At 33.6% G+C, this 72089-nt stretch overlaps 1 protein-coding gene across 1 annotated transcript; it reads right to left on the reverse strand.

The window, feature by feature from the left end:
• Positions 1-8126: 8126 nt before the first annotated feature.
• On the reverse strand, positions 8127-59587 carry LOC126879681 (ficolin-2-like). Its single transcript, XM_050642865.1, has 6 exons — positions 59411-59587; positions 38020-38149; positions 25766-25969; positions 19730-19951; positions 17178-17411; positions 8127-8423 (listed from the first exon to the last, which is right to left on the reverse strand). The coding sequence occupies exons 1-6, from the start codon at positions 59477-59479 to the stop codon at positions 8257-8259; spliced, it is 1026 nt and encodes a 341-aa protein (XP_050498822.1). The 5' UTR covers positions 59480-59587; the 3' UTR covers positions 8127-8256.
• Between the last annotated feature and the right edge of the window lie 12502 nt (positions 59588-72089).

Raw genomic sequence — 72089 nt, forward strand, 5'->3', positions numbered from 1 at the left:
CGATTTTGAACTTTGTTGTTACATTTTCGCCAAACTAATTTTTGATTGAAATTTTACTATTTTTGGCAATTTTCACTCGTAATATCGATAGATTTTATTATAATAATATATGTTATGAGTACTTTAAAGATATGAAAATTGGTGAGGAAATAGAGGAAAGAAATAAAAAGGTGACAGTTCGAGAATTATGATGCTATTGTTTATATCTTTGCCGTAAATGCCGGTCAACTTTGACCGGTTGTATCTCAGGAACCACTCATCAAAATTAAACGTTTTTTCTTTTAAAAGAGGCTTCCTGCCGTTTTTTTTTCCAACATCGTTTTCACGATTTAATTTAATTTAATATTTCCCGAGATATTCTATTTGTTTATAAGACAAAAAATTGTTTATAATTTTAAAACATTCCTGAGGCCGCTTAAATAGTCCAATTTCAATTTTGTAAAGTACATAATTAGATAGGTACAGTATCTTTTTATACAAAAATCCTAGTTATTCTTATGTATCGTAATTATTGTGGTTATTATAGTGACCGTAAATTTTTAACAGTTAGGATCTTTATTATCTTTTACCTTTGTGCATACCCTCTACCACGAGTAGATGCGGGCTTGCCAGTATCTTTACCTTTTAGCATATCCTATACCATGAGTATAGAGGGCTTGCTAGTACCTTTATCTAGATTGCGTCTTCCTATCGTTACAAAGCAAGTAGACGTTATGGATTATCTTTTACCTTGATTTTTTTTTAGATGTTTTTGATATCCAGAACCATATCATATACGTTTAGCTTTGTAGCAATGTAGTTTCAACAAGTCCTGATGAATTAGTCCCTCATTAAGCTCTCGGGTGATTAATAGAATCTGTTCGCTTTAGTGTCAATGTTGGGTAAAGTTGATAGAATTTGTTTAAGTTTGATTGTTGTGTATGGTTCTTGATAATATTGTGTTAGGGGTTGTTGATATACACCTGTAATTTAGTTTTAAGGATGGGTTTACTAACATTTGAGAATGTAGATAGTAAGTAGTGTTAAGAGTTGACTTACTCTATAAGGTTGTATAATTATATTTAGAATGTAAGTGATTAATATAACGCGTAATTGTTAGTTTTTTTTTCTTCAATCTTGGTTTTACTAAGTTAAAGTAAATTATCTCGTTGAATAACTTATGTCGGTCAGTTACACATCCCTTCTATGTTCTATACTTTATGCAAACATGATTAAATATATCTTGCGGGTCTCTATACTGTCTGTATGACTTCGTCCCTGATTTTGTTCCGTCTCCTCAGCAAATGGTATGGCTGTTGAGCCTAACATTATGTTGGTTTGATATTACAACGGTTCAGCTGTATCATATCCCTCCTCATGTTCGTAATAAGACTAGTTGGTCCTGGAAAATAAAAAAATAGAGGAAAATTCTGGAAGTTTCCCTCTTTCCTTTGCGGAAGATGAGGGAGAATGTAGCGGTCATGCTACTGATCCTTTAAACTAATCACATTTACTGCTCCTTCACGAATTTTATTTTGGAGACGCCTATGGAATCGCCCAGTTGCCTACATTCGTAGCGAAGCAAGAAGAAGGCATCGCGCATGACTTCTATCGGATCGACACTACTCGATTTTGTCGATTGGAACCTCAGTTTGGTCAAACTCTTTCAGCAAGGCACGCTGTGTTTTTTTAAGTGGCGGGTTTGAAACGACATTTGGGAGAAGAATGAAACATATATAGATAACTAAAAACAAGGAATATTAGCTAAGATCATTCTTTAGAAGAGCGACTAAATCAAAACCACATTTACCTTTGGTTGTTTTTCCACATCAAGGAAGTTCAATACCGGCGTGTTTTTGCCTTGTTTCAGTAAGTACAAAATAATTTATATATTTCTCATTCCTTCGTTGTGAAATCCAATATATCATTGTACATATTCCGTCCGTTATCTGTAGTTATCAATTTTGACTAATAATTTAAATTTCAAGGTATAGCTCATATCCTTTATTCATTTGCAAAAGAACAGAAGGTCAAATGTTTTATTGTCAAACCTAAATTCCAATGTATCTTATGCCTTATCATTAGGCTTTTTGCCTTAAATTTTTTTTATATAAAAAGTTTCCACAATTATTAAACAGCTTTCTGTATTCTGCGCATGTTCATTCTTCGCGCAAGCCTGTCATGACTTCATTGAAGGTAGATTCAGACAGTTTTGACATGACATAAGATACCTAACCTAATATTTAATGTTTTTTGTTTGGGCCTGTTCAATATGTACTGCTACATTGATTGAAATACATAATGACTGAAATTTGATAAAATTTATATTTTAGATTCTGTCAATAAGTCACTTAGTCCCTTGACATCACTTAACGTCACTTGAAAACTATGTCATTTAATGTTTATGTAGTAACCTAGAGACCACTTATAGTGTGGTAGCAACTTTTGGATATCCCTGTAGAGGTTGTCAAGGACCATTTGACTTCAATCAGGACTGGACTTACTTACCCCAGCAGCCAACCCATTTCATTGTGCCAAGAGGAATTTCCTACGGACTTTTAACCCATTCAACTAGTGTTGTGATAAGATAAATTTGTTTGCCTTTTATTTACTTTTGGTTACTATATATTTGCTACTGTGTAAACTTATTGTACGCATACGATAAAGTAGAGTACATATTTTCGTGATAGATAGGGTTTTAGGTTTTGTGATTCAATATAGGTAGTAGTTTGTTCAAATAAATAAAATGAGGTATTGTTTAATAATCATCATAAATAATTGTATCGTAAAATTTGATAGGGAATCGGGTTGCTAAAATTTCGTCGAGGGTTTTAAATAGGGAATATGTCTAGTAGGTTTGTTTGTTCAAATAGAATATAAAGAGTCACTGACCAACTCAATATATAATTATTATTATTTCGCTAGGTGAAATACTTATTTTTTGGTAACCGTTGTTGTTCTTTCGTGTAGTTCACGTAAGTAGAGCTCATTTAGGGAATATTACTAACTTTTAGTTGTAAGGACTTTGTGCTATTCTAACGGACTTTGTTTGGATTTTGCTATTAATACCTTTGCTTGGCCCAGTGATGATGGATATTTGCTTGTTAAGTGACCATTTGGTCCTATTTGATCTTTACACCACCCACTACCACTGTTATTAAGTTGCGTATATGTTAATTTTGTATACATATTTATATATATAGCATTTATTGTTAATATTTTTTTTATTAGAAAGGTAGATCTTTTATTTCAGTCTGTATCATCAGTATATAATATAACAAGACAAGGTTAGTATTTAGTATTTTTGTATCTCAGGCGGTTGTATTCAGAGTCACTTAGTTCCTGTCGTTCGTTACTTCAAAAAATATCGAGCTGTTCAAATTGTGGAGCACAAAAATTAGGTTTTTTTTCTTTTTCGTCACAGTAAAGTAGAGTGAGCTTTTAAATACTGGGCCCAGGAAGCTGAGCTGTCCGAGTTGGCGCCCTTCTTCTTCTCTCTTTATCGTTCTTTTATATTGATCTATTTTCAGTGGTTTTATCTAGTTGTATTAAGTTTTTGTATTAACAGGTCTCATTTTCTTCCTTGTCTTCCTCAGTTCATTATCCCGTCTATCTGTTTTTATATCTCTAAACCCAATATTCAGTGTATTGAAGCTAGCCCGAATACTCACTTGAGATTCAGTGTCTCTCTGCCCATTTGATTTGTTCTGCTGGGCTAAGCCCCTCTTCATTTTGTCTTAAATCCATTTTCTTCCATTTTCTCCCTATTTCGTCAGTTCTTCTCTTAAAAAATCTCAATATCCAGAGTATAGAGGTTTCAATCTAGTACAATTTAATTGTTGCTAAACTGCTCATTCAGTTTCCATCGACTTCTGGAATTATAATCTATACGGAAAGAGCTTTTATATTACCAAGTTATTTAATTATTGATAAAAAACTACTTATCTAAAACTTTAGTTGAAAATTAAAGATTTTGTTGAAAAACCCCACATTTCCCGGGGAAAATTTTCGTCGAGGTAAATCGGGAAAAACACGTCCCTATGCAGAATTTAATTACGGTGAAGTTTTAGTCGGGTGCTTTTGGTGTAAAGTTAAAATCTTTGAAGTTATAGAGATAAAATTGAAAAAAAGATTTTCGGGCGCCATTTTGTTTATAAAAAAAGTAGCACACTATCTGCGGACTTTGCATACCATATTATTAATATTTACAATCATACGATTCGATTTCAGCAATTAAATTGCTGGTAAATAACTTTTCAGCAATCTTTTATCTTATTCTGACAAATCTATATTTAATATCTTAATCAAGTTTATAAATGTTTCTAAGATAAAAATTTAAACATATCTATAACAAAATTCTGTGGCAAAAAGACGCTTTGTCTAATGCCATCTCTTTCTCTCCACACACACACACACAAATAACTTTTCCCAAAAAATGGCCCATTCTCCGATAATCTGCCCAGACTATTTACCCGGGTCATCCTAGGATTACCCGTTTACCTAACGTTACCTGTTACATAGATACATCTCTAGGTTGATATAATTATTTTCCCTAATAAGAAAAAAAATGTTTGAACAACAAATATAATAATATGTCAAATTAGGAAAAATTATTTTATCACTTTTTTTAATGTTTTATCAACGAATTTAGACGGTTAAATTATATATTCGTTGGTTTTATCATGTTCTGTATTCTTATTCTATTTATAACTCTCAATTCATCTATATACAGTAAGCTTCACACTACTAGTTACATAGGTAGGTACTTAATTGCTATGCTTATGGGCTAATCCGCTCTCACATGTGGCTTTCATCCCTGTCAGGTTACTGTCAAAAATTCTTCAAAACAGTTACAAAATATTGTTTTTCCATATAAAAAATACATTAATGATTATGTAATAGTATTGTTACTCTGGTTTAAAAAAGATTTATTCAAATACCAAGAATATTACAATACATTATAGTCCAGAAAGCCACTGCGCATCCGCTAGGAAAAATATTCTAATTCGGATTTTTTGCACAATCTTACTCAAAAAGGACCCCTTTTAACAAATTTGCATGTTGCCAGGACCAAAAGTTGGTCAAACATTTTTTAAACGTTTTTTTATTTGTTTTTTTCCTAAAATTATTTTTTTTGCCTGGAACAAATTTTTTTTAGGTTTTTTGGATCATTCCAAACAGAAAAGGTCTTTAGTGACTTTTCTCTAACAGTTTTTGACATATAAGCGATTAAAAATTGAAAAATTGCGAAATCGGCCATTTTAACCCTCAAAATCTATGTGAAAAACTGAAAATTTGAATGTTGCCGAGGCAGGCAGATATTCTTTAAACATCGATTGATCAAATCCCGAAAAACTTTTTGCAATACAATATTCAAAACTCCTTTGTTTTTTAATTGCTAATCAAGCGTGCGCGACACTATTTTCCACCGTTGCATGTGTATGCAGTGTGGTGCAAATGAAGGGAATAAATTCGTTATTTCGTAAAACGGCGACTTTAAGGAAAAATCCCGAAATAGGTCGATTTTTATTTTTAAGTTATAATATTGTGGCATATTTGGTGTACTAGTGACGTCATCCATCTTGGCTTGATGACATAATCGATGATTTTTTTAAATGAAAATAGGGGTCGTATGCTAGCTCATTTGAAAGGTTCTTCCATTCTCTATTCAGTAATATAAACATTTACATAATTATTTATACAGGGTGTCCAATAATCTAATTTTTTTGTCAATTTGCAAAATGATTCAATTTAATAAAAAAATTTTTTTGTCAATTTGCTAAATGATTTAATTTAATAAAAATATTTTGGACGCCCTGTATAAATAATTATTAAATGTTTATATTACTGAATAGAGAATTGAAGAACCTTTCAAATGAGCCGGCACACGACCCGTATTCTTATTTAAAAAAATCATCCATTACGTCATCACGCCCAGATGGATAACGTCACTAGTATACTATATACGCCACAATATTATAACTTAAAAATAAAAATCGACCTGTTTTGGGATTTTTCCTTAAAGTCGCAAGTTTACGAAATAACGAATTTATTCTTTTCATTTGCACCATACTGCATACACATGCAACGGTGGAAAATAGGGTCGGCACGCTTGAATAGCAATTAAAAAACAACGGAGTTTTGAATATTGTATTGCAAAAAACTCTTCGGCATTTCATCAATCGATGTTTAAAGAATATCTACCTATCTTGGCAACATTCAAATTTTCAGTTTTTCACATAGTTTTTGAGGGTTAAAAATGGCCGATTTCGCAATTTTTCACTTTTTAATCGCTTATATGTCAAAAACAGTCAACTTTAAAGAAAAGTCACTAAAGACCTTTTCTGTTTGGAATGATCCAAAAAACCTAAAAAAATTTTGTTGCATGCAAAAAAAATAATTTTAGGAAAAAAACAAAAAAAAAACGTTTAAAAAATTTTTGACCAACTTTTGGTCCTGGCAGCATGCAAATTTGTTAAAAGGGGTCCTTTTGAGTAAGATTGTGCAAAAAATGCGAATTAGAATATTTTTCCTAGCGGATGCGCAGTGGCTTTCTGGACTTTTAAAACTTTTACAACTTTAACAAAATGACAACTATAAAGGTAAAATACAGCTGATCTATTATTGGTCAACTTTCTATGTTAATAATTAATTTTCTATACATTTTCTGACGTTCTAAACGTCACTAGGCATAAACATTGCAACAAGTGATGGGTCTAGGACTGTAAAAGCTCAATGTTCTTATGTGTCGAGTAGGGTGGCCGTTACTGTATGATTAACCTAACACATTTTAACTTCACCATACTATTCATCACCATATCAAAGTGATTCGTTGAATATTATTCAAGCAATTCCAATTTGTCAGCTAAAATAGCATAATATTCGGTCTATTTACTCTAATCTATAGTAAACTTTTTCTTTAGCCTTCCCATATCTATAGCCTTTCCATATAATCGCCATAATCATGTCAAATAGATAACTTTATCAAATATAAAACTTTATACAATATCTTGAGTGCTGTGACTCTTAACTTAATCGTACACAATGCTGTGAGTCTTAAATTTTTTGTAGACGTCGACGCAGTATCAAATATGCAATGACTCGTTTTAACAAATTTGTTATAATATTTAGGTACAGTGAATAGTTTATAGTTACTAGACTCACAATCTGTGTGGAATTGTATGTAATATTGGATAAGCTTATCTGCCTATTTAATATTTGGTAACCATCAGATTCAAATCAAAAATGTGCTCATTCAAATCTGTGTTATCTTTTTCAATAATTAGGCCCCTATTAAGCAAACAGTGGGTTTACACAATTAGGGAAATTATAACGGACAATAATGATTTTAACCACTATTATCCTATTTAAATTCAGATAATTTATATCTTATGGCTCAGTGTGTTATGAAAGCTTTTCTTTATATAGGGTGATATACAATGTGGTTTCAATAGTCGCACGCTATCTCTGAAATAATCGCAAAAATACACATGGAAAATATATGGCCCAAGAACGCAGACAAGCAATATCTTTTTTCTGCGACTGCTTAATAACATACTCATTATTCACTATTTTTGAATTGATTATAAAACTCACTACTTTGCCTATATAATTTGCCATTTCCCACAACCGTTTTTTCCGATTGTAGCGTCATCTATCTATAATTCGAAAAAATGTCTCGAATAAAATTTACTTATTTTTACGTAAGAAATCAAAATCTATCCTCTGTGGGGCGTCGTATTTGGTGTCATTCGATATATTTTTCAAAAATATTAAATAATTATTGTATTTTTCCGTTTTTCAATCTGATGTTCATTTCGCGAAATATTCGTTTTTTTGTGAAACCTTGTGACTCGCTCATTTCATTAAAATTGTCGGATTTTTGAAATATGCACTGTTCTGCATGTAGGTACTTTACTTACCTTACCTTAATCTGGCGATTTTGAGTTTTTCTAAGGATTGATTTTTTTCGTACCCCCCTTAATGACTCCCCTGTATTAAAAGCCAATATAGGTAGGAGTATATTTGCAGAGTACAACATTTCAACTCATGTGATTTTCTGACGGACTCGAGTAACTTCAAAAATTCCAGCTAGGACTCCCTTACTATTATGAAAATATTTCATATAAATGAAACAATTTTAATTTTATATAGTTAAATTGTTATTAAAAATATTTCTATTTATACATAATATTGTGCAACCGTAAATATGCAATAAATCTAATGCAATTATTGCAACAACAATTTTAATTTATTCAATTTGCAGGAAACAATATTTTATTCTCGAACTGGTCGTATCATCATTCGTGATCCTGCCAAATTAGCATACCCTTTGTTGATTTGCCAGTTTAGTCCATGATATTTATATGCCTCAGGTAGTACTAGAGTCATAAATTTTCCATTTAGATTGCTATAATGACATTCTTTGTACCACCAAGCTCCCTCTAAAATATAAAAAACTTAGGTCAACCTTCACCCATCTGATTTCCGGATGAAACATTTGTTTTATTAAATTGCATACATAGACAAATATTAGCTTTACTTGCATGGGTTGCCTATCAAAATTTTGTCATAACCATCCTTAAGGGTTTGAAAGCAAGATTTAAAGCACATTTTTATAAAATTATTTTATTGCTAAATTAAATAAGCATATTCCGTATAATAATTCATAGAATATATGAAAAAAAAAGTAAGGACACATATTGAAAAATAAGTCAAGGCTGGCAAATTTTTAGACACCTAAAAAAAGCAATAGATTTTGTGGTGGACATCAGCACTCATTGGGTCATGGTAAAAAAATTCAAAAAGATGCTTGCTTATGAGTATCTCGAGGTAATGCCAACGAGTTTGTTTTTTAGTTTTGTCGATTTTTTACTCTTTGGTATCACTCAGAAACCAAAACAACTAGTTTTTTGCAAAAAAGGGGCGAAAATCAACGTATTTATTATTTTTAAACAAAAACTAAATACAAAATAAAAAATATCTCGACAAGGTTACCATAAAAAATGTCTAAAGAAAATATATAAAAAATTCAAGGTGGCTCGGTCAAGTAGTTTTTGAGTTACAATATCTAGCGACTTTGAAAAAAGCAGTTCTGAGGAAAACGCTTAACGTATTGTCAACTTTTATTTTTAATTTATTTTTTGTCTTATCAAATGGTAAAGTGATGCATACCAGAACATGTTTTTAAATCGTGGAGTAATATACCAACAAGAATGGGAATAACTATTGACCGTTGCTAACTACGTTCAAACTCGCCGGTGCGAAACTATTTCAAAGCGTACACGACAACTAGACCGGGCAGTAGACCGAACTCACTAGACCGAAAAGCACTTTACCGAAAGCTCACTAGACCGAAGAGCATTAGACCGAAATTGTACATAAATTAAGAAAGATTGCAGTAATTATGCTAAGATCTTGTATGTCTTTTTGTATATTGTACTTTTTTTGTATTATTTTGTATATAGACTGTGTAAATTGTTACTCTGTACAGTCTGATATGAAATAATTTTTATCCGCTAAAAAAATTAGTGAAGGTGAAAATAAATTAAGGGTAGAGTGACGTTAACACCATTTTAACTGTTTCTAATAATAGACCTGGATCCCGCGTACCAAAAAAGTTGATTAATAGCAAGCTGAACATTTGTTAATAGTATAACGGTGTCTATAAGCTTATAGTCGGACAAACTCTGATGTATGGGAACACTGGAACAGGAAAAGTTTTAATTGTGGAATAGGTTAAAAATTTGGAACATCAGACTACGAAAACGTTGCATGTATTTTGTCGGGCAGAACTTCCAATTATTGATTTGTTATAGTTTCATTAAACTCTCATACAAAAATAAGAATGCGTTTATCATCAATTGGGCATTTTAATATATAATTGTTTTAAAATTTTCATTCAAATGCAAATTTCATTCTGGTGGGATATGCTATAGGTATGCCATTAGAGTGAAAACTTAGTCTTTTGCTAGCAGTTGCCGCTAGGGCATCTATGCCATTTCGTTCGTTGCAATTCGGGACTGCACGCTAGGGTTTGTTTTGGTTGGATCAGGGAGAGCAGCATATGTGCCTCCTGATGAGAGACTAATAAGTTTCGAAACCGGTAGAGGTGCCTGCAGCACTCTCTGATTGGACTGGAATATGGTTCGGCTGTATTTTCGTTTTGCAACGAAATTGAAAATGGTTATTCATTTTTTATAATTGTTTTAATATATAGGGTGTAACAAAAATACAGGTCATAAATTAAACCACATATTTTGGGACCAAAAATAGTTCAAATAGTAATTGAACCTAACTTACACATAATGTGCACATAGTGTACAAATGTGCACATAAAAAAAGTTATAGCCCTTTGAAGTTACAAAATGAAAATGGATTTTTTCCAATATATCGAAAACTATTAGAGATTTTTAATTGAAAATGGACATGTGGCATTCTTATGGCAGGAACACCTTAAAAATAAATTATAGTAAAATTTGTGCTCCCCATAAAAAAATTATGGGGGTTCGGTTCCATTAAACCCCCCTAAACTTTTGTGCACGTCCCAATTAAATTATTATTAGGGTACCATTAGTAAAACACAATGTTTTTAAAACTGTTTTGCCTCCTAGTACTTTTTCGAAAATCCAGTTTTTATCGAGATATTTTCAATATTTGTCAAATCCACCACATATTTTGTATATGGTTAAGTACGATTATCGAGACTGTAATAATACGAAAAGTTACATTTTTAGGTATATTTTGAACCATATTAAAAAAGAAGCCACATCTCAATAAAATGTGCCTTATCAAAAACATACTAGGAGACAAAAAAGTTTTAAAAACACTGTTTTTAACTAATGGTACCGCAATAACAGTTTAATTGAATCGCATGCAAATATTTGAGGGGTTTAAAGGAACAAAACCCCCATAAAATTTTTATGTAAACATATTCAAAAGGAAGCCGTATCTCGATAAAAAATGGCTTATCGAAAAAATACTAAGAGGCAAAAAAGTTTTAAAAATATTGTGGTTAACCAACAGTACCACAATGATAATTTAATTGGAAGGTACACAAAAGTTTGGGGGGGTTTAAGGGAACAAAACCCCCATAAAATTTTTATGGGGTGCACAAATTTCACTTTATTTTTTTTTTAGGAAAATCCTGCCATAAGAATGCCACATGTCTATTTTCAATAAAAAATCTCCAATAGTTTTGGATATGTGCACATTTGTACTAAGGTATGTTAGGTTAAATCAAACTATTTTTGGTCCTAAAATATGCGGTTTAATTTATGACCTGTATTTTTGTTACACCCTGTATAATACATAATTATTTTAATATATAATACCAATTGGACATAATGGGTGAACGAAATGAAAATATATTATGTAAAAGTGTGTAAATAATTATTTGAAATAAATATTATGAAAATATAGTATGTCAAAGTGTGTAAATAATTATTTATTATATTTTCATTTCCTTCATTCATTCAAGTGTGTACAAACTTATCAGTCTCTCAACTATTTTAATGAGTGAACACGAAGAACATGTCAAATGACAGGAATCATGTTGGTTAGTAATAGCAGTCTGATTTTTACATGAGACTTTAATGAAAGGGTAACAAATCAATTGGATGTTTTTAAACGGTTCCACAAATAAAACTTCCCCTGTTCCAGTGTTCCCGTACATCAAAGTTTATACAAGTAGACTGTTAAGCTATTAACAAATTTTCAGCTTGCCATTAATCATCTTTTTTTTGATACGCGGGATCCAGGCATAAAACCATCCAAACAACATTTAGTTCTAATTACATTGGTCTTATCTCTTTTACTGCGACAAGTAAAAAAATATGGGTAAATTTTTGGTTCTAATTCGAATTTAAGGAATATGACAATAGCCATTATGTTATCACGATAAAAACACCATTGCGACAAGTTTTAGGAGAATAATAATTACTAACCAATATGGATTTCTGGGAGAACCCAACTACAGCACATTCAATCAATTTACACCCCTAAACGATTAACGGATTACATTCACAATGAATGTAATCAATGAATCATTTAGAGGTGTTAGTTGGCTGAATGTACTGTAATTACCTATCTACCTGTTTTACGATGCAGTATCAAAAATTCCTGTAAAATTTGACCCTTCGATTACCCCAGGTACAAAGCACACCAAAAATTATATTATCACAATGAATAAACAACAAAAGCTAATGATCTTGACGGTTGTATACAAGAATTTTCTCATCCTTAAAACATTTTAAATCTACATTTTATAGTAGCAGTACGTATATAAAAAGTCAACGTTAAAAATGGTTTTGGAGTACATAGAAAGTCTAAAGGGTCATCGTAAGTTGCTGTTAGATGGCCATTTGTACATCAAAGACAAAGAAATTGGCATGAACGTATACTGGAGATGTCAACATTATAAAAAATTCAAGTGTAGTGTTCTTGTTATAACAGTGGACAATGATGTTACACAAGAAAGAGGACAACACTGCCATGTGGGTGATGCTGCAGAAATAGAAACCGCTCGAGTAATGGAAAATATCAGAGAAAATGCAAGACGTACCCAGGATGCTCCTCATTTTATAGTATCCCAAGCATCTATAGGATTATCGCAGGCAGCATCAGCAAAACTGCCAAAAGTGAACAACTTGAAAAGGACCGTACGGAACATTCGAATAAAGCATGACGCTGTTCCGGCTATTCCTGGTAATCGGATAGAACTTGCAATCCCAAATAATTATAAAATTACCAAAAATGGAGCAGATTTTCTATTGTTTGATTCTGGACCAAGTGAAGATCGGATATTAATATTTTCCACTCAAACAAATTTGCGGCTTTTGGCTCAGTCCATGCATTGGTACGTCGATGGCACGTTTAAAACTGTACCACATATATTCTGTCAACTATATACAATTCATGGTTTGCACTATAACAATGCTATACCATTAGTATATGCACTACTACCAAATAAAACCCAAGGAACGTATACTCGATTGCTTACAACATTGAAAAACATTGCGCCAACAGTTTCACCACTCAGTTTACTTGTGGACTTTGAATTAGCCATGATGAATGCTGTGACCGAAACATTTCCGCAAACCAGGCAACGAGGATGCTTTTTCCACTTTTCACTGTCTTTTTTCCGCCAAATCCAGTCACAAGGGCTTCAACGTCGATATGAAGCAGAACCTGATTTTGCCTTAACAATGCGACTGTTACCTGCTCTAGCATTCGTACCTGAGGTAAACGTAGTGGATATATTTGAACAGTTGTGCGAAGAACATGTTATTCCAGAAGAAGCTCAACGTGTGCTAGATTACTTTGAGGATACGTGGATTGGACGCCCTCAACGCCGTCAACGACGCCGCCTATTTTCCCCCATAGTATGTGGAATTGTTTTGAAGCTGTGAATGACGATTTACCGAAAACAAATAACTCGGTGGAAGGATGGCATAGAGGTTTTCAGAACCAAATTTGTGCAAATCATCCAAGTATTTGTAAATTTTTAGAAGCACTGCAGAGAGAACAAAGTTTAAACGAACTAAGGATAGAGCAATATTTAGCTGGCGAACAACCACCCACAAGCCAGAGAAAATATAGAGATTCAGCAGACAGATTAAAACGCCTTGTCAGTAACTTTGATGTTCATGGTAACATACTTAATTACTTAAGGGGGATTGCACATAACTTTAATTTTTAGTATTTAATTTTTAGTGTTGTACATAATAAATAAAAAAAACAAAAACAAAAAAATAAACAAAAAACAACTATCAAAAAAACCTATAAACTATTTTTAGTATTTAATTTTTAGTATTATACATAATAAATAAAAAGATAAACCAAAAACAAAAAATAAACAAAAAGCAAAGCAAAAAACTCTTAACTATTTTTAGTATTGTACATAATAAACAAAAAAATAAACAAAAACAAATAAAAACAAAAAAAAACAAAAAACAAAGCAAAAAAAACCACTTCTAAACTATTTTTAATATTCTTTATTTTTAGTATTGTACATAATAAATAAAAAATAAACCAAAAACAAATAAAAACAAAAAAATAAACAAAAAACAAAGCAAAAAAAACAACTTTTAAACTCGCCAGTACTTTGTGCTGCCAGTCCTAAGCCTGGATAAAGAGTAAAGGGAGGTTGATGTTACCCTTGCTGAGATTACAAACCTGTTTGAGCACCCTGTAATATGTAACTAATAGCAATAATAGTAGGGGAAGAAAGTATGCTAAATTTGCAGTCACTATTGGGTTGTGATTAGTAGGTCCTAAAACCAAAAAAAGTTAAGTAAAACTTTCCATTTTAGTGGGGACATTCCATTTTTTAATTCACTTTTTTTCCAACAATCGTTTTTTATTTAATTATAGCGCCATTTGTCCATAATTCGAAAAAATGTTTCGAATAAAAGTTGCTTACTTTTACGTAAAGAATTCAAATCTGCAATAGAAATTTGGGGCTCCTATTTAAGATTTTAAACTAACCCCCACCCCACCTCTGGCGGGGGTGGTGTTTGGTACAATTCGATAGATTTTTTAAAAATATTAAATAAGTGTATTTTGCAGTTTTCCGATCTGATGCTTATTTTGCGATATATCGCGGGATTTGTATTTAAAATTTTAAATTTACCCCCCACCCCACTCCGTAGAATATCATGTTTGGTATATTTCGATAGATTTTTTAAAAATATTGAACACGTAGTTTTTAGTTTTTCGATCTGACGTTCATTTCGCGAAATATTCGCTTCTTTTGTGAAACTTTTTGACTCACTCATTTCCTTACGCCCCACTCAAATCGTCAGAGTTTTTAAATATACACTCTTTTGCATGTACTTAACTTACCTTATCTTAATCTGATAATTTCGACTATTTTTAAAGATAGATATTTTTTGGGGCACCCTTAACGAACGCCCCTGTGTTAAGAGCCAATATATGGTAGAGATACATCTGCAGGGTAGCAAATTTCTTCCCATGTGATAATCTGACGCGCTCGAGTAACTACAAAAATCCCCGCTTTGGCTCCCCTACCAATATAATGCTTTTCGGTCTCCTGCTTTTCGGTCTAATGCTGTTCGGTCTAGTGAGCTTTCGGTAAAGTGCTTTTCGGTCTAATGAGTTTGGTCTACTGCTTTCGGTCTAATGATTTCGGTCTTGTTGCTGTAAACCACTTCAAGGCGTGTCGAACGTAGGGACAATAACTAACACCATCACCCTACCTCCCTACCTTCGTTTCACTTTGAAGTAGGTTCGCGCCAGGACACTTGTACGAAGTGAGAAACGTTCAACAGCTGTTCCCATTCTTTTTTGTAAATTGCTCCACGATTCAAAAACATATTCAGGTGTGCATCCCTTTATGATTTGACAGATAAAATAGAAAATAAGAATTGTAAATCTTTAAACACATTTTTCTCAAAACTGCTTTTTTCAAAGGCGGTAGCCATTGTAACTCAAAAACTACTGAACCGATCCACCTGGAATTTTTTATATATTTTCTTTAGACATTTTGTAAGGTACGCTGACGAGAAATTTTTTGTTTTGTTCTTATTTTTTGTTTAGCAATAATAAATATATTGCTTTTCACCTTTTTGTTTGCAAAAAATCGTTGTTTTCACTTCTGAGTGATAACAAAAGTCAATAATTGCTAAAACTAAAAAAAGTCGAGAGTATTGTCTTGAAAAACTCACAATCTACCTAATAAAACCTTTTTAAATTGTTTTTTTAACATCATCCAATGATGAGTTCTGAAGTCTACCGCAAACACCATTGTTTTTGAGGTGTCTTTAAAAATTTGCCACCGTTGCGTTGGCTTATTTTTAAAAATGTTTCCTTTAATTTTTGTTTAAAAATATTCTATGAGTTTTACTGAATATGCTTATTTGATTTAAAAATAAAACAATTCTACCATACTTTCAAAAAAAAAATTCACAAAAATGTGCTTGAAATGTTGATTTCAAACCCTACGACCTTCCCTTAACCTCCTCAGTCCATAGGTCCAACCAGCTGGACAATGTTTACTAATTTATTACACGGTGACTATTCGGGTTGGGCATCGCTGCGTCCTATATTGCAGCATATTGGACTTCCTATTTATCCGTCAAATTTACTCATTTGAAAAATTCGACAACAGCGCCTACCTCGGTAGTTTGTTGTTACATGTGGTGAAATTTTTTAAGTTATGATACTCCACAAAAATACAGTAATTTAGTGTAGTGTTTTTCTGTACTTTAAAGTATTGATTGTTTTTATTGCATGTTACTTGATGATTGGACGTATTTGAAAATAATTACAACTGGACACGTTAGCGGTCCTCTAAATTTTTTGTCCAGCATTTTGGACATTGGGACTTAGTTAGCCAAATATGTTACCATACTCACATTTTTTAAGTTTAGTTACAGATAGTAAAAGGATATTGATGGAAAGTGCATTGGAGGCTATTTTGACAGATAACGATATTTTCGTCAGTGAAGATAACGTCAATGATCAAAAGAAATGGATTTACAGGAATTTAAGCTGTATGTTGGAAGGTCACTAGCTCTAGGTGGTAAGCCTGCAAGTGGGAGACAAGCTAGTACGTCTATTTCAAGAAAAGCGGAGACATCTGAAGATGAAGTGTCCATAATTCCTGTAAAAAGATCTACAGTTTTCCAGTTACCGCCTATACATGTAAGAAAAACCAGTAATGACCATTTGCCAATATGCTCTGTCACCAATGGAAATTCTTATCGCGTTGCCTAAACCTCTTGAATGCACTAATAAGACGAGATTCTTTTGTACAAAATGTAAAATGTATATGTGTATTTCTCCTGAACCAGAATGTTTTTTCAGTTTCATACTTAAATCATATGAGAGCTAAGTCCTGATGTCCATTATGCTGGACCTGTCATATTATGTCTGTCAAATACTTTTTTTTATAGTTTTTATAGATTTTCGTTTATTGTTTTCACAAATGAGAAGAGAAAATAGAAAATATTGTTAAAATAATAAAAACTTTTTTCTTGGGGCTGAAGAGGTTAAGGATACCTATGACAATATTTTGATGGGTAAACCATGCAAGTAATATTTTTGTATGAAATGTATGTTTAATAAAAAAAAATGTTTTATCCGGAAAGCAGATGGCAGAAGCTCGAACTAGATTTGGATCCCGTACCATCCCGTACTATTAATTTTAGCAATAATTATAAAAAAATATTTCTTACCATATTGTTGTGCACAATTTCCAGAAATATTATTATCCTGATCCACATCCAAAGTTGAAAATTTTTGATTGAGATGATATGTTAGAGAATCCCCCGCGTCACCTGAATACCCTTCAAGTTTGTTCAGTATGTAGCCATCTTTTTCGTTGCCTATTGAGAATGATGTATATTGGGCGTAACTGTTCTTTTTGTCTGTATCAGTTAATTCTACCAGGAGTTCGCTTGTTTCAAAAGCTAAAATATAATAAAACTTTCTAAGTTGAGGATCAATGATAATTAATTTAACATTTGCTAATATGAATAGAACAGGCGGGTTTTAGAAAAGGCTACAAAACAAATGATTACCTAACAAAAAGTCTTATATAAAACTGTACTGAACATAATAAACCACTGACTTTATTTATTAGCTTATCTACCTGAGGTGTGCTAATAGCTGATAGGATAGATGAAGCCAAAGAACTTTTAAATTAATTCTCTCATTCCTCGTTAGAAGGGGGATTAAAAATAAATATATCTAAGTAAATATATGTATAAATAAAAATATATTCAAAAAATCACTGTATAAATAAATATATCTAACAAAGGTATACAGGGTGTAACAAAAATACAGGTCATAAATTAAATCACATATTCTGGGACCAAAAATAGTTCGAATGAACCTAACTTACCTTAGTACAAATATGCACATAAAAAAAGTTACAGCCCTTTGAACTTACAAAATGAAAATCGATTTTTTCGAATATTTCGAAAACTATTACAGATGTTTTATTGAAAATGTACATGTGGAATTCTTATGGCTGGAACATCTTAAATAAAAATTATAGTTAAATTTTTGCACCCCATAAAACTTTTTTGGGTGTTTTGTTCCCTTAAACCCCCACCAAACTTTTGTGTACGTTCCAATTAAATTATTTTTGTGTTGCCATTAGTCGAAATAAATATTTTTAAAACTTTTTTGCCTCTTAGTATTTTTTCGATAAGGCAGTTTTTATCGAGTTGCAGCTCCTTTTTTAATATGTTTACATAAAAATTTTACGGGGGTTTTCTTCCTTTAAACCCCCCAAATGTTTGTGTACGTTCCAATTAAACTATTACTGCGATACCATTAGTTAATCACAGTGTTTTTAAAACTTTTTTGCCTCTTTGTATTTTTCCGATAAGGCCTCTTTTATCGAGATGTGGCTTCTTTTTTAATATGGTTCAAGATATACCTAAAAATGTAAATCATAAATAAATGTTCATATTGTTACCAAGTCTCCATAATCGTACTTAACCATATACAAATATGTGGTGGAATTGACAAATATTCAAAATATCTCGATATAAACTGATTTTTCGAAAAAGTACTGAGAGGAAAAAAAGTTTTTAAAACATTGTCTTTAACTAATGGTACTACAATAATAATTAAATTGGAACGTACACAAAAGTTTGGGGGGGTTTAAAGGAACAAAACCCCCATAAAATTTTTATGGAGTGTCCAAATTTCACTATAATTTTTTCTTAAGATACCACTGCCATAAGAATATTACATGTCCATTTTCAATAAAAAATCTCTAATAGTTTTCGATATATTGGAAAAAATCGATTTTCATTTTGTAACTTCAAAAGGCTGTAACTTTTTTTATGTGCACATTTGTACTAAGGTAAGTTAGGTTCAATAGAACTATTTTTGGTCCCAGAATATGTGATTAAATTTATGACCTGTATTTTTGTTACACCCTGTATATGCAGGGACAAGATCCATAGAACAGGTAATGTCTTATTAACACCTAGATCATGAGATTCGCATACGAAAAGATAACCTTAAAAGACGAATGTTCAACCCTGACGTATATTGAAAATTTAAGAGAAAAATTGAAAAAAGTTTCTCGTAAAAAATTAAAGCTTTAAAGTAATAAAGCCAAGTCCAGATTCGATATGCATACTAATGCGACAACTCTCTAAAGAGGTGACGTAGTATGGATAAATAATCCCACACGTAAGAAATAAGGTTGTCCGAAACTTCAACGAAACTGGGAAGGCCCTTACACTGTCCTGCTGATAATAAACGATAAACGATCTAACCTACTGCGTCCAGTTTTCAGCCCAAAGTAAACCTAAGGTAGTTGATATCCAGAGATTCGCTCCAAATCATGGAACTGCATCCAACTTCCATCCTGATTATTTCATTGTGATTATCAACGACAATATAATCAGTTCGGTAGTTTTTTAATGCTTTCGTAGACTTACACTGTTCTAGCTGGTTGGCAGTAGGTATGAATTTACCTTCTATAGAAGATCTATGAAATATTGAAGAGTGCCTGTGATTCAGTATTGATAAAGCTGCCGGCCGATATGCTCCTGATTTTCATCGTTGTATTCTTTATCCAAAATAATAGACAAGTGAAAATCTGAATTCTTGTTTTTTAAATAGGTGTTACTCCTACATAATATCTCCTTGTTTTCTGGGCTTGGGCACGCAATAAATGTAGATCTGCATTTGGTGTAAAGCTACTGAGTTCTCCCTGCACATATCTCGTATTGAAAAAAACCTAAAGCTAATACTATGTTACCTGTCATATCGTAAATATTTTCCAACCCAATCCAAAATTCACCCATAAGGTTACCAAAACCAAATTTGTAATCTCTCCAAGGTAGGTAAAAATCTTGAGATCCATCAAACCTCCTCTGAATATGAGTCCAGCCACCCCCTTTAATTTCCATATCGCACAAAACGGCAAACGGCTTGTTACTGGTTTTAGGTTTGATTATGTACACATCTGACTTATTTTTACCTGAAATAGTAATAATCTAATGAACGTTTAAATTCGTATTACTTCCTTCAGTCAAATACTAGGTACTACATATAAATAAGATAACTAAAAATATAGCAATCGTTTTGGGTAAAATTGATCTAATTCATCAGCATATTGTCACTTTTATAGAAATTTAGTGATATTTTTGTAGAGCCATTTTATTCCGCCTAAAAATATTTTAAAAACCAATATGGAGATCTACATACCTATCGTAACCCATTTTGGTAGTGGACTAAAACAAGAAATAAAGCAATGACATTCAAGTAAAAAGTACTCAGGAACATTATAGATGCTTCTTGATGTGATAAACAGTGATCTCCATAAGAAACTTGGAATAGAAACTGTGACCATAATAATCAGTAAGATGGCAGGAAGTCCCAGAAACGATTGCTTATGAACGAGATAATTAATGCAATCCAGATTCTTGAGACACTGGACTGGCTAGAAAATTGAAGCCTTTTAAATTAGTTTAAGTGAGGGTGAGGGTAAATTACCCATTGAATATGCATGATCAAATTTTAATTTTGTAATAGATCAACTTTTTTCAGAGATCAAGAATTGTAATCTACAGAAAACAAAATTGAAATAACAATGAAAATAGCTACATGGACTACATTGAGCTACATTTTGTAAGGTTAAGAAACTGTTATCTGAAAATAATATTATTTTGAGCCTGAAAATTAGGTAAGTGTGATCACTAATATAATTTATTACATTTCTCAAAAAACTGGAAACCTCGAAAATCTGGGTATAATTAAGAATCCTACGAATAAGTTGGATTGATAGAGTTCCTAACGAAGATGTTTTGCATCGGACGGGCAAAGTTACGAAAGTCGTCAGAACAGTTAAAAATCGAGAACTTGAATATTTTGGCCATGTTATGCGACACCCAAGGCGATATAATCTGAGAAAATGTTAACAGATCCTCTGCATCTCGTTTCCGAGCTGCCGTCAACAAAATTACTATAGCCATTTTGATACCCTACGCTCGATAATCAAGCACGGCACATGAAGAAGAAGAAGAAGAAGAAGAAGAAGAAGAAGAAGAAGAAGAAGAAGAAGAAGAAGAAGAAGAAGAAGAAGAAGAAGAAGAAGAAGAAGAAGAAGAAGAAGAAGAAGAAGAAGAAGAAGAAGAAGAAGAAGAAGAAGAAGAAGAAGAAGAAGAAGAAGAAGAAGAAGAAGAAGAAGAAGAAGAAGAAGAAGAAGAAGAAGAAGAAGAAGAAGAAGAAGAAGAAGAAGAAGAAGAAGAAGAAGAAGAAGAAGAAGAAGAAGAAGAAGAAGAAGAAGAAGAAGAAGAAGAAGAAGAAGAAGAAGAAGAAGAAGAAGAAGAAGAAGAAGAAGAAGAAGAAGAAGAAGAAGAAGAAGAAGAAGAAGAAGAAGAAGAAGACATGGACTCCCGTCTGAAACCAAAAAGAATTTTGAAAATTATCTAAGAAAAAACAGTAATATTTAATATACATTTAGGCGGTATTATATTATTATACCAGAGACTGTAACTTCGATACCACAAAATTTATAGATGGCAACAACATGCTATTTTTATGGTAAAAGCGGTATACTTACATACAGAGTGGGCCAAAGAAAACAGTCCACCTCGATATTATTGGCAGTATTTATTAGATTTTAAGGAAATGACGAAAAAGTTCGATTTTTGATTTAAGAGGAACACATTTTTACGGTACATGTATTTGTTATTTGTAAATCCCCTGCCTTCCACTTACCCCACCCCTTATTTTTAAATAGGGAATGGGGGTCGTGTGCTAGCTCATTTAAAATTTATTCAATTCTCTATTCAGCAATACAAATATTAATATAATTATTTATACAGGGTGTCCGAAAAAAAATATTTTAATTAAATTAATTGACAAAAAAGAAGAATGTATGTAAATTATTTAATTCAAAATACATTCTACTGCTGTCAAAAAACAGAAAAAATATTTCTTGATAAATAAACATTGCTTTTCGCTTAATTTCAATGTTCAAGCTGCCACCCATTTGCCTTTTGGTAGGTTGAATATTGAATTTAAGCGAAAAACAATATTTATTAGTCAAATAAACATTTTTCTCTGTTTTCTGTTAGTAGTAGTATGTACTTTGAGAATAAATTGCATACATTCTCCTTTTTGTGTCAATTATTTTAATTCAAAATATTTTTTCTTGGACACCCTGTATAAATAATTATGTCAATGTCAATATTACTGAATAGAGAATTGAATAACCTTTCAAATGAGGTAGCACACGACCCCTATTCCCTATTTAAAAATAAGTGGTGGGGGAAATGGAAGGGAGGGGGTTGACAAATGACAGATGTATCGTAAAAATGTGTTCCCCTTAGATCAAAAATCGACCTGTTTCTTTATTTCCTTAAAATCTAATTATACTGCCAAATATCGAGGTGGACTCTTTTCTTTAGCGCACTCTGTATACATATACTTATATCCATCCATCCAATGGCACTACAGCCCAAATCGAGCCTTGGCCTCCTTCAATAAGCTTCTCCAATCATTTCGATTTACCGCTGTTCTTTTCCATGAACGCGTTCCCAGAAAGTTCCTGGCATCCTCATCGACTTCGTCTTCCCATCTCTTTTTAGGTCTTCCAACAGGTCTTCTTCCCTGCATTCTTGCATTCAGCAATTTTCTGGGGATTCTACTCTCATGCATGCGGACCACGTGCCCTGCCCACCGTAATCTCTGCAGTTTAGTGTGTTGTGCTAGAGTTGGTTCGCTATATTGTTCGTATATTTCTCTATTATACCTAATTCGCCAGTTGTTATTTTCACTTATTGGGCCCAGTATCCTACGTAATACTTTTCTTTCAAACACATCTAATGCATTGGCAGATTTTTGTGTCACCACCCATGTTTCGCAGCCATAACTTACTATGGGCCTGATTATTGTTTTATATACCCGGAGTTTTGTTTTCCGGTGTACGTCTCGCGATTTGAATATGTGGCCCATCGCAAAATAGGCTTTATTTGCCAGCACAAGCCTTCTATTTATTTCCGGTTCTTCTTCATTGCTTGCAGCCAGATCCATTCCTAGGTACGTGAATCTATTCACATGTTCTATATCGTCAATAAAGTGTTGTTGCGCCGGTCTATTTGATCTGGTTTGTATGAGTAGTTTTGTTTTATTTGTGTTTATTGCTAGCCCTACTGCTTCTGCACTCTGTTTCAACTCAACGTAGGTTTCTTCCGCTGCATTCATTGTTCTGCTCATTATGTTTATATCAGCCGCGTATGCTGCTAATTGGGTAGATTTGTTTGTAAGTATGTTATTTCCGCTTACCGTCAACCGTCTAATTACATATTCAAGAACAAGATTAAAAAGCGTTGGATCCAGTCCGTCGCCTTGTTTCAGTCCTTGCGTTATCGTAAACGCATCAGTGATCTGTCCTTGAATACATACTTGTGCTTCTGTTTCTGTCATTGTCATTTGCACTAGTCGTATTAATTTTGATGGTATGCCAAATTCTTCCAATATATTAGGTAGAATTGTTCTATCTATTGAATCATAGGCTTGTTTAAAATCTACAAAGAGATAACGTCCATGTCATATTCCCATGCTTTGGCTAGTATTTGTTTAACTGTAAATAGTTGGTCAATGGTAGATCTATTTTGCCTAAACCCTGCTTGATATTCCCCGATGATTTTTTCCGTGAGAGGTTGAAGTCTTCGATTAAGGATGTTTGTGAATATTTTGTATCCCGAACAAAGTAAAGAGATGCCTCTATAATTCTGACAAAACAGTTTGTCTCCTTTTTTATGAATAGGGCAGATTATACTTTTCTTCCATTGTTGGGGGATTTTTCTTCTATCCATATCTCTTGTATTAGCTGATACATCTGTTGTGTCAAATTCCTTCCTCCTTGCTTGAGTAGTTCTGCCGGTATTTTATCTATTCCCGGTGCTTTATGGCTTTTTTGTATGTGGATTGTCGTTTGGACCTCCTCTAGCGTTGGGGGTCTAGTTAATTCATTTTCTTCTCCATCTTCCCCCAGCTCTTGTTGTTGTACCTCCTGCCGTGCCTGCTGCTGCCTCTGTTGTTGGTATGGTGGTTGTGCCCCTTTGTTTAATACTTCCTTAAAATATGTCATCCAGGTTATCTTAATTTCGTCCATATCGCTAATGATTTCACCCTTCTTATTTTTGCAGAGGCTAGTCTTCGGTTTGTATCCCTGTCTTAAATGTTTAATAAGTTGGTATGCACTACGTGTTTCGTTTTCCTTAAACTCCCTCTCTATGTTTAGTATCCGTTGGTTTTCGTACTTTCTCTTTTTCTGCCTGCACAGTTTATCTGCTCTTCTTCTTTTGTTCTCAAATTCTGTTTTTCTCTCTCTAGTACGTCTGAGTATGTAATTCTTATGTGCTTCATTTCTTTCCTGTATAGCTTGTTTGCATTCTTCATCGAACCATGTTTCTTCTCTCCGTTGTGTCTTTGTTCCTATGACTTCTTTCGCTGTGTTTAGTATGATACTGCTTATGGTGTTCCATTGATTTTCTATTGTGGAGTCTGCTCTGTTTTCTTCTAGTAATTTTTCATCAACTGTTCTCTCAAATGTTTCTTGTACCTCAGGGACTTTTAGGTTATCTAAGTTTAGTTTTTCTTGTTTTGGATATTGTTCTTTTACCTGTCGACTGATTTTGCATCTAAACCGTGTCTGCACTAGTGTCTGCACTAGTAGATAGAGAGTCACAGCTTGCGCCACGTCTGCTTTTTACATCTAATATACTCGTCGCCATTCTTTTTTCAGTCAGTATATGGTCTATTTGATTTATTGTGTTTCCGTCAGGTGATATCCAAGTGCCCTTATGTATGTCTCGATGTGGGAAGCATGTCGAACTGATAATCATATTCTTTCCAGCTGCGAAATCTATTAGAAACTGACCATTCTCATTTGTGTCTCTATGCAAACTATGTTTCCCTATTACCCCTATATACTCTACTTCTTTTCCGATCTTGGCGTTTGTGTCACCTATCACCATTTTAATGTCGTTTCTTGGTATTGAGTCATAGATTCGTTCTAGATCTTGATAAAAGGCTACCTTAGTGTCTTCTTCCTGTTCATTTGTGGGACAGTCTACATTTATAAGGGTTATGTTAAAGAAATGCGTTTTTATCCTAAGCTTGCAGATTCTTTCATTGATGGCTTGAAAATCTGTTATCAGGTGCTTCATTTTATTATCTACGATAAAGGCTACTCCAAATTCTTTATTTCCTTCATCTTTACCGCTATACAGTATAGTGTGTGTTTTAGTGTCTCGGATACCTTTTCCCAACCATTTAGTTTCTTGTACTGCAGTGATTCCTATTTTATATCTTTTCAGTTCGTGTAGAAGGACCCTCTGTGCTCCTGGTCTATTTAGCGTTCTGACATTCCATGTGCCCAGCATAAATTCCATATTTCGTTGCCAAAGTCGTCGTCTTGATATCCGTCCATTCCGAGGCCTATCTGAAGGTTTCGTAGTAGTACTTTTTTACAAGAATAGGTTACTGGCCTATCGCCCAACCCCCTTTTCGGAGGACCATTTCTCCCTTCCTCGTCAGCCCTGACCCTACTTTCCACTGGGGTTGGTTACCCAATCTCCGGTAAGGTTGCTCAGGTTCTCCAGGGTTCACCCGTGCAGCCCAAGCCGCACTTCGTGGAGGTGAGGATAGGAATTGAGTAGGAGAGGCTAGAGATGCTAACTGGAAACAGTATCTTGTATTGCGCTTCACTAACCCATTTGAACCCCATACATATACTTATATACATAAATAGTCTAAGCTGTAAATATTTTTATTTTCTTACCACTTTTCAAAATTTCTTTGCAACTGCTTGGATAAACGTGATCAGCTTCAGAAAATGTTTGTGCTGGATTTAAGAGACAAAACGGTATTTGACTTTTACCAACCATATATTTGCACTTATCGAATATATTTTTTAAAGTGTTTTCGTACTTATGTAAGCCAGATGAGGACTTGTTGGAAACATTTTCGTTGTCTTTTTTGGTACCTAAAAAAGTGAGATAAAATTAAATTACTATAACAGTAACACATTGTATCTGCTGAACAACGTTATGTGTTATAATAACTAATATTTGGCAAATACACTGTTAAAAAAATTTACTTTTCTAATTTGATTTTTAGGCACTAATGTTTAATCTTAATTGACTTTATTTATTGTTAGTAACTTACATCTAAACAAGAAGTAAAACACTGAATTTATTATTAAGTAAACAAAAGACTTACTTAATATGTGTTATTTATAACACTTAAAATTATTAATACTTAATTTAACTACAATACTAACAAAACAAATAACTAAGGACTCACACGTAATAATTTATAATATTTTATCTAATACAATAATTTATTTACCGCGACGTTACAAAAACAACTGAACTCTACTCTAGTATTAAGTGTGAGCGAAGCAGCTGTTTTTCGTATAAACTTAGTAGTTATCACTAAAGACCGGATTATATGTTCCTGATTTGACTGAAATATGTGCATATATATGTCTGAAATATGAGTAAAATATGTTGAAAATATTCCCTAAAAGTTTAAAATATGTTCCAAATATGTGGAATATGTGAAAAACATTTTAAAGTAACAAGAAAATATGCATTAAAAAATGTATAAAAGTTTTATTAAATAACGGTAAGTACATATATTGACAAAATTAACCTAAATATACGAATGTATACCTATTTAGTACCTATTACTATTACTTACGTTTCTACATTTTATTCCTTCTTATAAAAACAATTCACAATCAAATGTTTTTAAATATTTTCAATAGTAAAATTATGCCGCCTATCCGTTAGTAGTAATTTGTATGTTGAAAATCTTTGTTCAACATCAACTGATGTGATTGGTGCAAACATTAACAATCTCCGCATTTAAATTGGTATTGACATCAAAATCGCCACAAATAATTTGGTTTGCTTCCTGTAATAATAATTTTAAATCACAATTTTTCTGTAAAGTTTCAATCCATTTTTTATTTATTGATTGTCCAATTCTTCCAGAAACTTCTTCAGCGTTTTCCTTAAATTTCTGAATTAAATTAAGGGACTCTTGTAGTGGAAACGATTCAGTTTCAAGATTGAGGATGGTTTTATAAACAAATTCATAATTCGATTTAATAAAACAAAGCTCATTGTGCAGTGATCTGTTTTCTAAACTTGATTTGCATTTTGAAATCGCACCAATATTTGTTTCTTCAAAACATAAAATTAGTTCTTTTATAGGGAGAAAATGTTCCGCATAAAAACAGGCAGCTTTTAAATATGTTCCCTAACTTGTGATTATAGGCTCCGGTGGCAAAGGAGTATTTGGTAATTTTTCTTTATATATCTGAATCCTTAAAGGTGATTTTACAAATATTTTCTTCACGTTGCTAATGAAACTATTAAATGTAGGAAATGAATTTCGAATTTCTTCCGCCACTCTGTCTAAACCATGCACCAAACACGTCACATGAATTAAATTGGGATATAAAACTTTTAGTTGTTGGTCAGATTTGACCATGTATGACGCAGCATCGGAAACCATAAGCAAGATTTTGTTAGCTGGAACAATGTCGGGAAGGAAAAAGTTCATGAATGCATCATTTATAAACCTAACCATTGTTACATGGTTAACTGTGTCAAGCTGTTTACAGCCAAAAATATGTCAAAATATGCCAAAATATGTTAAAAATATGCCAAAATATGTTAAAAATATGTCAAACGGTCGAAAATATGTTCAAACCATCAAAATATGTTAAAAAACAGAAAATATTCTAAATATGTAAAATTAAATTAGTGTCAAACGCCTTTAGTTATCATAATTCGTCCACATCCTGAAGCGTTTGATTGTATCTTTGATGGTTATCGATATGCAAAAACCATATAATCCGGTCTTTAGTTATCACTGCTTTCATTTGTTTATGGTCAATTCTCCGCGCTTGCTTTACTCCAAGATATTTATACATATCGTTTTCACCCATGGCCTCGATGTTCTGGCCATTTTGCATATCGAATCCTCCGGGCTGTACTTTTCCTCTGACTATATTTAAAATACGGCACTAGTGCGAAGTGCATGCTAATATCATTAGAAAAAGTTTCTATAGTTTTTAACATCTCATCGAGTTGGTTTCAAGTGGAAGCCATCAATTTCAAATCATCCATATACAATAAATGATTAAGCTTCGCCACCACATTGTTGTTATTTTTGATGCTAAAACCTGCGTCTGTGGAGTTCAATAGCTGAGATTGTGGGTTCATAGCTAGACAGAACCACAGTGGACTCAACGAATATCCTTGAAACAGGCCCCGGCTGATTGCGATATTTTCAGTTTCGATGTTATTTTCACCAGGTATTTGAAGGTGAATTCTAGTCTTCCACTCCGTCATTATATGCTCTAAAAAGGTCACTATATTATCATCGACTTTATATATTCTCAATATATCTATAAGCCATTCATGCGGCACTGAATCAAAGGCCTTCTTGTAGTCAATGGAGGCAGTAAAAAGATTCCTCTTTTTGGAATATGCCTGGTTAGAAATGACTGAGTCGATGATGAGTTGTTCTTTGCAACCCATGGAACCCTTAGCGCTTATGCAATATTATTATATTATTATTATTAGTTAATAATAAAAAAGTTTAAAACCTGTTTTAAAGTTTCCATTTTGAAAAGAAAGGCAAAAGTTGGATATGTGAGAGAAAAGCATTCACTTGGAAACAAACAAATCACCAGTCCGAAAAGGGTCGGTCTAAATTGTAATAAAAAGTCCTGTACATCAGACGAATAGGAGCGTAAAATAACGTCACATTGCCCCCTCCTTAAGAGATGGTTCCTCCTGGAGCCTTGTCGGGACTTGAACTGGATGTTGGTATCTGCAACTAGACCCTCTTTTTTCAATTTCCAGTTGTATAAAAGTGGCAAGGGACTGTCTTCGCTCCGCACCAGTAAACTATGCGGATTGTAATAGACTAATAACTCGACCTCGGGGTCTTTAAAAATTTCTTCCACTATATTTCTTACAACTCTCCAGTCTAATTGGCGGCATTCTAACTTTAGCACGTCGGACTCCAAAAAGTGCTCTCTCAATTGAACTAATGCATTCCACATATCTTGCGCTAGGTTGGTTGGTCATGGACAGTGTGTTTTGTTACCATATAGAATAGGTAACGTGATGCATCTTGGAGAGTCAATGTTTTGCCAGGAGCTGGCAGTTGGTATTGAAGTTCTGCAACTCGAACAAACTTCCTTCTAAAGGCGAATGGCAAACTTCGTGCGCCTTTGATACTGGCCGGGATGGTATGGGCCAGTGAATAGTCATCGGAAAGTGCCAGTAGATCTCGCTTTTCTTTAGTGGTAACACGGTGTCTCGCTTTACCGGTACCTTCATAGCCCCCCCCCCCCCATGAACTCCTCAAACGTGAGGTCGGATACTTCTTGCACTTGGTTTCCTTCCACTTCCTCGTACAGCGCAAATCGGTTATGGTGGACTATCATTGGCTGTCCCCTAGAAATCTTGCTTATTCGGTAGATAATGTCAATAATCTTTTTCAGAATGAAGTACGGGCCTTCCCAGAACTGCTGCAACTTGGGAGAATAAACCGTTCGCTTCTTTTGATTATAAAGCCAGACTTTGTCGTTTTCCTTGAAACATCCCTTCTCGGCTTGGGTATCGTACCGTTTCTTCATTCGGTCGCTAGCGATCTGAGGATGTGTACAGACCAACTCGTGTATATCGTCCATTTTTCTTTGCCACTCATTCACATAATCTTCAATAGACACATAATCTCCAGGTCGACATCCAAACTCTAGATCACAGGGTAGACGCAACTCGCGTCCAAATAGGACTTTTGCTGGTGTTTGGCCCGTTGATTCATTAACAGCAGATCTATTCTATAGGCCATTGTGAAGAACGGAAGGTGCTTATCTCAATCTCGCTGATAATTGGACACCATCTTTGTCAAATACTTGCCGAATGTCTTATTCATACGCTCCACCATTTCATATGATTTCGGGTGATAGGCCATGGTTCTTGTCTTCTTCATGCCTAGTCTATCACAGATTTCCTGAAATAGATCGCTCTGAAAGTTCCTCCCTTGATCAATATGGATCTCCAGAGGCACTCCAAATCGGCTAATACAGTCTTTGATTAGCACATCGGCCTTCTGGTCCGGAATTGCGTAGATCTCAACCCATTTCGTGAAGTAGTAACGTAACCTATTCATAATCCATTACAACAAACATGTACTTGCATCCATTTTCACTTTCTCGAAATGGCCCGACAATATCCAAAGCTATCCTTTCAAACGGACTTCCAACATTGTACTGTCTTATAGGAGCCTTTGTTTTCCGGTAGGGTCCGTTACTTGTAGCACAGGTAGTATATTCCTTACACCAGTCGTTCACATCGTCGAAACTATTCATCCAATAAAATTGTTACCGAATTCTCTGAAAGGTTATCTTTACACCAAAATGCCCTCCTGATGGACTGTCATCTAACTGACTAAGTACCTTCTCCTCGCTGAACCATCATTTTCCAGTACTCGTTTAAGCAAGTTGTCTTCAGAGATAAAGGTGTCCCACTGGGCCAAATACGCCTTAACTACTGAGCATAAGCTTGATTTTTCTTGCCAAGATGGTCGACGATTTTCTGCTTTCCATTTTCGAATCTTATCTAAAACTGGATCTCTCTCTTGTTCTTCCTTGATCTTAGTAGGCGTCCAATCGTCGTTGACTACTGTTGTTTTTAGTACTGCTGCTTTATTTGGTTCTGTTTTGTTGCAATGGGAAAACTTTGCTGGGCACGGCCTTCTAATAGAGAATCAGCGTTCCTGTGGCTAACTCCGGCCCGATTCTCGATCTTGAAATCGTATTCTTGAATTCGTTTAATCCATCTGGCTATCTGATCCTCTGGATTCTTAAACTGTATTAACCACTTATGGACGGCATGGTCGGTTCAAATTAAAAACTTCCTTCCATAGAGGTATTGATACAAGTGTTCCAGTGATTTCACTACTGCTAGAAGTTCTCTTCTCGTGACGTAATAATTTCGTTCAGGTTTTGAAAGCACTTTACTAAAATATCCAAGGACTCGTTCCTGTCCTCCTTGAATCTGAGACAGCACTCCTCCAACTCCCACATTACTTGCATCAGTATCTAAGATGAACTCTCCTTATGGCAGTGGATACCCTAGTATTGGCGCTGTAATTAACTGCCTCTTCAAAATTTCAAAGGCCGTTTGGCAGTCTCCATACCAGCAATAATCCCTTGCTTCCTTTGTAAGTCGCGTAAAGGGCTTAGCGATATCTGCAAACTTCTTAATGAACCTCTGATAGTAAGTACATAGTCGCAGAAAACTTCTCACTTGATGTTTGTGAGTCGGTTCAGGCCATTCCTTAATGGAATCGATTTTTCGTTTATCCACAGACACCCCTTCTTTGCAGACTATATGACCTAAATAATTTACTATACTTTGAAATAGCTGACACTTCTTGGGGTTTAACATTAACTGGGCAGCTTTAAGTCGATTAAAAACGTCTTCTAAAATTTTCAGAAGATCTTCAAAAGTCTCCCCCAAAACAATTATGTCGTCTAAATACACCAGGCAGGTTTTCCAAGATAACCTCAACACATTTTCCATAAGCCTCTCAAATGTCGCAGGAGCATTACAGAGTCCAAACTGCATAACGTTGAATTCCCACAATCCAGATCCTGCAGTAAAGGCTGTCTTCTCCTTATGCACTGGATCCACTTCTACCTACCAATACTCAGACTTCAAGTCCAATATAGAAAACAATTTACTTCCAGCCAACCTGTCCAACCTGTCGTCGATCCGAGGCAGAGGATAACTATCTTTCTTGGTAACATTATTGAACAAACGGTAGTCCACACAGAACCTCGTAGTTCCATCTTTCTTCTTGACCAGGACCGCCGAAGAGACCTATGGGCTCGTGGAAGGTTATATCTTATTCTCTCTTCGCGTGTGGTAATCGTCGAGCTGTTTGACGAAGTGGCCTAGCGTTAGCAGTATCAATTTTATGTTTGACAACTGTCGTTCTTCCTGTCTTTCCTCCTTTTGGTACGAATATGTCACGGTATTAACGAAAAAATTCCGTTAATTTCTTTTTGTCCACTTGATTTATGTAGATACTGGCCTGAAACTGCAACCATTTGGTCGAACATGTGGTTGGAATTATCTGATGTTGTCGTCTGACTAATTATGGACGTTACATGGTACACCAGTTCCTACTTTTGTCTCCTTCTTAATGGTCACCGGGTAGTCATTAACGTTAATCAGTCTCACGGAAATTTTTTTAGCAGAAGTAACCAATTCCGTTCCAATTATGATTTATCGGCCAACCTCCTCATCGTGTTTCCATAGCTCCATCATAACAGGTGTTCCTTCTTCTACAATTCCCGGTAACCGCGCTACGATGATCGTTTCACTCCTCGCAGGGACAATTATTGTATCTTGTTTAATGGCTGCTAGCGCAGTGCTGTCATCATGTGGATGAAAAAATACCTCCTCGTTGCCAACTTTAATTACTCTATTTTTAAAATCCAATTGAAATCCATGCAAATTCATTACGTCTATTTCTAATATAACATCTTCTTCGATATCACCAACTATGATAGTATGGACGAACTTTTCTGTTCTAATTCCTAGCTGTATCCGGATTTCTCCGTGGATGTTGGCATTTTCACATGTGGCAGTCCGCAGTCGCAACCTCGTTGGTAAGAACTTCTTACGACTGTTTATTACTGGCGGTCGTATAATGGTCCTGATCTCTCCGGTATCCACCAACAATGTATACATTTTACCATTTATTTCTCCATCAACATAAATATACACTATCTTTTATACGACATTTCAAAGAAGCTATTAGTATGACAGGATCTTTGGAAAAGTTGCGAGTCGAAGTTGACCCCCTAAGGCCGACCCGTTCTAGTCTTCCTGCTGGTAGGTTTCTCGATCTTCTTTCTCACTGGTAAGCTCTCACTAACTTCGTGCGTGTCCGATTTCAGCACAATTCCAGCACCTTATGGTCTTCGTTTTCTTGTGTGAAATGCCCTTTATTATATTGACCATCTGGTCCAGTTCGTCTTCATCCTCTTCCTATTTCCTGGGTAGCTGATTCGTATTTGAGGGCGGCGGACAGTACATCGACCAGCGTCTTGTGACGAGCTAATCGCAGTGTTCTTTGCATTTAATGATCACGAAGGCCGTCAATTAATGTTTAATCAGCCAACTTTTCCTTCATGTCTTCGGGAGCTGTTGGATATGCATATCGTACTAATCTGGCAATATCTACCTCGTATTCTTGTAGAGCTTTATCTTTCGACACCCGACTTGGGCGTCGAAACGTTAATAAAATCATTTTTTTGGTAAAATTGTTGCTTATTTCCCATTGAAAATAGTTGATCAAACAAATAGGCTTCTGGATCATGATCTTCTTTCTTTAGGACGTCCTTAAGACGTTCGACTAAATCAGCCTTTTTTTCAGTCGTGTCCATATCTCTTTTTTCTAACTCAAGCCTTAGCTCCGAAAAGGTCACTAATTTTCGGCTTATACTGTGAAGACATGGTCACACACTTTATTTATTACGATTTATATTTATTTCTTATTATCCCAATTCTCACACCTAAAAACAAAAAACAAACAAACAAACAAAAAACAAACTTTTTCTCTAACAAAAATTGACTTTTCTAATTTGATTTTTAGGCACATGTTTAATCTCAATTGACCTTATTTATTTTTAGTAACTTACATATAAACAAAAAGTGAAACACTGAATTTATTATTAAGTAAACAAAAGACATTATTGATATTGTTTTATTTATAACACTTACAATTAACACCTAGTTCAATTACAATACTTATAAAACAAATAACTAAGGACTCACACGTAATAATTTATAATAATTTATCTTATACCATAATTTATTTACCGCGACGATACAAAAACAACTGAACTCTCCCTAATTCAAATGCACCTTTTTATATCTTATTAAAATTAAAATGTTATATAAAATATAAACATCTTATTCTAGAAAAAGAATCAAAGGATTATTTACATAAATATCAAATAAACAACACTTTCTAGAATAAAAAAAAATTATCGAGGTGCGTACCTGTTAAAAAGGTCCCCTAGGTCTGGATCCCGCGTATGAAAAAAAAGTTGATTAATAGCAAGCTGAAAATTTGTTAATAGCTTAAGGGTGTCTAGTCGGACAAACTTTGATATATCGGAACACTGGAACAGGGGAAGTTTTAATTGTGGAACAGGTTAAAAATTTGGAACGGGCAGACCACGAAAACGGCACATGTATTTTGTCCGACAGAACAGACTTAAACTCTCCGAACAGAGATTAAACTCTCATGTAAAAATCAGACTGCTATTTATCACCAAATGGGCGTTTTAATGAGTGGAACATTTAGAATATGTCAAATGACAGGAATTATGACAGGTGATAAATAGCAGTCTGATTTTTGTATGAGAGTTTAATCTCTGTTCGGAGAGTTTAGGTCTATTCTGTCGGACAAAATAAATGTGCCGTTTTCGTGGTCTGACCGTTCCAAATTTTTAACCTGTTCCACAATTAAAACTGCCCCTGTTCCAGTGTTTACATATATCAAAGTTTATCCGACTAGACACCCTTAAGCTATTATCAAATTTTCAGCTTGCTATTAATCAACTTTTTTTTCATACGCGGGATCCAGACCTACCCCTTTTAAAAGCATTCACTAGTAAACAAACAAATCGCCAGTCCGAAAAGGGTCGGTTTAAATTATTATAAATAGACCTGTATATTGTGTATATTAGACCACTATAACGTCACTATACATTATATCATAAATAGTAATTATGAAAAATTAGCAATATTATTAAAAGAGAAGCTTATCCAAACTACATCATATTTATCCAAGAATATATCCTCGCCACATTTCTATATAAAAACCAAAGAACAAAGCAATTGATAAAAAAATGCATTAGAATTCAATCCCCTCACACTTTTGGTTACCTCAGGATCAGCAATTTCTTAATAGTTTATCCACACATGCCTCTTTATAGGGCTACCGTTAATTATTATAAATTTAATTTACTTTCATTAATAAACATGACAACTACTACTCTTGTACGAATAAAGCAAACTGTAAAAATTTTATCTAATCCCTGGATTAAAAACCATTGTATGTTTTGAATTAGTGTAAGGTCTTCGAATTGAAGATAATGAATATTTATGTAGCTACAGTCAAGCAGCCATGGGAGCTCTTACCAGCCCTAAGCAGACTAAGCAAGTGTAAAAAATGCCAAGGGGAAAAATAGGTGGAACATAACAGTGAGCTAATGGTATGGGCTTCAGACTAGGGATGGCGGTTTTTGACAAAACACCGGTTTTCGGTTATACCGTTTTTTTTTGCTTACGGTTTAACCTGGCGGTTATAACCGGCCAAAAAAACCGGGTTTTGGAAAAACCGGTTTTCGGTTTTTTTAATCCAATAGGTTACAAAGTTACATTTACAATACACTTTAGTTTGCGATATTCCATTCGACTCGATATAAATATGATCAAAAATTAGTACTATCGAAAGAACATGTATTACTTTTAACACGTTTGTATATTTGTAGAATATGTACTTTAACCCATTTAATACTTCCTGTATGAGTGTATCGTTTTGAAAACGTAGCGAAATTCTTTGAGATTCGTATTCGTAATCAGTAATTCGATATTCATAATCAGAGCATTATTTTTCGTAATCAGAAAAAGTCATTCACCCACTTTCAATGTCAAGAGTTAAGTGTGAAAAATAGATGATGTTTGCGTCTAATTCAACCTGATCACTTCTTATGTAAATATTATGATTACAAATACCTTTTCAAGGAAATATTATAATAAAACTTAATAAATAATTGATTCTGGCTGATGTGAGATTGCACTTTCAGTTTGCTTCTGTATTTTATAAAACAAAATAAAATTTGAATTATGGTTTTGTTTGGAATAATTACTTGAGAATAATAATTATGATTGGGATCCAAAATAATACCTAACCTAATCCTAATCACCGTAAAAACGTAATGTTGTTCTGAAGCTATTTTCTTGTGGCATTTTTTATAATCAATTACTTTTAATGGGAAATAAGCTACAATTTTACCAAAAAAATGATTTTATTAACGTTTCGAAGCCCAAATCGGGTTTCGTTGTCAAAATACAAAATACTACTAAAATAAATAAAAATGTTGTTGCTAAGTAAAAAAATTCTTTTAATAATTTATTTAATCTGACTCATTTATATTGGCAATTTAGACGTATATTATACATTTTAAAGCAGAAGACTTTAAAATGATACCACCAATATTTATGAGTTGCGTTTCTGGGACGACTTTACTAAAAGATAGTTCATTCGATTACATGAAATCAATCCTCAAGAATATCCGTCACAAAAAAATCATAGCATGTGATCTATCTTTAAAAAGACAACCAAATGTAACGATGGCAGTAAAATTCTCGCGTTAGAGATTCCATAGTAAATCACAAGGGAAAACCAGGAAAAAATAGTATAATATAACCAGGATAGTATCACGAGGTTTTTCCCTGGTTTTCCCTTGTGATTTACTATGGAATCTCTAACGCGAGAATTTTACTGTCATCGTTACATTTGGTTGTCTTTTTAAAGAGAGATCACATGCTATGATTTTTTTGTGACGGATATTTTTGAGTTGGGATTGATTTCATGTAATCGAATGAACTATCTTTTAGTAAAGTCATCCCAGGAACGCAACTCATAAATATTGCTGGTATCATTTTGAAGTCTTCTACTTTAAAATGTATAATATACGTCTGAATTGCCAATATAAATGAGTCAGATTAAATAAATTATTAGAAGAATATTTTTTACTTAGCAACAACAATTTTGTTTATTTTAATAGTATTTTGAATTTTGACAACGAAACCCGATTTGGGCTTCGAAACGGTAATAAAATCATTTTTTTGGTAAAATTGTGGCTTTTGGTAAAATTGTCCCATTAAAAGTAATTGATTTTAAAAACCTAATAACCGGTTTTTACTTTAAAAAGAAAAAAACCGGTTATAACCGGGACAAAAAACAACCGGGTAAACCGGTTATTGCGAAGTAAAAACCGGTTTTAGATTTAAACCGGTAGTAGTATTTTGTATTTTGACAACGAAACCCGATTTAAGCTTCGAAACGTTAACAAAATAATTTTTTTGGTAAAATGGTGACTTTTGGTAAAATTGTCCCATTAAAAGTAATTGATTTTAAAAACCTAATAACCGGTTTTTACTTTAAAAAGAAAAAAACCGGTTATAACCGGGACAAAAAAACAACCGGTAAAACCGGTTATTGCGAAGTAAAAAGCCGGTTTTAGGTTTAAACCGGTAGGTTTTTCCCATCCCTACTTCAGACCAACGAGGAATACACAATGAAATAGATGATGATGAATATCTCAAAAGAAGATTATCTGCAAAATATTTGTCTAGAGACAGCTGTAGTTGTAACAAAAAACACCGTCCGCGACCGGAAAAATGTTTTTGTTAAACACAACATAACTATCATTAAGAAAATTTACCATAAAGTACATAGCAGAATGTACATGGGAAGAACATATCTATACTTACAGGGCTAGATTACTGGCTCAGAGTGGCTCCGATTTATATGGGACTTATGTTATTCATTAATAAGCCTTGTTTCAATTAGAATGATGTAATTACATATTAAAACGTAGTTTTTAATTCCAAACCATTTTTCCTAATAACAATTTTTGATATTTTGAAATATAAAAGTACTTTACTCTTGAGCGAAATTTATATTTTTACATACCTAGTATAAAATTGATAAAAATTGATTTCTGACGGTTTTATCTTGGATTTTAGACCAAGGACAGCGTTTTAAGAAGTATAAAATTTTTTTCTTATAATTAATAATAAAAAAGTTTTCCATATGTTTCCAACTTTCACGGAGACACTGTATGCGCACGCGCTCTAAAATAATAGATGCAGGTTCAAAATAACTTTGAATTTTAAATAATAGTTTTACCTAGATTGAAAGCCTCATTTTCCTGAAAAAGAAATTTTCTCAAGTCATCTTTCCACGAGTTAGTCCCACCTTCTACCGTAAAATCTATAGATTTTGTAAATTTTACATTAATAGGATTTGGAGCTGATACCTGAAAAAAAATTATATAATTTTAAATTCAGAACGGTTCTTGTTATACATAATATATAGTTCTTCCACTCTAACTTTTCCAATGCGTCACGATTCAATTTCAAACAAGTTGAATCAAAAAATAAAGGGAAACGTACGTCGATGTGTGGTATTGATATGTACTGTCAGAGTGTCAGTGGTAATAATTCTTATTCTTCTTCTTTACTTGCCATCTACGCGACGGAGGTTGGCAATCATCATGGCTCTTCTGATCTTAGATGCTGCTGCTCTGAATAGTTCGATTGATGTGCATCCGTACCATTCCCTCAAGTTACGTAATCACCAGATTCTTCTTCTTCCTACACTTCTCTTGCCCTGGATTTTCCCCTAATTAGAAAATGGCTATTATTCCGTGAACGTATTTTATAAAGTTAATTTATTGAAGGGTTTAATCTTTTTTCACTATTGAGGGGATTGATGAACTTAACATTAAACTGCTTGAACATCATACAGACTATTACGAATATAAAGATAAATATACAACGGTAATAAATAAATTAAATAATTACACTTTTATAAAAAAAAGAACTTTTTTTTATAATATAACGTTTTTATTATTTATAGGAGAGAATATAAAATAACTTGACGATCTAAAATGCTTAAAATTCCAAAAATTACACTATAATATAAAAGTACTTTATCTACTCTATCTCATATTATTTATAAGTTTTTAGTTTGTGAAAACTGTCATTAGAGATTGTAGTGCGTGAAAGATTTGTGTGTGTGAAGTAACAATGTATTTTAAATAGTATTTACTTTTTCGCACTGTTTTTGGCACACTTTCATATAATCAAATATCCTTAAATTTCGCGTTGTCATGGTGATGCCATGTGAGCAATAAATTACAACAAAAGTTTTGACAGTTTTGTGGTATGAAAGAAGTTAGAATATTTAAATGTGAAAGTTCTCAAAATTGTAGAATAGAAATGAATTCCAGTGACGAAGAGTTACAGTTTTTTTATTTGTTTATCGTAGATAAAATATTGTATGAAACTGTGCGTGAAGTACTTTCTGCGAACTTACGCGATGTATTGCACTCGCGCCGCTGTCGCTCGTGCTCTAAACATCGCGTGTGTTGGGTTTTGGTATATGTAGGACACACCATGTCTCGGGAGAATAATTAACTTATAAAATATGAATTTTTAGTAGGTGTATTAAGGTGAAATAGTAGCGATCAACAGGTAGCGAAAACGCGTTCCAAGATTGCGGCTGTAATTTTGAATATTTTTTCGAGATATTTGGCACACGTATTCGTAATATAATAAAGAATGGCGATACAGAGCCCAATTTGAAAAATATATTAATATGTGGAAATTACTCTGTAATTAAATACAATATTAAAAAAACGAGCCTGTACCGCCATTGAGAAAAACAAAAAAATACACTTTCTTCAAATAAACTTTTTAATCCGATGCCTAGATTTTGTGTCATTTTGGAACTACTAATGAAATAAAAAATTTAAGTAGTTCCAAAATGATACAAAATCTAGGCATCGGATAAAAAAGTTTATTTGAAGAAAGTGTATTTTTTTTGTTTTTCTTAATGGCGGTAAAAGCTCGTTTTTTCAATATTGTATTTAATTACAGAGTAATTTCCACATATTAATATATTTTTCAAATTGGGCTCTGTACCGCCATTCTTTATTATATTACGAATACGTAAATCTTGGAACGCGTTTTTGCTACCTGTTGATCGCTACTGTTTCCTCTTAACTACCTACTGTTATAATTATAATTCCAAAAATTACACTAGTAGAAAAAAGTACTTTTTATAATACCACGGTTGTTTAAAATGGTATATATAATTTTTATATATAATAATTAACTTTTAAAATATGAATTTTAATTATATCAACTTTTATTTATTTATTAAAAAACATACGCAACAGCCACAGCCGGGTTCGATCTCGGAACTTCTCGATCTGCAGTCTAATGCGAGTGAGGCACCATGAATTTGTAGATATCGATTTATTAACGTACTTTAACCCTTTAGTACTAACACCCCGTCTCTCAGACGGAATCACTTGCCGAAAGTGAAATAATTCCCTTCCTAGAAAATTTTGAACGTCAGCCGTTTATGACTTTTCAAGTTGGGTTGTTCTTTAGTAGTATTGAATTCGGCAATTCGCGGCAGGTTGTTATTCGAAAGATATTTAGACTCAAAGTGTGATTTCCGTCTAATAGACGGGGTGTTAGTGTTTGTGCCCAGTTCGTCATTACACATAATGTGCCCCAGTTCGTCAAAAAACATCAAATAAGGAAATAAAGACCCTGAGGAAACTCTTTTGTAATGGTTTGATGAGGTAGAAGACGACATAAGCGAAGTGGAATCAATTTGTTATGAAAATGTTTCCACTGACCCCCATTGCTACACTGTAATAACTATAGTACCTGTCAGTTTTTTTTGTTTAAACATTTTTTAAAAACCTTTTTATTTTCATTTTTATTACTCTTTGTTTAACTCTATTATATATTTTTATTAAGATTTTTTAATTTGTTTAATTTTTATCACACTTTTTCCAGGAGTAAAAAGGTGTCTCACAATAAAACACTGAAAACTTTTGTTTTCTATACGTCCAAAAAATTTATTATTTACAACTATGTGACATGTGACTACAGCTGTTTCGGCAGAGTGGCTTTCTCAAGTGATATAATTTACAATGTGTTTGCCTTTTTAAGTCTCTAACTGAAAAGGTTGAGGAGTGGGGAGCTGTTTGTCTCGAGTTGGTCATTCAGAATTATATCTGTATTTTTCAGTTTATTAATTTCCATAGATTCTAAAAAAGATAGCTTAAGGCCTTTATTTTGGATGTGCAGAATTTGAAACTCTTCATTGAAAGAATGATTATGATCTAGAAGGTGAAGTGCGTATGTAGAAGTGTCTGTTTTTCTATTGTTGAAAGCCCTTTTGTGTTCTGCTATCCGTTTGTCAAAAGTTCTGCCAGTTTGACCGATGTACGTTTTCGGACAGTCACAAGTTAGTTTATACACACCACTCTGTAGTTGCTTTCTCTTTCGGCTCTTATTGTTCTTAATATATTTGCTTAAGTTGTTGTTAGTTCTGAAAGCTGGTATTATTCCTTTCTTTTTTATGTAGCTGGCTATTTTTGTTGTTTTCTTGCCAGTATATGTGAGAGAGCAGAAAGTACTGGGTTCTTTCTGTGGTGGTGGATACACTAATTTCAGGGCTTTCTTATGGAGTTTTTGATTTAAAATTTTGTTAACTGTTTGTTCGTTATAGCCGTGGTTTACTGCTATTTGTTTAATTATGTTTAGTTCTATCTCGAAGTTATTTTTTGTCATGGGAATTTCTGTCAGTCTATGTATCATGCTTCTACATACTACATACTACAAACTTCTACATACGCACTTCACCTTCTAGATCATAATCATTCTTTCAATGAAGAGTTTCAAATTCTACATATTTAAAATAAAGGCCTTAAGCTATCTTTTTTAGAATCTATGGAAATTAATAAACTGAAAAATACAGATATAATTCTGAATGACCAACTCGAGACAAACAGCTCCCCACTCCTCAACCTCTTCAGTTAGAGACTTAAAAAGGCCAACACATTGTAAATTATATCACTTATCGTTGTAAATAATAAATTTTGTGGAAGTATAGAAAACACAAGTTTTCAGTGTTTTATTGTGAGATAAAATGAACTTCCATCAAGTAACGGTCGAATCCATCAATTAGTAAAAAGGTACACAAACAATCCTTCCATTCCTGTTATAATGTTTTTTATTTTAATAAATACAGAAAAACTAGATTAGATACTGTTTTTTTTTAGATAATCAATACTTTCAGTAAGTCATCGAGATATTTTTTGCATTAAAATATTTAACAAAAACAAAAATTACCACTAAAATATTGATTTAAGATGTTAGTACTTAAGGGTTAAAACATCGTTGCATTAGTCACTAGATAGTCAATAGATAGCAATAAAAGTTAATAACAAAAATTGTAGCTAACTTTGATTACAGATTGATAATCTGTAATCGTAAATTTCCAGTTACTGAAAATTCAGTCATGGAATACTTAAAATTTGGAAAGATTTAGACACGTTATTAATAATTTACTCTGAAAAATGAAAATATCTCGAAAACCAATAAATTTAGACATTTATTTAGACATTTTGAAAATTAAAGTACGGCCAAGTATTTTCGATAGTGATATAAAATACAGGCTGTTCCATTTAAAATTACTGAGAAAATAATGTATTTGCGATTTGATTCACCCTGTATTCAATATAAAGAAAATTCGCAATATCAATCATTTATGAAAATTTTGACAATAAATATGAAAAAATATGGCATCAATAAACCATTGCCGTTGTGCTTATTTTTATTTATACAGGGAGTTGAACTTGTTACGATTTTCATATAAAATTGGTTATAACTGTGTAAATAACCTGTATAACTTTTTTTTTATATAACCGAACTTTTATATTTTTGGAACTGGGTGTTCCATTTAAAAAAACATTAGTTTGGTCTGCCATTATGTTATCGATCACCCTGTAACATTCCAACTAATTTTGTAATATGAAGATCAAAGTCGGCTACAATTTTTGTTTTTAAATTTTATTGCTATCTATTACTTTAACGGATCTACGGAGCTTTTCCACACTAATCAATCACCCTGTATAATAGCAGTTAAATATTGCATTGTTAGCTAATTCAGGGCTATTCTGAAAATTTCAGGTACCTAGGTAGTCTAGAACTATTTGTAAAATGGATTACAAAATTTGCGGAGACAGTGACACAGACCAAGCCAAGTATATAGAAACGTTTTAAAAATAAGTCACAACAACAAAGTTACTATTGTTAATAAGATTTCATATTACCTACGGTTGAGAAATACTACACCATCGAGTGAATTACATAAAAAACAATTCATACTTTTAATATATCAAACCTTTGGGGACACAGTGACACAAATGCAAATTTTTCATAAATTGAGTTTTCAACACTCACTAGATTACTAATACTCGTCTTTGTCTGGGGACCCAAAAGTCAGAATTGCAACTCTTCCTTTATTTAACTGAAATATTATATTTATTTTTTATAAGTATAAAATCAAAACGTGTTTGCTGTATTTATTGACTATGAAACGGCCTTTGATCGTGTACAGCATCACAAATTAATTGAAATATTAAAGTATAAAGGAGTTGATGATCAAGACTTACGAATCATAGACAAGTTATACTGGCGTCAAACAGCGATAGCTTGCATAAATGGAAAATCAACAGAAACATGTAAAATTCAAAGATGTGTCAGATAGGTTTGTATAATGTCCCCACTGTTATTAAATGTATATTCAGATAGAATATTTAAAGAAGCGCTGCATAATTTGGAAAGGGGCGTGAAAGTTAATGGAATCCTGATAAATACAAGCAGTTATTTTAAGTGACGACGTGAATGCATTGCAATGTCTTTTAAATGCCATTAACACAATGGGAAGAGAGTTTGGCCTAAACATAAACAGTTCAAAAACAAATTACATGCTGTTTAGCCGTTTAGCACTTCAAGACTCACGGTTATATGTTGATGGTAATATAATTCAAAGCGTACCCAGTTTTATATCTTGGTTGCCAGATTACTGAACAACTAGATCCAGATAAAGTGATAAAATGTACAATCGACATTTTTTAAAACTGAGGTCACTCCTCTGTAATGATAACTTGCAACTTTAACTTCGAAAGCGTATGATTAAATGTTACATTTTTTCAGTTCTCTTATACGGTGTCGAAGCATGGACATTAAAAATATCCATAATTCACCGTTTGGAAGCCTTTGAAATGTGGCTGCACATACGTACATTAAAAATACCATGGTCGGCTATGTTGACAAATGTGGCAGTCCTTAAGAGAGCAAGTGCTATTCGCGAGCTGCTTGATAATCTATCAAATGTAGAAAGATGGCCTATTTTGGACACGTAGTAAGAGGAGACCGATATAATATTCTTCAACTTACTATGATGAGTAAAATCGAATAGAGGAATTGGTAGAAAACAGGCCTCTTGGTTGAAGAATATTAGGGAGTGGACACTGTGGACAGGTATAAAGAAAGCAGAGCAACTATTTAGAATAGCTGGAGACAGGTACAGTTTCGCCATGTTAATCGTCAACGTCAAGGGGACATGATAGAACACGTTAAGAATGAGAATAAAACCAAATAAACTTTATTGAGAAATAAATAAAACATTATTAATTCATAAAACCAAATAGATCATAAATGCCAATAAATAAGAAAACTGTCACTGTCATTGAAAATTATAAACGTCAAAATTCATAAGCTATCAAAGTCATCCGATATTATTTATCCTTGTTTAACTTATTGCGATTTCTATAGAAAAGCGGTTTAATTTTGCGATACTAGTTTCTGAGAGTTAAAAAGAGACCTAGTAAAAAAAGCAGTTCGTGAATAATTTCGTGCATGGGAAAAGTTAGAGTGGAAATACTGCAAGGGATTAAATTAACCGGCAAACATTTTATCCAGGAAAATATTTAATTAAGGTAAACTAATGTGTAACAAAAGTTATAGTATTTTGTTCATTTGTTCGGTAAAAATTATTATCCTGTCGTATATTATTAATTAGATTTTAAAATCAATTAGACGCATCTAGTTTATTTTGTGTATTTTACATGCTTTTCTTATCTTTTAAAGATGCACATCCGTTCCGTATGTTGGCGATTAACACCGATTGTTTATTAGATACATACATGAATATGGCATATTTATTAAATTATTTTTTGATGAAAACTATTCGGAATAGCTTAGCTAACAGCATTAGGTGAGTAGGTGAGTTAAACGTATCCCGACCATATTCCAAACCCCCGATTTAGCGCGTTGAGCGAAATTGACGAATAGCGATATTCTCCAGCGGCTATGCGAGTTAACCAAAGCCATATTTACATATTTTATGATCTGGCGAGCCGAGCAAGATACTTTCTCTCTTTACGCATTTATTTTGAGTTGCAAAATAAATGCGATTCCTAATTCTCTCGATTGTCGCGTCGGTTATGGTCCAAGAGCTGTGAGACATTTTTGAGTAGGTATTTTAGGCAACCTGAAAATGTTTCAGGTGACTCTTACATGATAGCCTAATACAAAAATGCCGGTCTGGCTGGAGGGTAGCGGTTATTTTCCCCAAAAATCCCCCCAAAGTTAAACAAAAGGGTAAAAATTGTTATTACAAAAAATATCATTGACGTGACTTTAAAGTAAATTTAAATATTCAAATATAAAGAAAATAAACAGGCCTGGCGATTTGAGGGCGATTTTAACTCTGCAAGATACTTGCATGGGCGCCCCAGAATTATTTTCAGGAGATGCATCTGAACTTCAGAAGACTTTATCTGAGTCTGTACATACTATTAACGAGTATAAAATATCCAACTATACATGTATATCTATGTACATTCCTTCTGGACAGGGAGGTGCAGTTGTTATTTTGACAGGGTATTTTTTAATATTAAAAGTAAGTATTCTAAAAAACACAGGTTTTTTTGGTGAAATTTCCCAACTGCCAGGTGATCAAACAAATTACGCGTGCATATAAATGAAAAGCGCTATAAATAAGGAGCAGTGTGAGAAAGTCGTATACCGATAGCTCTTTGCGTCCTCTGTTGTAGCTGAGCGAGTCCGTTCGCTCGAGAAAAATCACGTGACCAGGCGATATCCATGTTGTTGTTTCTCGAAACTTTAAAGTAATTATTATATATTGTATGATAGAAAAAGACAAAATTATTATTATAAATATATAGATAGAAAATTATAAAACTATAAACTAAATTAATTCTGTGTTCGAATCTTGTACTTCTTCTTCAAATTCCTCATCTGAACTAAAATATTCATTCTCTTCTTCTTCGTCAGACTCCCCTCGAGACTCCGATTCCTCTTCTACATGATCTGTAAATAGTTGTAAGGTGTATTTAGAATTAATTAAAAATTAATTAGTGATTAATTAGTTGAGTTGCTACGTATTCTCCATCCTTTTATACGGAGTCGAAGCCTGGACAATCACGGGCGCATCTGAAGAATGACTTGCCGTTGTTGAGATGTGAAGCTATCGAATAATGTTAAATATATCATGGACACACGTAACAAACACGGAAACATTAGAAAGATGAAAAAGGCAAAAGAAATACTCAACACTATGAAGGAAAGAAACATGAGCTACTTTGGTCATATACTAAGAAATAAAAAACGTGATATGATTGGTTATATAAGGAAAAGTATTAAGCATTGGTTATATAAGTAAGAATACGTAGCAACTCAATCAATTAATCACTAATTAATATTTCATCAATTCTAAATACATATAACAATTATTTATAGATCAGGTAGAAGAATCTGAGTCTCGAGGGGAGTCTGACGAAAAAGAAGAAAATGTATACTTATTTTAGCTCATTTTTGTTTCCTTCGTAGTGTTGAGTATTTCTTTTGCCTTTTTTATCTTTCTTAATGTTTCCCTGTTTGTTAAGGGTTGTGTCCATGATATTTTTTACATTATTCGATAACACCACATCTCAACAATGGCAAGTCTTTCTTCAGATGCGCCCGTGGTTATTCAGGCTTTGACTCCGTATAAATGGACAGAGAATACGTAGCAAGTCAATTAATTAATCACTGATTAATTTTTAATTAATTCTAAATACATATTACAGCTATTTACAAATTATGTTGAAGAGGAATCTGAGTCTCGAGGGAAGTCTGACGAAGAAGAAGAGAATGAACATTTAAGCTCAGATGAGGAGTTTGAAGAAGAAGTACAAGATTCGGACACAGAATTAATTTAGTTTATACTTTTCTACCTATATATTTATAATAATAAATTTGTTTTTTTCTATCATATTTGCAAAATCTATTGTATAGTACGTATTATTTTCCTTTAATTAAGAAAAATTACTTAAAAAACCATAATATATATAATAATTACTCTAACGTTTCGAGGCACAACAACATGGATATCACCAGGTCACGTGATTTTCTCGAGCGAACGGACTCGCTCAGCTACAGCAGAGGGCGCAAACAGTTATCGGTATAGGCTCTTTCTCACACTGCTGCTTACCTATAGCGGTTTCATTTATATGCACGCGTAATTTGTTTGATCACATGGCAATTGGATAACTTCACCAAAAAAACCTGTCTTTTTTGGAATATTTATTTTTAAAATTAAAATATACCCTGTCAAAATAACAATTGCACCTCCCTGTCCGGAAGGAATGTACATAGTATGCATTGTATATTTTATACTCGCTAATAGTATGTACAGATTCAGATAAAATCTTCTGAAGTTCAGATGCATCCTTTGAAAATAATCCTGGGGCGCCCATGCAAATATCTTGCAGAGTTAAAATCGCCCTCAAATCGCCTGGTCTGTTTATTTTCTTTATATTTGAATATTTAAATTTACTTTCGGACTGTCATACTAACGTCAGAACGTGTATGTATCGATCTGTAAATTGGTGCCAAAATTTGTAATTATTACTGTAAATACTAGTTACTTAGTTTTCGCTCAAATAGTGACTAATAACAATTGTGTTACCTGTGAATCATCAAGAACAAGCTGTAACTACAGTTAGTAAGATGTTTTACTTAATAATCTTCCAACTTAAACATATTCAGTGTCAAACTATCAATAGTTTTTCACTGTTGCTATCAAGTCCCAACGGACGCTAACGGTTAGGCAACCAGTATTGCAGTGGTGTATCCAAGGTTATCACTTATTTCCAGACATCCAAAGCGTAATATAAACAAATTCAAGTTACTTTTGACTACAAGTGTAACAATTAAAATCAATGTTCCCCCACTGTTAGCATCATCATGCCTGGACCCCATTCTTCCAGTAATCTTACTAGTTTATATGCAACTGCTACTATGACTAAACAACGTCCGAAGTATACCAAGAAGACCGAAGCAATTTTATAATTAGTTGTACGTCTCTATAGTATCCTATGATTGTATATCCAAATTTTTTTTTCTTCATAATTTTTACCTAATGTTATGTAAGATTTAGAAATTAACTGTTATAATAATTAGTTTTAAGTCCTTATTGTAATTAATTATTGTATAACCAATATTGTTTGTGTCAATGGCCATTGCTGCCGAGACACATAAATTTAAATAAAAAAAATTACTTTCAAGTCATATCAATGATATTTTGTAATAACAATTTTTACCCTTTTTTAACTTTGGGGGGATTTTTGGGGAAAATCCGACATTTTTGTATTAGGCTATCATAGAAGAGTCACCTGAAAAATTTTCAGGTTGCCTAAAGTACCTACTCAAAAATGTCTCACAGCTCTTATACTATATTATTCATATATCAAATATCGTCACACCAACCCGAGATTTGTGAAAGTCCCATGTTAGTGTTCATGTAGCAATGGCCATAGTTGTCGTGGTTTATCTATCTATCGAATCAGCCGTAAACAGCCATCCTTGGATATAGGCCTCCTCTTCCTTCTTCCATGCCTCTCTATCTTGGGAAATTTGCATCCAATTTAACCCAGTGTGTTTCTTGTGTTTCTTCAGGTCATCCGACCATCGCATCTGTGGCCTTCCCCTATTTCGTTTGTGGTTCCACGGTCTCCAATGTATAATCATCCATAGTCCATCTTTCATCCTTCTGCTGTAGGGTGTGTCCGGCGAACTTTCATTTAAGCTTTGGTCGAGGTATTTTAGGTAAATAATAAAAACAGTAACAAATAATAACTTAATACAAAATGTGGTACAAAAGTGGACAAAATTATTCAAAAATACATTACTTTTCATGACCAGGAAAGAACATATACTTGAATATAAGGACTGCATGGTTGTAGGTAGTGAGACATTAAACCAACAATATAAGTTATTGGTACTAAAAATCGAAGTCAAAAACAAAGTGAAAAGCTAAACAAAAATATCGGATATAATCACAAAAATTCAAGTTGTGAATACTAAATTATGAGAAATCAAGGCAAAATCTAGGCATTATCTAGGGCAAAAGTAGTAGAAAAAATGTTTTGGGACACGAAACGAGATCCTTATATAATTTTAAGATATCTGACCGGACCCATCATGGATACTGCTATTCAAATACTTAGAAAAACTTCAAGAAGGACGTTTCTGAATACAGAGACTTAGTGGTGGCCAAACGAAGTTCAAGAAAAAATGTTGAAAATTATATAAGTAGCGGTCAGTAAATAGATTAGACATAGGTCTCCAAAACGACACAATCGCCAAGAAAGAAGAAGCGAAAGTATCAGTAGAAGAAGCTAAAGCAGAAGCGTAAATAAATCTGTATGGTCAACTTGATACCCTGGAAAGAGAAACGAGAGATATAAAAAATTGTCAAAAATAGAGCAGAGGAAGCAAAAGATTTTAATCAAATTAAATGTTTTGGAGTTGACAATAATAAAATACTATTTCACGAAAATGATGTAAAAAAGGGATGAAAAATGTACTTTGACAATTTATCAAATTTTGACAACAAACTTAAAAAAAAAAGAAAATAAATCAGTTCTACCAGAAGATATTATAATTATAGTGATTACAATAGAATTATAGTGTAGGTGAGGAAAGTACGCTAAATTTGCAGTTACTCCAGTATCATGGGGACCTATTGGGTTGTGAAGATTAGGTCCTAAAACCAAAAAAAATCCATTTCAGTGGAGACTTTCTATTTTTTAATTTAATTTTCCATTTCCAACAATCGTTTTTTCCGATGATAGCGCCATCTATCCATAATTCGAAAAAATGCCTCGAATAAAAGTTATTTATTTTTACGAAAGAAATCCAAATCTTCAATAAAAAATGGGAAAATCAAAGTGAAACTAAAAAATGATAGTCACCTTTGTTATTTAAACCTCGTTTAGGCCTGGGGCCTCTTCAAGGGACGAATTTTTACCCCCTTTTTTTTTTTTGTTGCGGGGGTTTTTTGAGAAAAATTGCGTTGTGGGTGCGATTGTGTGGTTGACGGTTGGGTTTGTCCAGACGAATGGTGTGGGTTTTGCTCAGAGGGGTATGACATGCTATTTATTTTGTGTTTGGGTTTTTGTGCTGTCACTGCTCACGACACAAGCTCTAAAGTCTTCAGTGGTTTTTAGGAACGGCTCTTTGGATCAGCGTTAGGAGTGTAGACTATTATTGTCTACGATAATGGTAGGGAATGTTTTCTAGGACGTCCCAATACTCATCAGGAAGTTCGTTGCCAGCTAAATTGAGAAGTTTAGCCGGCAGGAATGGAACTTTATTTTTTGGAACTCTGGTGAGTATTTGTCCTCTGCGGTCTGCTGGTGTTTTAAGCACCTCCTTTGCCCTGGTGTTTGTACTATTGATAGTTCTAATTACGTAATTCCTGCTAAGGTGGTGGATTCTATCCTGGATAGAGGGGATATTCGCAAGTCTGTGAATATCTGCCGATGGGTAGTCGAATTCCACGCCCATAATCCTTCTAAGGATTTTCCTCTCCGTAGCCAAGACCGAGTGCATAAGTCTCGGACTTAGTGTAGAGTAGAGGATAGCCCTGTATTCGATTATTGGTCTTACGAATGTTTTATAGGTGTGTAAGAGAGTAACCCTGCTTGTTTTCCCTCGTCCCATTAGACATTTCAGGAGATTGGCTCTGTTTCTTACTCTGTTTAGAGTGAGTTTGACGTCTCTGTCCCAGTTGAGTGTCTTGTAAAATTCAACACCCAAATAGGTTACAGACGGTGAGAAAACGAGCCTCTCTCCGTTGAGTCTAATGTGATTTGCTTGCTCGAGGGGAACAGCATTGTTGTTTGGATGTCTAAATAGTATGAGTTGAGTTTTAGTAGGGTTTAGGGTTACTCTCCATTTATTACACCACTCAACAGTTCTGTCGAGCTGTGCTTGAGCTTTGTCGAATACAGAGATCTCCCCCCTCTTACGCAGAGGCGGGCCAGTGGAGATTAGGGCTGTGTCATCGGCATATAGTAGGATGCTTTCCGTGCGGTTGATTGGGCTAGGAAGGTCGCTGTTATAGACTGTGTAAAGAATTGGCGCAATTATGGAACCTTGAGGTACTCCTGCTTGGGGAGTGAAAGGTTCTGAAAGACAATTTGCAACTTTTACGCGAATAGTTCGAGCAGAAAGGTATGAATTAATGATTCTCAGGAATGGAATGGGCACGGCGGCACGATGTAGTTTTTCGATCAGTCCAGCATGCCAGACTTGATCGAATGCCTTCTGTACATCTAGGAAGATGCCGACTGCCAGCCTGCCGCGCTCATTCATCGCCTGAGAAACGAAAGTTGCTGCTTCTACCAATGCATTGCGTGTGGAATGACTAGCTCTGAATCCAAATTGGAAACTGGGGATGATGTTATGTGTTTCTAGGTGTTCTACGAGTCTTTCCTTAAGGAGCCTCTCGTAGATCTTGCCTAGAGTGTTGAGTAGTGAAATTGGTCTGTAGGATTCAGGGCTAGTAGAGGGTTTCCCTTTTTTAGGGATCATGATTGTACTAGAAACTTTCCAGGGGGCTGGAAAATGTCCCAGTAAGAGACATGCATTGATAATTCTTGTAAGCAGCGGGAATATTTCTTCTGGAAGTTGTTTGAGGCATCTCCTATGTATGCCATCAGGGCCAGGTGCTGTGTTTTTGCCGTAGCTACACAGCTTCCTGACGGTTTCAGTGTCTATTTGGGCCACTATCGGGGGATAGTTGGGCCCTCCTAAGGGGTCTGGAGTGTCCAGAATACGTTGTACATTTTGCTCGATATCTACTCGGAATTGTTGCTCGAAATTTTGATTCTCGGGTGTAATGAATGCGTCCTGTAGACACTGTTTGAAAATTTCGGCTTTGTTTTGAGGATTGGTAATGATTTGATTGTTTACTTTGAGATGAGAATCTGTTTTGATTTTTTGTCTCGTTAGGATTTTGAGTTTGTTCCAGAATGGACCGGCATCTCGGTAGTCCAGGCTGGCTGTCGCCTCCCTCCAAAGTCTGTCTTTGTGGGTGTTGACTTCCAGCCTGATTACAGCCGAGAGACGGTTATATTCTGTTTTGATATTTGGGTCACGAAATCTTTTATACTCTCTGAGAAGACGTCGCTTTGCCTTGATTTTTGCGATGGTATGTTGTGGAAGAGTTGGAGTATATATATTGTGTTTCGTTTCTGGGATAGCTAATTGTGAAGCTTCTTGTAGAAGGCTTTCAATTTCAGTGATTTTTAAGTCAACATCTTGTGCTGACGTGATGTTACCTAACTGAGGAATGTTATTTGATACGATTTCTCTGAAAAGTTCCCAATTGGCCTTTCTGTAATCTCGTTTGTAGATGTATGTGAGTTTGGGTGGAGGTGTCCATAGTCCTGTTTTGACTAGTAATGGGACGTGATCTGACGTAATTGAGTCCCCTATGAAACATTCATCATCGAACCTGTCCACGATGTTTTCCGTGCACAGTATGTGATCGTTGATGGACATTCCAAGGTGGCTCAGGAACGTTATTTCAGTGTTTGTGATTCTGAAAATCGGCAGTTCTAGAATTAGATTGGAGAGTTGTCTGCCCGTAGGATTTGTATGAATGTCACCGAATTGAGTATTTCTTGCATTGAGGTCGCCCATTAAAATAGCTTTGTCCAGTGAAGAAAAGTACTCGACAAGCTCATGTGATAGGGGCTGGTTTGGAAGTTTGTAGTACGAGATTACAGTTATTTTTTCGTTATTTTGGAGCATGTCTACTGCAATGAAGTCGATATCAGGGATAAGGATATTAGGAGGGATAGTGTGAGGTGCTGTAGGGATGTTTTTGTGGATAAGGAGGCCAATACCATTGCTGGTTTGGCTTTTGGGATTATGATACGAGGTGTATCCTGTGAAATTAGGTGTGGTTTTGGATTTGGTGTCAATAAGTGAAAGGATTTGGATATCGTAAGTCGTCAGCAGGTGTTTGACAAGGTGTCTCTTCCTGCTGAGACTATTGCAGTTTACTGTTCCTATTACACAGTCCATAGGCATGGTTATCCCTTTTAGAAGTGTGGGACAAAGGTCAGGTGAACCTTGTTGTCTCTATCGGTGAAGGCGATAGAGTGACCGTACGCTAATTGCGTAAGTTCAGAGGCGGTCTTGCAGATAAGATTTCTGCGGTCTGGTAGAACGTTAGCCATCAGCATTGTCTGGATGGTGATAAGGGTTTTGGCTTCCTCGGTAAGCTCCTTAGGGGGGATTTTCTTTCCAGGATAGACAGGTTTCGTGTCTTGGTGGCTGGTGGGAGGTGCCTGCCTTTGTGGGCATTTAGGAGACCAGGCCGTGTGTTGACCTTCGCAGTTAGGACACTTTGGGGTGTCCCTGGTGGGGCAGTTGGGGAATCTGTGGTCTTTGCTACCACAGCTGGGACATGTGGATTGTCTGTCACGACATTCTGCTATGTCGTGTCCAGACAAGCAGCATCGGCTGCAGTACTTAGTAGTAGGACGAGACAGGCTGTAGGCATGAGGGGCTTCACACCTCTTGATCTGGTGATCGATCTTGATGCCGTGCACCAGAGCAAAGTTGTATTGCCCCTCGGTCGTGAAGTTTATGCGCATGAGTTTTGTGATGCGTTGATCTTTCTTGGCGATGATGCGGATAGCAGAGGAAATCTGAATGCCCTGTTCCTCTAAGGCCACTTTCATCTCTTCCTCGGTCATCTCAACGTCTATGTTGGTAGCGACCAGTTGGAATTGAGGTGGCTTAGAGGTAGAGCTAGGGTTAGGATTGTTGGTTCTGGACGGATTGTTGTTTTGGAATTTGGAGACGATTTTTACTGAGATATCTCCTGTCTTGTCTTGTATTTTTCGGCTCATATCTTCGATTGAGAGTTGGTTGTCGGTTTCAAGATATGCCATTTGAGAGTTGGGGATGAATGTCAAGAGGATAATGTGTCCTCGAAGAATTTCGTTGGAGTTGAGGATTGCGCTTAACTTCCTCTGGGAGTTAATAGAATTAGGGATATTTATAATTTTGTAATGGTAGGATTTAGCCTGTTTGGTGGACGATTCTGATGCTGTGGTAGCAGGTTTAGGGGGTTTGGTAGAAGAAGAAGAAGCAGTGACTTTTTCGCTTGTGTCGTCAGCAGCTTTTTTGGAAGAAGAAGATGAGTTAGATGGTAGTGGAGGAAAATTTTTGTTGTATTTTTTGGTAGACCGCGTGTTGTATTTTGGTAGTTGGAATTCAGATTCTTTAGTTAGAGATGGATTTTCTTGATTTGAAATATCAACTTGGTCATTTGAGTTGGAAATGACCGTTGACGGAGTGATTTTAGAAGTTGTAGGGGCTCTGGCCATGAAGGATTTGACCAGAGCCTCGTTTTTGTTTTTATATAAGATATCCATGGTCTGATTCCATGTTTCAGGGTACCTTTGGGCACCGAATTTGATCATGTGTGCCATGACATGGCTGAAGTGATCGCTGTCGATAAAAGCATCGTCTGATACTGCGAGATTTGACATGTCATACCACTTGAGGTTAGGGATGACCGGGGGGAGATCGTCATAGAGGGATATAGTCTCCCCTCTATCCTCTCCAGAGTTGGTATTGGCATCAGAAACAGTTGTTTCTGACGCCATGATGGCGCTTTGGGGGCGGATTAGGCAGTGTACTGGACACTGATGAACAGTCTTTTTTCTGCCGACAATCCTCGAGTGCAATAGTTCTCTAACACTAGTTTCGAGAGCTTTCTAAGATTGTCGACTGCTGCCCTGCTACGGCAGTAAACCTGTGACCCTAACTAGGGGCGTTCCCGAGGAACCACCCCTGTAACCTCACCTGATTTCGCTGGGTTTGCGTTAGTTTGTTGTTGTGCCTTTTTTTTTTTTTTTTTTTTTTTTTATTTGGTTTGTTAGTGGCTTTTCTGCTGCTTTTGTGGGTACTCACCACGTTTGAGAGTTAAAGTTTGATTTTCAGGGACCTTAACTCAACGTGGTCTGGTGTACCCGACGTGCTGACTGTAGTGTAGACCGTGACGTCACAGACGTCCGCTATGCACCGAGTCTTTTGCTAAAAAAGAAAAAAAAAAAATAAAAAAAAAAAAAAAAAAAATGGGAGCTCCTATTTAGGATTTTAAAGTAACCCCCCACCCCACCTCCGAGGGGGCGTGTTTGGTGTCATTCGATAGATTTTTCAAAAACATTGAATACGCGTACTTTGCAGTTTTTTGATGTGATGTTTATTTCGCGAAATATAGCGTTATACCTATTTAAATTTGAAATTTACCCCCACCCCTCTCTGTAGAGGGCTCGTGATTTTCTATCATTAGATAGATTTTTAAAAAATATTAAAAACGTATTTTGTAGTTTTTCGATCTATCATTCATTTTTTCTTGTGCATCTTTGGGACTCACCCATTTCCTTCCGCCCCGCTCAATCCGTCAGATTTTTTAAATATACACTGTTCTGCATGTATTTAACTAACCTTATCTTAATCTGACGATTTTGAGTTTTTCTAAGGAAAGATTTTTTTTCGGACCCCCCTTAATAAGATAAAATATATGGTAGGGATACATTTACAGAGTACAAGGTTTCTCCCCATGTCATAATCTAACGCGCTCAAATAAATGCAAAAATTCCCGCTTGCGCTCCTCTACCATTATGGAAATGGGACAAATTCCAGATGAATGCATGGAGAAGCAGTATATTATTACCTATTTACAAAAACAAGGTATAAAAAATTTACAAACTACAAGGCTATAAAACTACTTAGTCATTCCATGAAAATATGAAAGAGAGCAATTAATAAATAAAGAAACACAATGCAATTCAAAAACAGATGCAATTTTTAGTATAGTGCAGTTTATAGAAAAATATACAAACAAAGCAAAAACGCACATGCGACATTCATTGATCTTGAGAAAGCATGTGATAAAGTTCCTCGAGTAAAGTCTTCTTTGTAACGACTAAACACGACTAAAGTCCTCCTCACGACTAAAGTCTGTGAACTAAAGTCTCCTTTGTAAAGATTGTGAGAGAAATGTGTGAGTAAGTAACAATTAGTGTTAGGATATGTGTGAAAAAGACTGATAAATTTCATATGACAGTAAGATTATACTAATGCTCGGTACTTAGTCCATATTAATTCTTATTGGCGTTAAATCAGATAATAGAGAAGCTATAATAGGGTCTAACATTCTCTTCTCCTTAGTGCATGTTGATGGCGTAATATTAGTAGGTACATAATAGTGAAAACGATTTAAAACCAAAACTGGAATAGTGGAGACAAGCTCTTAAGGGGCATCAGTAGCGCCCGGAAAACGCGGTCCAAGATTGCGGCTATAATTTTGAATATTTTGTCGAGGTATTTGGCACACATTTCGTAATACAGTGGAACCCCGATAAGTCGGCCCCCGATAACCCGGAAGTCCGGCTAACCCGGACCGATTTTCATCCGATAAACATTTTGATTTTCAATATTTTGTATTTTGAAAACGATCCGATTTGTGCGTCGAAACGTTAATAAAATTATTTTTTTTAGTTAAATTGTGGCTTATTTCCCATCAAAATAGTTAATTATCAGACAAACATTCCAACAATAAAAATGTATGTAATATGATATTTGAGAGATAATGTGTATTTGTGTAATTTTAACTATACGATAGTAAAAATGAGTCATAGCACACGCCGCAGAAACAACAGGCACCTGTCTGTAGTACCTATTCCTTTTTATTTCAAACTGTCTTAGCATTGTTTAGGAAAGACTATTTAAAAAATACTTTTATAAACAATGGTCTTTAGTTTTCACTGTTCTTAAATAACATAACATCCTTGTGACTGTATTATGTGTCTTGTATTGTTCGCTTCCCTTTGCTTACGTTTGTATTGGTGTTTTTAGTAATTTAGATGTGTAGGTACTGTGCATATTTATAAATATATTTCATGTTATTTCAATTCTAACGGAGTTTATCTGTAAGTATACCGTATTTTATTAATTTTTACCATATTCTCCGGCTAACCCGGATTTTCGATAACCCGGATCGGCCGCGGTCCCGATTAATCCGAGTTATCGAGGTTCCACTGTATAATAAAGGATGAAGGTACAAAGCTGAATTTGAGAAATATGTTAGTATTTGGAAGTTACTCTATAACTAAATAAAATATTGCAAAAAGGAGCTTGTACCGCCATTAAGAAAAACAAAAAATACACTTTTTTGATATAAATTTTTTATCCCATGCCTAGATTTTGTGTCACATTGGATCTACTAAAAATCAATTTTCTGTAACAAGATATCGAACGTGACTCGGCAACATTTAGCGCGCCTATGACTATAAAAATTATTATTTTTTATAGTATAATGTCACTGTCAGTGTCGAATTACTGACGCACTGTTGCCTCACTGTTGAAAGTTCGCAGAACTCACGTAAAACAAAAAAAAAATTGATGACGCGGTACTGTTTACTCTTAAGGAAAAAGGTTTAAAACTTAGTAAGTCAAAGAAGTAGAGTATTTGGAATATATACTTAACCGGAGCTACTACAAAATATTACTTTGGTTTAAAACAAAAGTGATAGTTTTGAGTACCTAGGATCGGTTTTACAGAGTAATGCGGAAATACATGTAGATACATGCAATACAATTGGGGTGGAATAGATAAAGTGGTTGGAAGCGAACGATATGTTTTGTGGAAGGACAATTTCGTTGAGGCTAAAGAGAAAGTTCTATAAAATAACCATACACTCAGCTATGATGGCATAGTATTAGTAGGTAATATTGAAAGCATTTAAAACCAAAACTGGACTAGTGGAGACAAGCTCTTGAGGAAAAAGGTTTAAAACTTTGTTAGAGTCGAACAAAGTAGAGTATTTGGGATATTTATTTAAAGACTGAGTTACTACAAATAATACTTTAGTTTAAAACAAAGATACGTTAAATATTCGAGAGTTTTGAGAAATTGCAAAAAAAATTCATTTGGCAATAACTTTTGTAAAAATTAGTCTACAGCCTTGAAATTTTGTTAAATGAAGGCTATTCGGTCCTTAATGAATGACAAAAATTTCAAAGCGATTTTTTCAATTGTTTAAATTTTATTAAAATTGTTTATCCCAGAGAACTTTTTTCGGCAATAACATAATCAGAAAAAATAATTTTAGAACCATTTTACAGATGTCAAATGAAATAGCATGAACTAAACTTTCAAACTGGTTTCAAAAAAGTGATTAAAAAATGCATTTATTGTAATAAATTATGATGCAATAGTATCGTCAATTTTTCCTTATAAACTTTTTGAATAACTTTTTTCAAAAACATCTATTTTTTGCCGTGTTTTAGGTGCACAACTACCAAGTAATGTTATATAATATGCAATAATTATTAATAAAATATTGTAATAAATGTTTATAATTTATTACATAAAAAAATTGGAAGTTTAGAAGAAAAAATTAACGATACTTTGGCATAATTATTTATTATTAATAAATGCATTTTTATTAGTTTGTTTAAACCAGTTTAAAAGTTTAGCTCACGCTCTTTCATTTGACATCTGTAGAATGGTTCTAACATTGTTTTTTTCTTAGTTATGTTATTGCAACAAAAGCTCACTGGGATAATCAATTTGAATAAAATTTAAATAATTGAATGAATCGCTTTGAAATTTTTGTCACATATTAAGCACCAAAGAACCCTCATTTGACAAAAATTTTAAAGCTGTACCTTAATTTTTACAATGGTTATTGCAAAATTAATTTTTTTTGCAATTTTGATATTTTTTTCGAAATTATATAAAAATAAATGACGTACAATAAATTTGTCATACGCCATTTTAAAACTTTATCCATGCTCTTGAAGATGTTTGTACTAAAAAACCATAAGATTCACTGTTTTCCATTGATTTGAAAAAAAAAAACAAAAAAGGCCTTAGTTTGACACTAAATTGTTTATAAATAAAAATGGCCGTCATATCCTGCGCAGGAAATAGTTACAATTTTTTCTTATAGGTATTACCTGTCAAAAAAAGCTACAGTACCCTGGCTGCTGAGGTGTCATGGAAAAAGCCTTATTACCCTGGTCTATCAATGTTATATACGAAACTAGGATATAAAAATGGTGTTTCGAGAGTATATTTGGTAGTATATTTTAGATTATATTGTTAATCTTAGTATCTAAGCATTGTTTGTGCTTGAAACCAATTACATATATGTATAATGTATACACTTAAAAATATACAATTTTTTTTAAATTATTTTTCACTATCATAATATTAATTTTATAATATGAAGTAATTTTTGTTTGTTGATACTACTTACTACTTCAGCCGGAGACTGAGAGACACCGAACTTGGCACAAATCAAGAGAAGAACCACAAACGAAATCATTGAGATTTATTAGAACAAAATCAAGTGGTTTGAATATTTATAAGTTTCAATAGGTAAACAAGAAAACAATAGTAGGTACCTACTACCTACAATATTTACATATTATCCTGTAATAACCACTAACCAATTTGTGGGTTTTTATCTTGAAAAATATGTTTATTATTTACAAAATATTATTTTATTATTCTTATTTTTATCTTTAGCGGTATTATTGATGAATAAACATTAAAAAGATCTATAATATATTAATATATTTCTTTATACAGTCAGTTAAAAAATAATTTACATTAATGGTTTTATTTTTGTATGTCATTTAAAATTAGGATACTAATGGGGGTCAACAATTTATAATCTTATAGGTATTATTCCTTATTTAAGCCCTTTTTATAAAGGTCAAAACGGCAAACAGGTGTATGTTTTCAAAAAACTTTTGATAGTGTGTAAAAAATATTTTATTATCAGCTAAGTACTTTCGACACATAACGTGTTATCATCAGAGCTTCCTAAAAGGACATATTTAAGATAAGGTTTTTTAATATAAAAAATAAGTGAAAAACTTACGTCCTCTTATAAAACCTTCATAGAAGAGCAATTGCTAAACAACACAATAAAAAACATGGATACTGGGCAAAAGCCACAGATATAGGGTATAATAACCCTTTAAAGTGAATAAAATCACATCTAAATTCTTTTATTAATTAGTAAGACAACATGGCTGAGTCAAACCATTTTGAGCCCACGTGAACAGCAGATCAGCTGAGGAAAACTGTCATTTATTAAAATGATAAAGAAGGAACTACAATCTTATGCGACTTCTATGTTCATAAATACTAATTAAAAATTGAAAATGACTAAAAAGCCATGTATAGGTTAAATGAAATCAAAGTTAAGATACTAAATTTTAAAGTTAAATTTTCAAAAAAATTTTCTATTATTATTATTGAAGTGAAATGTTAACGTGTATATTAAAAGTTATCAAAATTCTTCCAAAAAAACAAAACTGTTATAGTTTGACCAAGTGTAGAAGAAGTTAGATGAAATCATACCTAGGAGAAATATCATTTGATAAGCTCAGAGTTCGAAAGCTGTTATTAAAATTAAAAATCTTATTGATTAAATCAGACAAATAACAAATATTTACTTGTTTACAAATATGTAAACAATGAACGAAAACTCAAGAATACCTAAAAGTAATGTTCAAAAAACTTTCATAAATTGTTGGGTATACTGTATACTAAACCAAAATTACTAAAGAAATTTCTTAAAAATAGGATCAAATTTACAATTTTTTTTTAATTCATGTTTTTCCATTCTGCTAATATTTCACTCTTTTTTCTGTGTAACACATAACGATTAATATCGTGTACCTACTGCTCATGTATTTATGTTTTCACTTAACTAAACGACAGAGACTTAACACTTTTCTGCCATCTCTAGATATTTTCATATACAGTGATGAGCACGGCAATAATCGGCAAAATCACGCAAAAGATGGAAAACATAAAAAATTTCGAACCAAAAAGAGGCAAAACTGGTACTAGTAAAGGCGGAAACGATCGCTATAAACGCATAAATTAACAGAAGACTAAGTTTTCAATCTAATGGCATATAAAACAACATAATGTTACTCTACATCCCAACAGCCTGAAAACAATGGGAAGCTTCTCTGGTTACAACTCCGAAGCTTCTACAATTTGCAAGCCATAACGGATGCTGAGACTGAGGAAAATGGGGAAATTTTACAATTTATAATTCATGTCCCATCTGCTCAGCGCGGTAAAGTTCCAACCAGAATGGTTCCCTTTGTACTCCAATCAGAGTAAACATGTAAATCAAAAATGAATAACCATTTACAATTTCGTTGCAAAACGAAAATACAGCCGCACCATATTCTAGTCCAATCAGAGAGTGCAGCAAGCACCTCTACCGGTTTCGAACCTAATAAGTCTCTTATCAGGAGGCACATATGCTGCTCTCTCTGATCCAACCAAAACAAAGTCCGGCGTGCAGTCACGGATTACAATGAACGAAAAGGCATAGATGCCCTAGCGGCAACTGCTAGCAAAAGACTAAGTTTTCAATCTAATGGCATATAAAACAACATAATATTACTCTACATCCCACGTAAAGTAGGTCTTAATATTAATTATCAAAAGACAAAAATGATGACGAATTAAGTTCCGAGCCATCCTTAAAAAGGTAGAAGACGTCGAAACTAAAGTTTTTGACAGCTACGTACGAGTATACCTTGGACTCTTGGACATGCGGTATAAATTAGCAGAGACAATCAAACTGATGAGCTGCTAAGAAGAAAAACTATGGGATGGGCAGCATGTGGAAGACTGCGTGATACTTTTAAAGGTGATATACCTATCAGCTTAAAAAGACAGACAGGTGCAGAGACACTTACTCTAACAAGGACATCTGCACGAAAACTACAAGTGACGCAACGTAGAATGGAAAGATCATTGTTGGGCATAACGTTAAGGGTAAAAAACGAAGAAATTCTTAGAAGAAGTGGTGTAGAAAACATTATAAAACACATAGTCAAAATTAAATGGAAGTGAGCAGGACACATCGTTAAAATAAAAGGTGATAGGTGGACCAAAATAATCTTGGAGTGGAGATCGAGAGCGGATAGGTGAAACCCAGGAAGACCACCCACAAGGAGGACTGTCGACATAAAGAGAATTTGTACCAACTGGATTGCAGCAGCGCGAGATAGATCTGAATGGACGTTTTTCGAGGAGGCCTATGTTCAGCACTGGAGGACTAAGGGCTGATGATGAAGCATTTAATAACAATCAGAGTTACACATTCTACAAACTTATTTGATAAAAAGTACAATAACATAAAAACTATAATTGGTTATATAAGTTATTACTAATATGGCGTTATGTCTGATTTTACTGAAAAGACCCCCGTTTTGATCCCATTCATAATGCTTCACGTTTTAAAGGCCAATCCAGTTTCTCCCATTTTTGATTGTTTTAAAGAACTAAGTTACTACAATTTATATTTAATCAACACTTCTCCAAGAAATTCACCACACCACCTTTAAAATTGGTCATTTTTAATGTTTCGAATTTCCTAAACCTGTCGTCCGATTGAAGTGATTTTTTAAAATGTTACCTTACTTTTTAAGAATATAGCTGTAATAAAATTTTGGCTGGACAGGTAAACTGTCATTGTCTACTAGGTGTACCAATCAAACTGTGATTGTTTCTCAAAGCTCGCGTCACCCTGTGGAATATTTTAACATATTATAAAATACTGAAATTAAAACCCAACTATGATCTCATATTTTCTTACCATTCTGTTTTTTTATTCATTCGCTTATGTATGGTCATTATTGCCCTAAATCTGGTTGAGATATGCAAACGAATTTTGGTTGGTTTTAAGAGGTAGTTACTGTGCATTTTTGACATAGAATTAAGAATTTTATGTTCACCGTTGGCACACATAAGGGTTATATTACCCGCAAGCGCGCCAATGGTGAATATTTAATTCCAAATTTAAAACCAACCAAATTTTATTTGCATATATTAACCGTTTTTAGAGCAGTAAATAAATCGTCAGTTTGTAAGAAACATTTGAACACCCCTATCTCGAAAACGAAGCATTTGCGGACATACATTTGTAAAGTAAACTCTCATGATTTTTTCGTGTAAATTTACCCATTAATAAAGATTGCCATACTTATTTAAAAACATTATTAGTCCGTTGTTTAACGGTAAAATATTGCAAAACCTCTAAATTTTAAAGAACCGCTTGGATTGACATGAAATTTGGCATATACTAATAGGAAATAGCTATCAAGTCAAAGCAAAAAGTAATATTGTTTCGATATTTGCTTTTGCCCTGGGGGTGGTTTTCACCCCCTTTTGGGGGTGAGAAAATATTCGTCCAAAGAAAGTCAGGAAATGGATAAACTGGCTAATTTTAAGTAACTTTTGTTCTATAGAGTTTTTTCACTAAGTCAATATTTTTCGAGTTATTTGGCAGTGAATATGTTCATTTTTTCAACAAAATAACCACGCTTCTAGACGGTTTTTCGCAAATAACTCAAATAGTAAGAATTTTGTCGAAAAAACATTGTTAGCAAAAATAAAGCCTGTAAAAAATTTAAAAAAATGGTGTATATATCGCGGCTCTACACCTAGTAGAAGCAGAGTTGTAGCTAATGAAAAATAGGTTCTTATTCGTCAAATTCCAAATGGAATATTTAACGTGAAATAACCAAAAATGAAGCACATTTCGTGAAAAACTCATTGCAACTTATTTAAAGTATTAAAAAAAGCTTCATTTTTGTTTTATAAAAAAATTTCTAGTATCAAAATTAAACAAGTTACGCTCAAAATAAAGTTAATCCCTTTTGGTTTTGGAAAAAAATCAAATCACCCCCTAATTAGTATCTTAAATGAACTTAATCATTACCACTTCACAAGTTTCTTGACTCGTGTATATATTGTTTATATGATCTGTAAGTTTCATCGGTTCAAAGTCTTTATTATTGAAAGGGATGTAGTTAAAAGTGGTTGAACGAGTCACTGATCACGAATGTATGCAAATTTAGAAACACCAAATCTTAATCTATTTTTGTCTAACAGAAAAATAAAAAAATACATGATATTCAGAAAAGCAAATCTGACTTTTTTTGTTTTCCGAGATTTTTGGTATCACTAACAATTTTTAAGTTATTTTGAAAAAAAAGCATATTTCCCAAAATTTAAATTTTTAAAAATTTTATTTTGATACCAAATTTTTTCAAAAATAAGCACTTTGAATCGATGAAACTTACAGATCATATAAACACAACATAAGTAAAATAATTTGTGGAGCAGTAACGACTAATTTCATTTAAGTTGCTGATTAGGGGGTGGTCTTCCCAATTTTTTTGCAAAAACAAAAGGGACCAACTTTATTTTGAGCGTACATTGCTTAAATTTAATGCTAGAAACTTTTTGTGAAAACAGAAATAAAGCTTTTTTAAACAATTTAAAAAAGTTATAATAGGTTTTCCCCAAAAAGTGCTTAATTTTTTTGGATATTTCACGTCGAAATATTCTATTTGAAATTTGGTGAATATGAATCCATTTTTCATTGGCTATAACTCTGGTTCTACGAGATCCAGAGACCTAACGCGTACACCTTTTTTTTTTACTTTTTTATAGACTATATTTTTGCTAAGAACGTTTTCTTCGACAAAATATTTACTTTTTGAGTTATTTGCAAAAAACCGTCTAAAAATATGGTTATTTTGTTGAAAAATGAACATATTCACTCGCAAATAATTCGAAAAGTGTTAACTTGGCGAAAAAGCTCTATAGAATAAAAGTTACTTAAAATTAGTCAGTTTACCCATTTCCGGACTTATTTTGGACATATATTTTTTCACCCCCAAGAGGGGGTGAAAGTCGCCCCCAGAGCAAAAGCACACATCGGCACAATATCACTTTTTTTCTTTGACATGTAAGCTATACGTTTGCCAAATTTCATGTCAATCCAAGCGGTTCTTTAAAATTTAGAGCAAAAACCGTGAAAGAATGGACTATATGTATAGACGAAAAACAAGGCTAGTTGCTAAACTATCTACCTTTTTTATTATCCAATGTAAGCGAATGAATAAAAAAAAATAATGTTAGGAAAACATGAGGCTATAGTTGAGTTTTAATTTCAATATTTTATAAATCCTTGAATATTCCACAGTGTCAAGCGAACTTTGAGCAACAATCACAGTTTTATTGGAACATCCGGTATACAACGACAATTTACCTGTCTACCGACAATATTATTAGGCGATTTTGTAAAAGAATAAGGCGATAACATATTAAAGAGATCACTTAAATCGGACAATAGGTTTAGGAAATTCGAGACATCAAAAATAACCGATTTTTAAGGTGGTGCGTTAATTTCTTGGAGAAGTGTTAGGTCTGGATCCTGCGTACCAAAAAAAAGTTGATTAATAGCAAGCTGAAAATTTATTAATAGCTCAACGGTGTCTAATCGGACAAACTTTGATGTATGGGACACTGGAACAGGGAAGCTTTAATTGTGGAACATGTTAAAAATTTGGAACATCAGACTACGAAAACGTCCCATGTGTTTTATCGGATAGAACTTCCATTTTATTTGCCTACTACCCTACCCTTTCATTAAACTCTCACGCAAAAATCAGACTGCTATTTATCATCTGTCATAATTCCTGTCATTTGACGTATTTTAACTGTCGGACTTATTAAAATGCCCAGTTGGTGATAAATACAAGTACGATTTTTGCATGAAAGTTTAGTGAAAGGGTAACAAATCAATTGGAAGTTCTCTCTGACAAAATACATGAGACGTTTTGGTAGTCTGATGTTCCAGATTTTTAACCTGTTTCACAATTAAAACTTCCCCTGTTCCAGTCTTCCCATACATAAAAGTTTGTCCGACGAGTCACCGTTAAGCTTGCTATTAAATTTTCAACTTGCTATTAATCAACTTTGTTTTGGTACGAGGGATCTAGGCCTATGTATAAAAACCTTGATTTGATCTATTTTGAAGTCTATTAAATAAGAACAGGTTTTTCGAATATATTTTTGTAAAAGTTATGCGGGAAAATTTTTAAAATTTTAAAATTAATTGCATTCCTCTTAAAAAAATAAAAACAAATAATGACGTTTTTAATGGCGGGGTGGGGGAAGGGGTTGATGGATTAATAAATATATTGTACAACAAGAGAGAAAAAAGACATATTTCTCACGAGGGCAGAAGTTTGTTGGCACGAGCCGAGGCACGAGGCGAGTGCCGCAAATCAAGCGAGAGAGAAATATGAGAATTAAATAATTTAGGTGCTTTTAGGTATATTATATGCCTAAATTGAAATAAAATACATATATACACATAGGTATTTAATATTCTTAATATTTATATACTTTATTTATTTAAAATTATAATTCACAGTTGAATAGTCTTAAAAGGTAATTTTTGATAAGTTTTGACAAGTTTGAACACATTTTATTTGACAAGAATAATTGTGTTTGTATTGTGCATGTTACCATGGAAATGGCGATCCTATGTATGTAAACCGGCGGTGAACCCATGAGAAAAAATATTTCTCACTGCAATGGCCGACTTTTCTCACTGCCTGAGAAATTGTTCGTTTTGAATGTATGTAAGTAGTGAGAGAAGTTGCACATTGTATAGCATCCATAGAAAAAAGTATTTTTCAATGTATGCTATACAATATGCTACTTCTCTCACTACTTACAAACATTCAAAACGAACAATTCCTCATGCAATGAGAAAAGTCAGCCATTGCAGTGAGAAATATTTTTTCTCACGGGTTCTCCTACGGTTTTACATACATATCGCCGTTTCCATGGTAACATGCACAATACAAACACAATTAATTTTATCAAAAAAAGTGTTGAAGCAAAACTTACCAGGAATAACCTTTCAAAACTGTTCAAAAATAACTGTTAATTAGAATTTTAAATAAATAACGTATGTAAATTTTAAGAATATTAAATACCTGCATGTATATGTATTTTATTTCAATTTATACATATAATATACCTAAAAGCACCTAAATTATTTAATTTTGAAGTTTGAACTCTTGACAAAACCGCATCCATAGAAAAAGTACAGTGTACAACACATGAGAAAATGACATATTTCTCCCTCGCTTGATTTGCGGCCCTCGCCTCGTGCCTCGGCTCGTGCCAACAAACTTCTGCGCTCGTGAGAAATATGTCTTTTTTCTCATTTGTTGTACAATAATATACTATTTTTATCACATAGAATGTAAAAAAAAATAATTCTGGGAATGAGGGAATTTTGCCTATGTTCACGGGGGTATTTTTTAATTAATTTATTTCTTCCATAACTAGAATTTGATTTTCCACTGTCGACGCATGTGCCACTGAAAATTGACGGTATGGTTCTCATACTTTTCCTTTTAGGTTCTACTATTTAAGTTACAGACCTTTACAGTGCCTAAACTGATTAGCAACTATCTAGACTAGAACTAGAACTATCCCGGCTCTTAATCCATAACCACTTCCATTATATTAATATATATTATAATCAAAAATATAAAGTTTGAGACCTATTTACCAAATTCAGTTTTATTTAGTAAATAAATTTTAACAGATTTATTTGGACCCAAGACTTGTTTGTATTTAATAGAAAAAATAAGTGGATTTCGCCCCAACTGTATGTCAAATAAAGTAACCAAACATTGTATTTGACAATCATCCTGTAAGATCGAAAATCCAATATGTACATCGAATCGGAATTTCATAGTTTCTACCCAAACGTAATTATTTTCCCATTTATTTTATCAACCCCTGTATCACCCTTCCGGCGGGTTGGTGCATACACAATATTTGTTCAAAATGATACTGCCATTCGGGCATATTCTTCTAATTGAGGGGGAGAATTTAATGTCATTAAAGATAAAAGTGTTCATTTCAGAGTTTATCATGTTATGCTAAATTGGTTTATTTCGTAATGTTGTGAATATATTTGAGGGTTTCAAGCAGGAAATTACTTTAATTGAGATGTCTTCTTGGTGGTATCGCTTAGACAGTTTCAGGGCTTTAAACAGAAAAAAAATATTTATGTTTTGACATTTCGACGTACCCCAATATTGGATTTGTAGATTGGAAAATTGACGTTTTCCGAATTTTCTCTCTTGGTTAGAGTAATAATTTTAAAATAACTAACTTAGCATTGCCATACAGGGTGAGCCAATGGAGTGGGATGATCGAATATTTCGCCAGATGTATATCTAGTCAACAAACTGAAAAAATCGTGTTCAATATTTTTCCAGTATCTATCGAGTGATACCAAACATAATCCCCAACCCCTGGGGTGGGGTGGCGACAAATTTAAAATCCTAAATAGAAGCCCTATTTTTTATTGCAAATTCAGATTTCACAAAAAAATTGTAAAAAACTGCATTTAGTGCCATAAAAAATAATGGACCTTAGGCCCACAATTAAACAAAATATTACCTCCCTCATAAGACTTTTTTAATCAATTATTCATATAGAGTTAGATAACTTTTCTATTGTGGAAAATTTCCGGGAGGGGTACGTTTCGTAAATATAGAGGTTTCTAAAATTTGATCCGTCGGACAACTGAAGTATGTAGGCACCCTTAAAAATTTGTCGGGCAATATTACTAGTTAATTGTATATTATATTTTTATCAAAGAATCAAAAAATCATCATTTATTACTTTCATGAAAAAGTATTTATGGTGCACGCATCACAAAGGGTCATAAAATGAAACAGATTAAGAAAAAATACAATAGTGACACCGACGTTAAAGTATGTAAGCGGGAATTGGATACTTAACACAATAGTTAATTAGGGAAGTAACAAGAAACAAATTATAACATAAAATGAAAGAAAAGCACACTAAGAAATAAAGTGATACACATTTCCAAGATATGATTCAAATCTGCTTTTTTGGATGGTCCAATTCTCTGAAGCGTAGGTGGCGATAGGGAATATTAACGCTCAAACAACGCATAATTTTGTGTCTTTTGTAATGTCAGTCCAAGTGAAAGAATGGATAAATAAAGCAACGAAATTATACTTCAATATAAACACTACATTTACTAATAAAAAAGAAATGCATAACAAAGTCAAAATAAGTGACAAAATAATGTACATACCAGTAATCACCTATGGATGCAAATCCTAGGTGTTAACAAAAAGAATAAAAAGTCAAATACGAGCTACGGAAATGAAAGAAGAGTTAGAGGAGTGACTAGAATGGACAAAATGAGAAATCAGCAAATAAGAAATGATTTAAAAGTACAACCAGCTTTACAATTTATAGAAGAGAGACAGCTTAGTTGAGGTGGGGGCATCCAAAGAATGGACGGCAAGCGACCAACAAGAATAATATGGCAAGCAAGAAGTGACTCACGAAGAAGAAGAGGAAGACCAAAAGAAACACGGGGTGATTCGAGAGCAAAAATATTAAAGAATCGTGATAAGCCTTGGAAATAAGCCAAGATGTTAGCTAGGAACAAAAAGGAAAGGAGCCGATTTGTACTATATATTGTAATGTCAGTGTTCGTCCATTGGTTCCACAGCATAATTGTGTTATTCTCCTTTTCATGAACATTTTTCAGTGCGTCACAAATTATAGAAAAAAAGGTAAGTCCGTGATAATACACATTTATGACATTTATTCTAACGTGACATTTTTGCTAAATCTGACAGTTGTCAAATTTTATTTTCAATTTGGAATAAAACCAAATGAATTGTGTCTATTGCATTTATAAAATGGTATTTTCTTTCATTTGTATAGTCTTATAAATTGTACAGATTATATTGATAATATTATTATTTTATTTAATAAATAATTCTTTTTTGATTATGGCGCCATCTATCGACAACTAGAATAATCACCGAACTAGAATAATTACCAAAGTATTCAAAGACGTGCCTTTTTTTCTGTCACATACAATTTAATGCGTTAGAGAGAAATCGAAAAACTGTGACGCACTGAAAGATGATCATGAGAAAAAGAATACCTCTCAAATTTTTGTGAGTTTGGCTGTTGCCGATCTGGCCATTATGATGCGCCTACGGATCTCGTCTTCGCATCCTCCACTGTTAGTAATAACGGAGCCTAAATAATGAACTGCGAAGTTTCTTATCTCTGTTTGGTTGTTTCTGATTCTATTGATGATCATTACTTTGGTTTTCTGTATATTTATTTTAAAACAATATTCCGTGCTCACCGCGCCTATCCTATTCATAATTTCAAGTTCTTCTGGTGCAGACACCAATATAACAGTGTCATAAGCATAACGTAGGTTGTTGATATTTCTCCCTCCTATAAATAGTTGCTCCACCTTGCCATTCTTCAAAAACTTGACGCAAAATATGTCCACTATATACAGGTGTGGTAATCTGAAAACTGCATATAACACATATAATTGATGCAAAAAGAACAGCATGAGGTTGTTCTGCTAACAAAGACAGACCGAATATAGTATGAAATTAGTACCGACATACGAGCTTGTTTTAAAACCAATTAGATTGAATTCTAGTTTTATCAAAGTGACATTCAGTTTTGATAACGAAAACGTCAAATAAACGTTTATTTTTTCATTAGTAATAATTCTGATTTTATTTGCAAAAAAAACAGAATAAAGAAATTGACATTTCAAGTGAGGAAAATGATCACCTTTACAACTGAACATAAAATTAAAATTATTAAATGGCATTACAGTAGAAGTAGTGGAGTAACTGAAAGATTTCACCTACGATTTCGTTGAACCTTCATTATTTTCATGAAAATTGGTGAGTAGTTAGAAGATACTTCAAGGAACAAAGGTGACATGATGCCAACTTGCGTTTTACCCTGGAGGTAGATGCCACCCCTTCTCGGGGGCGAAATGTTTTTTATTAAAAATAATACCAGAAATCTATAGAGGGGCAACTCCTAAGCAAAATTTGTTATGTAAAGTTATTACAATACTTTTTGAGTTATTAAAAATGTCAAAGATTTTATTTATTCTTCTTTAAAAAAATACATGTTATAAAGCTGTTTTTCACGTATTACTCAGAAACTATAAGCTTTTGTAAAAAAGTTGTTATTACCAAAATTAAAGATAATAAAAAATTTAATACACTCCGTACTTAAAGAACTAAACTAATGTTATTTCAAAGTGAGTTATGGGTAATTGAATGTATATTTTTTTTCGACGAGTACTCAAATCTAAGTATTCAATCTTACATAACGGGAAAACGATGCATTTTATAGAAAATTTCACGCCTGTAATTTTGAACCAATCAAAATACGTTATTTTGACAGATCACCATGGCAACGGAGGTATTTTATCGGAAATTTTTTGCTCGTGGGGTACCCAACAGCGAATTATAGTGGAAATTTTTTGACGTTTACAATTTTTGTTTACAAAGAACATTTTTGACAGACTGGTTTTTATTTGTTTACATAATTTAAAATAAAATGCCAAAAAATAATTTTCTATCACTTGTAGTTACTCAAAACTTATGTAAAATTGAAAAATATACTATTTTCTATCTTGAAATGGTATTCCCATGCAACTACAATGAGTAGAAATTACGAATTTGAAAGCCTAAATAATTGCTGACAAAGCTATGGCGCGCTATTAATCTGTTCATGCAGCTTTGGATTTTCAAATGCAAATTTGGTGTGGAATTTTCTTACCGAATACCACGCGAAGTCAAATTAATATCCGGAAATTTTTTTTTGATCATGAATATTTTTAGAAAATTTCCCTCGTCTGCGACTCGGAAAATTTTCAAAATATTCATGATCTTAAAAAAATTTCCGGAAATAATTTGACCTCTAGTGGTATTACTAGTGAATATACTTGTGAAGCACTTGTCAAGATAGTTCGAAATACCTATCAAATGAGCTCCAGTATAAGTTAATAGCATCAAAATTAAGCAAGTTATGATGAAAATAAGAGAACCCTTTCGATTTTTTTAGGAAAAAGTGAAAAATAAAACATACGCCATTTCCAGAAAAATTAAAATTTGTAGTAATCCTCACAAGAATTTCTATAGGTTAACATAGTTAAAATTTCAACAATTTTGACCGGTTTAGAA

This window comes from Diabrotica virgifera, chromosome 2 (genome assembly GCF_917563875.1).
Source record: "Diabrotica virgifera virgifera chromosome 2, PGI_DIABVI_V3a".
Taxonomy (NCBI): Eukaryota; Metazoa; Arthropoda; class Insecta; order Coleoptera; family Chrysomelidae; genus Diabrotica; species Diabrotica virgifera.

Bases quoted from the DNA above. Each gene is read 5' to 3' on its own strand.
- LOC126879681 (XM_050642865.1), bottom strand. From the start codon at position 59,479: ATGATTTCGTTTGTGGTTCTTCTCTTGATTTGTGCCAAGTTCGGTGTC. The intron at 38,150-59,410 runs GTAAGTAGTATC...ATTTTTTTTCAG, and splicing joins CTCAGTCTCCGGCTGAAGTA to GTATCAGCTCCAAATCCTAT. The intron at 8,424-17,177 runs GTAAGAAATATT...TTTATATTTTAG, and splicing joins AAATTGTGCACAACAATATG to AGGGAGCTTGGTGGTACAAA.